Here is a 70006-nt window from a genome sequence, read left to right as displayed (position 1 = left end):
TCACATACCCTGTTTTCCAGTTTGGGTCGGCTGCCCTGGCTGTGTCCTGTGCCAACTTCTTGTGCCCCTCCAGCTTTCTCGCTGGCTGAGCATCAGAAGCTGAAAAATGCTTGACTTTAGACTAAACATTATTTAGCAACAACTGAAAACATCACCGTTATCCACATTCTTCTCAAACTGAACTCAAATCATAACACTGTACCAGCTACTAGGAAGACAACTTTATCCCACCTGAACCGAGGACAGTCATTAACATGATAGTAATAACAAAACTCGGTGGGATGGGGTTGAGAATCAGAAGGGTATAAATGAGAAAGAAACTCATGGGTTGACATAAAAACAGTTTAAGAATTGAAAAGAATTACTTTTTTAAAAAATTTTAAGGAAAAGAAAGAAAACCAACAGAGAGAGGGAAATAAAACACAAGAAAAACAAGCAATGCAAATTAAAACAATTGCTCACCAGCAACGGACAGATGCTCAGCCAGTCCCTGAGAAGGGTCCCCCTATCACTTTACCCCCCCAAGTTTTATTGCTGAGCACGTCGTCATATGGTATGGAATATCCCTTTGGTTAGTTGGGGTCAGCTGTCCCAACTGCGTCCCCTCCCAACTTTCTTGCTGGTGGGGTGGTGTGAGGAGTAGAAAAGGCCTTGACGCTGTGTAAGCACTGCTTAGCAGCAGCCCTGTGTTATCAACACTATTTTCAGCACAAATCCAAAACATGGCCCCATAGAAACTACTGCAAAGAAATTTAAGTATCGCAGCCAAAACTAGGACAGTAAAGCATTTTGGATTTCATACAATTTGCAAAAGTGCCTGAGCAGTTTAATGTTATGTTGAAGGACGGTACTTACAACGTCATTCGAAGAAGGTGAAGACAAAGAAGATGAAGACGGCAAAAATACTCAAACGCGTTAGACTTTGGCAGCAGAAACATGTCATTTACAGTTTATATGAATGGTTTTCCTTCAATGTATTGTTCTTGTCAAAGATTCACAGATGTTTTGCTATTTTCATATTGGAATTTAGGGATTTTAACATAAAGCCCTCCACTGAAATGTAAAAACAGTGACCAGTGTATCCTGGAAAGAAGTGTAATTGCGTAGACTGGATAGATTTACACTTGCAGTTTACAGTTCTACTTAAAAAGCAGGTGTGTGTTTTTTCACCTGGGCTGTGCAGTGATAAAAAAAACACAAACACAAAAATACACCCCTGGAAAGTCCTCTGAAATTAGAGGTGGGTGAGACATATCACATTTTCTGCTTTCTTCCGCTATCGTGCTTTCTCTTAAACTTGTTTGTGTCACTATCATAAATTCCTTGCTTAGTTGTCGTGGTTTCAGCCCGGCCGGTAACAAAGGACCACGCAGCCGCTCGCTCACTCCTCCGCCCCCCTCCGGTGGGATGGGGAGGAGACGGAGGAGAGAAAAGGAAAAGAAACTGGAACCTCGAGGGTTGAGATAAAGGCAGTTTACTGGGACAAACACAAAAGAGATTACAACAACAACAACGGCACTAATGAAAAAAAGTATACAAAAAGAGTGATGCACAGTGCAACTGCTCACCACCCGGGACCCGACGCTCCGCCACTTCCCCCACCGAAAAACAGAGAGCACCCCCCGGCCCGCTCCCCATTTATATACTGGGCAGGATGTCACATGGTATGGAATAGCTCCTTGGCTAGTTCAGGTCAGCTGCCCCGGCTATGCCCCCACCTCCCAGGTTCCTGTAAAAATTAACTCTATCCCAGCTGAACCGAGGACATTATCCACCCCTTATTCTATACCATCTACATCATGCCCAGATCTTACTTTTTTTATTTTTTTTCCAATCAACCACTACAACTTTCCTTGTCTTATATATAAGTATATGGACTCCACCCCCTGACCTCGCACACACACACACGGTGTTCCTTTAGCCTATGGGCTATCCCTCTAATGTGTCCATCAATTTTGGGGCTCTATCTGTTGTAACAGTTCTTCAGGATAAGAGAGAGATGGTGTGAGATGTTGGGTTGTTGTACGCTGCCTCTGGAACTTGTGGCTAGTACATTTGGTGCAACTCATGCCCCTGGTCTGCAGGTCGAAGATGTTGATCTTGAGGAAATTGGTGGGTGCCAGTTCAAGTTCTATCGCTGTTGTACTTGGCTCAGTTTCAAAAGTCCATCCTGTAGTCATTTGGATAATTCTCACAATAATACCCTTGATATGGCATATAGACACTATAGATCTAATGACATGCATTGGCAGGTTATTTAGCAGTTAAATATCATACAGCCCAATTCACTGGCTATTCTCTCCCAAAATCAAATCTCCCTGAGGTACACATCGAACCTCCCCATCCTTCTGCATCACCCACCAGGTGTACCCAGGTCCTTGAGCAAAAACAACCCCTTGAATGGGTTTGCTTCTGCTTGAGGGAGGACTAACCCAGACTGTCTTTCCTAACATACTCCTCATGCGCACTACAGGGACTTTATCCCCTTCTACAGTATGTGGATCTCTTGGTTGGGCGGGGCCAGCCCGATTGGCGGATCCTCTAGTATTAACTAACCAGGTGGCTTTTGTTAAATGTGTATCCCAATGCTTGAAAGTTCCACCCCCCATCGCTCTCAATGTAGTTTTCAGCAGTCCATTGTACCGTTCAATTTTTCCGGAGGCTGGTGCGTGATAAGGGATGTGATACACCCACTCAATGCCATGTTCTTTGGCCCAGGTGTCTACGAGGTTGTTTCGGAAGTGAGTCCCGTTGTCCGACTCGATTCTTTCTGGGGTGCCGTGTTGCCATAAAATTTTCTCTTCAAGGCCCAGGATAGTGTTCTGGGCAGTGGCATGGGACACAGGGTATGTTTCCAGCCACCCAGTGGTTGCTTCCACCATTGTAAGCACATGGCACTTGCCTTGGCGTGTTCGTGGGAGTGTGATATAGTCAATCTGCCAGGCCTCCCACTGTTTATATTTCAGCCATCGTCCTCCATGTGACAGGGGTTTTTGCCGCTTGGCTTGCTTAATTGCAGCACATGTTTCACATTCATGGATGACCTGTGAGATAGTGTCCATGGTCAAGTCCACCCCTCGATCTCGAGCCCATCTATATGTTGCATCTCTTCCCTGATGGCCTGAGGTATCGTGGGCCCACTGAGCCATAAATAGCTCACCTCTACGTTGCCAGTCCAGGTCCACCTGAGACACTTCAATCTTGGCGGCCTGATCTGCCTGGTGGTTGTTTTGATGTTCTTCAGTGGCTCGACTCTTGGGTACATGAGCATCTACGTGACGTACTTTTACCACTAGCTTCTCTATCCGAACAGCGATATCTTGCCACAGTGCGGCAGCCCAGATGGGTTTACCTCTGCGCTGCCAGTTGCCCTTCTTCCATTGCTGTAGCCACCCCCATAGGGCATTTGCCACCATCCACGAGTCAGTATAGAGATAGAGCACTGGCCACTTTTCTCTTTCAGCAATGTCTAACGCTAGCTGGATGGCTTTCACCTCTGCAAACTGACTCGATTCACCTTCTCCTTCAGCAGTTTCTGCGACTAGTCGTGTAGGACTCCATACAGCAGCCTTCCACCTTCGATGTTTTCCCACAATGCGACAGGACCCATCAGTGAACAGGGCATATTGCCTCTCATTTTCTGGCAGTTTATTATACAGCGGGGCTTCTTCGGCCCGTGTCACCTCTTTCTCTGGCGACATTCCAAAATCTTTGCCTTCTGGCCAGTCCGTAATCACTTCTAACATTCCTGGGCGACCGGGGTTTCCTATGCGAGCTCGCTGTGTGATCAGTGCGATCCACTTACTCCACGTGGCGTCAGTCGCGTGATGCGTAGAGGAAACTTTCCCTTTGAACATCCAGCCCAGCACTGGCAGTCGAGGTGCTAAGAAGAGCTGTGTTTCAGTACCAACCACTTCTGAGGCGGCTCGAACTCCTTCATATGCTGCCAAGATCTCTTTTTCAGTTGGAGTATAGCGAGCCTCGGATCCTCGATATCCCCGACTCCAAAACCCCAGAGGTCGGCCACGGGTCTCCCCAGGTGCTTTCTGCCAAAGGCTCCAGGTAGGGCCATTCTCCCCAGCTGCAGTGTAGAGCATATTTTTAATATCTTGTCCTGTCCGGACTGGCCCAAGAGCTACTGCGTGAACAATCTCCTGCTTAATCTGTTCAAAGGCTTGTCGTTGCTCAGGCCCCCATTTAAAATCGTTCTTCTTCCGAGTAACTTGGTAGAGAGGGCTTACAATTTGACTGTAATTTGGAATATGCATTCTCCAAAAACCCACAACACCTAAGAAAGCCTGTGTTTCCTTTTTATTAGTCGGTGAGGACATAGCTGCTATTTTGTTGATGACGTCCACAGGGATCTGACGACGCCCATCTTGCCATTTTACTCCTAAGAACTGGATCTCCTGCGCAGGTCCCTTGACCTTACTTTCTTTTATGGCAAAACCAGCCTTCAAAAGGATTTGGATTATTTTCTTCCCTTTCTCAAAAACTTCTTCTGCCGTGTTGCCCCATACGATGATGTCATCAATATATTGCAGGTGCTCTGGAGCTTCACCTTTTTCTAGTGCAGCCTGGATCAGTCCATGACAAATGGTGGGGCTGTGTTTCCACCCCTGGGGCAGTCGATTCCAGGTGTACTGGACGCCCCTCCAAGTGAAAGCAAACTGAGGCCTGCACTCCGCTGCCAAGGGAATGGAGAAAAATGCATTAGCAATGTCAATTGTGGCATACCACTTAGCTGCCTTTGATTCCAGTTCATATTGAAGCTCTAACATATCTGGCACAGCAGCGCTTAGCGGTGGCGTGACTTCATTCAGCCCACGATAATCTACTGTTAGTCGCCATTCCCCATTGGATTTCTGCACGGGCCATATGGGACTATTAAAGGGTGAGTGAGTCTTGCTGATCACTCCTTGGCTCTCCAGTTGGCAAATCAGCTTATGGATTGGGATCAGGGAGTCTCGGTTGGTGCGATATTGTCGCCGGTGCACCGTCGTGGTAGCAATTGGCACCTGTTGTTCTTCAACCTTCAGCAACCCCACAACCGAAGGGTCTTGGGAGAGACCCGGCAGGGTAGACAGCTGTTCAATCTCCTCCGTCTCCAATGCAGCTATACCAAAGGCCCAACGGTACCCTTTTGGGTCCTTGAAATACCCCCTCCTGAGATAATCTATACCAAGGATGCACGGGGCCTCTGGGCCAGTCGCAATGGGGTGTTTATGCCACTCATTCCCGGTTAGACTCATTTCAGCTTCCAATACGGTTAGCTCTTGGGATCCCCCTGTCACACCAGAGATACAGATGGGTTCTGCCCCTTTATAACTAGATGGCATTAGGGTACATTGTGCACCAGTGTCCACTAGAGCCTTATATTCCTGTGGGTCTGATGTGCCAGGCCATCGAATCCACACTGTCCAGTAGACTCGGTTGTCCCTCTCCTCCACCTGGCTGGAGGCAGGGCCCCTCTAATCCTGGTTAGAACATCCGTTACTCACTTTCTGCACACGTAAATCGGAAGTCCCTTCAAGGGGATCGGAAATGAGATCAGCCCATCTACTGCGTCTGGGGGACTGCTCACGGGAAACTGGAGCAGCAGTTTTCCAAGAATTCTCTTTTCTGGTTGCTTTTTCTCGCAACTCCTGTACCCGTGCATCCAAGACTGAAGTGGGTTTTCCATCCCACTTCCTCATGTCCTCTCCATGGTCACGCAGGTAAAACCACAGGTTAGCCCGTCGAGTGTACTTTCTCTCTCCTCTCTCTTGGGCAGAGGAACGCTTACTCCCAATAACTGCGATGCGGGCCTGTACAGGTGAGGAGGAGGACAGATCCACTTTGAATTGCTGGAACTCTCGGGACAACTCCTCCACAGCTGAGACACAGGCCCGTAGGGAGGAAGAGAGACTCCCTTCGTATTGCCGGAGTTGGACAGCCAATTCATCCACCGTTTGTCCATAGCCTTCTCTCCAGGACATTACTGCCAATGAGTTGGCATAGGTTGGTGGTGCACTTCGTAGAAACTTCCGCCACATGGGTTGTGTGCATTGGACTTCATCTGGATCTGTGGGTGACTGCGCATTTTCTGGATCATTGTAAATCACCTCCAGCACGGCTAATTCTCTCAGGTACTGAATACCTCTCTCCATGGTGGTCCACTTGCCTTGGTGACATGTAACTTCATCCCTGAAGGGGTATCTTTCCTTTACACCTAACAAAAGTCGCCTCCAGAGGCTGAGGACTTGTGTTTTTCTCCCAATCGCCTTGTCGATGCCCCCTTCCCTAGACAGAGATCCCAGCTGCTTGGCTTCCTTACCCTCTAATTCCACACTACTAGCCCCGCTATCCCAGCATCGGAGCAGCCAGGTAACAATGTGCTCACCTGGGTGGCGGCTAAAATCTTTTCGCATGTCACGCAACTCACTCATGGATAGAGATCGGGTAATTATTTCAGGTTCTGCCTCTACCTCCTGTTCTCGCGATGACCCTGGTTCATCTTCATCTCTCGCTAAGCGAACTGATTTCTTTGTGTGTTTCTTTTTCTGTACAGGGGCGACTGATACTGGCACAGGCTGGTTCTCTGGTTCAGCTGCAGTGTCTGTCACCGGGGTAGGGGTAGTCATGGTACCTGTTGTCGTGGTAGGGGCAGCCACGGTGCTTGTTGTCGGGGTAGGGGCAGCCACGGTGTCTGTTGTCAGGGTTTGGGTAGCCACGGTACATGTTGTCCTGTTTTCCATCTTTTCCCCCTTTTCCCCCCGAGGGTGCTGCATAATATCAAGCAGTGTTTGGTAGATATTGGCCAGAGCCCAGCACAGTGCAGCGAGTTGTATGTCTTTGGAATAGCCACAGCATTTTTCTTTCAAATATTCTGTCACTTCATAAGGGTTCTGTAGTTGTTCGGGAGTGAACTTCCAAGTCACTGGCGGTGAGAAGTTCTCTAGATACTTGCCCATATGCTCCCACATGCCGTGCCACCCATGAGTCTCCAGCTTTGGGGGAGATCTCTGAGTGGTACTCTTAAAGAGCGTTTTTGTAGCCCTAAACAAGACCTGAAACATATTCAGGAGGCATAGCACTAACAGCACATTGGCTTGCGCATCCCAAGGATATTCAAAATTCTCAAAAGCTGTTGTAATTAGTCGGAAGGAGAAGAGGGAGGTGAACGGACGGGGGGAGGTATCCCCCCCTAATTTCCCCATGGATTGGGTGTAATTACCAATAAAATCCGACAGAAGGCGCCCAAAGTATGGAAATGATATCACTGCCTCATACAGATACCAGCTTAACCTCATGACCAGTGATGTAATCATTTCATAAGTCGACATTGCCCAGTACAGCAAAATGATAATCCCAATCACTCTCCCAGAGATGAGATACGCAACTACAGGCAATACATAGAGCATATAAGAGCTTACAAAACGCCACCATGTAAACAAATGAAACAACATTGTGACTAACATCTATATATCTAAGAAATGCGTTTGGCAAATTTGTTTCAACACGCTCTGGCCAGATCTGTCGTTATCTCAACCCTTCTGCCCCACGTTGGGCGCCAAAAAGGACTGTCGTGGTTTCAGCCCGGCCGGTAACAAAGGACCACGCAGCCGCTCGCTCACTCCTCCGCCCCCCTCCGGTGGGATGGGGAGGAGACGGAGGAGAGAAAAGGAAAAGAAACTGGAACCTCGAGGGTTGAGATAAAGGCAGTTTACTGGGACAAACACAAAAGAGATTACAACAACAACAACGGCACTAATGAAAAAAAGTATACAAAAAGAGTGATGCACAGTGCAACTGCTCACCACCCGGGACCCGACGCTCCGCCACTTCCCCCACCGAAAAACAGAGAGCACCCCCCGGCCCGCTCCCCATTTATATACTGGGCAGGATGTCACATGGTATGGAATAGCTCCTTGGCTAGTTCAGGTCAGCTGCCCCGGCTATGCCCCCACCTCCCAGGTTCCTGTAAAAATTAACTCTATCCCAGCTGAACCGAGGACATTAGTCTAAAGCCAAGAAAATGTAAGATTTTTTTCTCAGGCTGGTCATATCGTGTCAGCCAGAGAGATCCATGTGCTCGGTCACAGAGGCGGAAGGACTAACAGGGGGGTGCGTGGTTCTCCCTTATCAACAGTGCTGTCAGTCAGGTCAGAGAATAATGCTTTGGAGGGGTTTCAGATCAGTGTTAATTACAGAATAATGTGATCATTACTGCAGTTGTCTGAGGGTTTGAGAAGAACAAAGATTTGGGGAGGAGAGGGTAATTTTAATTAGCTGTAAGATTTTTTACCAGGCAGCTTTTGTGGGTCAGTGACGATAATGATGGAGGTGGTAGCTGAGATTCTGTAATGGATACTCTTTTGTAGTGGAATTGAATCCCAAATCCCTGCCTGACAGCCTTAGTCAGACTACTGAAATGGGAGCACAGAGTTTCTTTTCCTAAAACTGAAGGTAGTTGCAGGGAGAGCCTGTTTGGAAGTTTTAGTAGTTTGGGGACAGAAGCCAGCTAGGGGCCGGGGCTTTTGGGGGACAGGCTGTTTCTGCCCCGTGTCCTTAGCTTGGCACTCACAGACGGAACAGGCTTTCCAAAATCCTGCTAGAAGGAGGCAGAAGTGGGACTTGTGGCCAAGCTGGGGGACAGGGAGCTCCCCTGGAGCAGCCAACCTCAGGACCTGCGGCAAAAGTGCCTTCAAATCAGCTCTCCCAGCAGGAGACTGCCCAGGAGTCACTTTGATTTTTGCTGTTCTCCTTCAGGAACCATGGTACACACCAAGGACACCCAGAGCTGCGTCCATGCCAGGAGAAGACTTGGAGTGCAGCCGGGGTTGATGGCGACAGTTCCCACCAGCTGTCCCACCACCTCAGGAAGATGCAAGTAAGATGCCACAGAGGGGAGAGCAACCGGTTGTCACGTCTTTTGCAGGAACAGGATTTAACAGCAGAAGGAAGGCAGGGAGAAAGCTTTGGATGTCCAAAAGTGCCTCAGACAGCTGGAGCAGTCGTGCGGAAGCAGAGGAAGAAGACAAGGAGATGCAGGTGACCTGGCTGGGAGAATGCTTTTGAGGCAACATCTGCCACAAAGACGGTCATGGAATGGGTAATGGAGGTGCCTGGGTGAGAGGAGAGCACGGGGAGAGAGGAGGCAGTGGTGGGATGGAGGGGAAAAATCCAGGGTGCTGGCAGTGAGGATGCTTCTGCTGAGCAGACGCCTTCTGTAAAAGCTCTGAGTTCATCTCCTGGTTTTCCCAGGCTGTGCTTTGCTGAGCTTCAAATGAGGCTCCTGTTCTCATCCAGATTTTTGTTCCGAAACCATCCAATTGCTGAGGACTGGGATTTTTCAACAGCATCATATTTCTCTTTGGGGTTCCTGGGGAGGGATTGCAGGCACGCAAGACCTATTGGGGTTGTTTTGGAAGTGAGGGAGCTGTAAATTCATGGTCTTGAGCCAAACTGGATAGAGCAGAGGCGGACTGTAATTTATCTGACCTCAACTGTGTATCTGTAATGTAGTTGTAATCATCTCTGATAGCATATTTCCACACATTCTGTATGGCATGTCTAAAAATTTCGATGGTTTTTAATATTTTGTACCAGCCGTGGAAATTGGTTTGCTGCTAGGTGACTGTAAAGGTGAGATTTGGTAAATAATTATTAGAAATCTTATACTAACACTGTGATTGAAACAATAGACAAAAGTATAGCCAAGCAATTAACTTGCTGTTAGTTTACAGCCAGGCTAACAACCTCAATGTGCTAAAGGAAGGTATGAAGATTGAGGCAGCTCATGTGAAGAGAAAGCATCGCCACTATTTTTTTGCCTTTCAGAAAAGAAAGAAGGTATAATAAAAATTTGGCTCTTCTGGCAATATTTTTTTTTTGCTTTAAGAATTACTTGAAGACTTCATTATTTTTGTTGCTGTAGTTTCAGCAAAGTATGCCAGGTACGAGTCAAAATGCTCGTGGGCTTCAGTGCAGACGGACTTCTTCAGATGGAAGCTGTTTAGACAGTTCCAGAGACACGGACTCCAGAACGCCAGATAATGCCTCTTCATTTAATAAGATTTCTAAATTGGACACTTCTACAGCAGAGAGAGAAAGGTTAGCACCATAACCTTAAAGCCATAAAGAAGCTGCTTTTTAACTGACTCACAATGTGACTGAGGTCCAGGATTTCTTGTTGAATCTGTGTTGTTCATAAGCATGTGGAGGGCTTTAATGGCTTCAGGAGCAAAGTTGTCATCTCCTTTGGGCACATAGGGGGACACAGGTTAAAGAAATCCTTGAAAAAATTAATTTAATGTACGTGAACACATATAGGAAGAAAGAAGAATGTGATACCAGAGAAATTATTTGGTCTTGAATGTAGGTCCCCTTAGCTTAGTGTGTAGCTTGAAGACTTCCTTCAGTCTTCATTTCCTAAATATATTCTTGTAAGTGTTACCCTTATTAGTCTTTTGAAAAGTCTTAACTGTCACCAGCTGAAACAGCTTTTGAAAAAGCCACAAAACCCAACCTGTCCTGTGACTTGGATTCAGAATGTGTGTAAAAAGGTTAACGAGTCACTGCAAACACGCTGTAGTTCAAAGTGTATATGAACATGCTTATATCCATTTGTGCTTTCCTAGCATATATTGTTCTTATCTTAAATTATTTTCCCATTGGAGCCCATAAATAATTTAAATATTGAAGAAACTGCAGCAGAGGATGCTACCAAGGTACGGAGATGATAGACATGTCCCTTGCCATTGTATCTGATTTTTTTGTCTTAAGACTGCTGCAGCACGAGACTTGAGGTTGGTTTTTTGTTGTCACTGGGTAGTAAAGCTAAACTCAGAACACACGGCTGAAGATGCCTTTAAACATTGCAATAGCCAAGGCTCTTGTGACACTGCTGCCCACCTGCAAGGTACAGTCTTGAAAGCAGTCGGCATGCAGAGAGTGGTTTCAGATAAATACTGAAAGCTGTTCTACGTGGTTACATGAAAACTTGTAGTAGTCCGTTTCTGGGAACTGGTAACACTGCTTACCCAGTTAAGTGCATTAGGGTTTTTTGAGGGCTGTGGAGAAATTCTGATCACATAAAGCAAATATTATGCTATCTCTCTATTGCAATTTCTTTATAATTTGGTGGGTTTGTAAATGAAGTTGTATGTTTTTCCAGAGTATTTATGTATGTACTGTAAAATACTGTCTTCCAAAGAGAAATTTAAGATCTTCAGTGTCTCTTTTTTTTTAACACAAATGGGATCTGCTCAAAAACCCAAACAACTAAAACAAATGTAAGGTTGGGGGGGCAGTGCCACAAAAAATATGCTTTACAGAATGATAATGTCATGGTAGAGTAAATTTGAGGAGACTAGGAACACTGCTTTTCTGCTTCTAGTATTTCCAGGTTTTGAATTAACACCCTCTGAATAGTGCAGCTTGCAAACTGCGCTGACAGCTGAAGTCCCATTTTGCTGTGCGGACAACAGATACCCCTGACTTCTTTTAAAATTAGTTGCTTGGCTTAAACCGCAATTCTGAGCTCTGATCATTTTAAGCATCCACCTCAAACCCTAGTGACAAGACCGAAGGGGCATGTAGCTACCTTGCACGGTCTTCATTCTCCAGCATTCCCCCTACTGCTGGTATTCCAAACTTGTGGAGAAAGCATGACCATGACCGTATACTTACCTTTTTTCCTTATTACCTCTGGTTTCCAGCTTGCTTCAAGTGCAATTCATCTCTTAGAAAATGTGCCTTAGTGGGTTTGAGAGGTCTTATTCCTCCTTCTCCCCTCGAAAAAAACCCAAAACTTAAGAGCGCAAGGCTTAGGTTTACTCACAGGTTAAAATTAAGAGAGAGAACCTTTGTTACTTAAGTGGCTTTTAGCAGAGCTACACCCTGAGTTTATAAAATGGTTACCTTGGTTTTGTGACCTGGGTTAAAACCATGGTCTTTCAATACTGTCAAGTCTGTGTACTAGTTACAGTAGGTATACAACTTCAGCACTTGTGTAAATAAAACTCCATCGTTAATTTGAAGGAATTAAAGCTGAAGTAGGTGATAAGATAAATGGCAAAGCAACTATGAAAAGTGTTTTGTAACGGTCTACAAGCCTGTAATATTACCATGCTTTTAAACAAATTCTTCCACTTGACCTGTTAAAGGCTGTTGTGCCCTTAACCTCTAGTCAGCACATGCATTTCTGCAGCTGGTCTCAAACTAACCTAGCTAATTGATATCAAAGTATATGCCTGTACATGGATTTATTTTTTTTAACTCTTGCTTTGCAGAATTATCTTCTAATTGTGCTTTGTTGTTGTTGTTGTTGTTTCCCCCCCCCCCACTCTTAGGGTGTTAAGAAGAAGTTTAGGAAGAAGTCAGGTTACTAGTTTCCTGGACTTGATCCAGCATGGGTCAGATTACACGCTTTATTTTAATGTACCCTGACTCAGCACTTGGCCGCGTGCAGAGAGATGTTGCTGTTCTGGAGTTTCCCTGGCTATTGCAGAGGTTGGATGCTGCCCCAGCACTATGCAGATTAGATTACAGCTGTTTTAAATAAAGTTCAAACTGCACCAGTTCAACTGAAGTGTTTTCCTTTGTTTATGGAGCAAGTCTTCTGTCAAAGTGATTGAAAGGCAAGTTCCTCATGCATAAAGACTCCTCTCCCTACAATACTCAGAAGGAAACAACCCAAGCTAGAGACAGTATTGCCAAGCGTGGTTCCTGTCCTTTAGGGTGAATCCCTCCAGCAGGCTTTTCTATGCTCTGGGAAACATCTGCGGTTATAACTTTGCAGCTGCTGTTGGCTCTAGCAGTCCTGTCTGAATCTGGTCCAGCGCAGGTCACCAAGAGTCGGTGCTAGAAGCAGCGCTTCTTAGCTGTTACCAATTGCATCATCACATCGCTTCCTGGCATAGTGTCTTATCACTGATCATCTGGGGACAGAGGTTTGTATTCATTTGCCAGATGGAGCTGGTAGTAGGGCAAGTTCTTTCTGGAATACCTGAAGGAGAGAAAAGCTGTATGTGGCCTTCTTTCTCATTTTTGTTTTTACTGAAAAGCAAAGCAATCGGTGCTAGCTTTGCAAGATCCTCAGGGTTATCGACAAACCCCGGGTAAGTAAATGCCTAAACTAAAACAAACCCCAGTAACAAATGCATTGTTTTCTCTTGCTTCTGCCACAATACATCCCCCTAAGACCCTAAACCCAATACTGAATGTATTTAATTGTGATTGTGCTGAACACAAGATGACCAGAGCCAGAAAATACCTTGGACTTGAAGGTGAGGGAGGCTCCTTGATGCCAGACTTCCTGCAAACTTTGCTGTTTTCTGTCTGCTTTCTTAGCTGGTTGCTGTGTGTGTGGCTTGGAGGTCCAGCTGGAGGGGGTGAGGGGTGCATGATCAGTCTCCTTAAAGAGGAGCAGCTCTGCATTGAAATTGTGTACGGTTAGTAACTTTGAGCAAGACGTTCCATTGCAGGAATTAACGTCTCCTGTGGTTTTACTTGTTAGGTCTAAGCAAAGAAGTGGTTCGTGTGAAGTCGCCTCCGCTTCTGCTACTGCAGTGGGTTGGCGTAACTTCTTGCTCCTGCTTCTGCAACTGCAGAAACTAGAGAGAGCAAGTAGTAGAGGGGTTGGGGGGTCCAGCCGCAGCCCCCTGCTTCCTGGCCAGCTCTGCTGTTGCTCTGCCTTTCGTCGAGTGCTGCGGGGCCAGGTTGGACTAAGCAGAGTCCAGTGGGGTGTTTTCCGAGAAGGAGGCGAGGGGTGGGCTGTTGAGCACTGCCTGCTGCCTCCTAGCATGCTGGTCAGCATGGACTGCCTCCCCTTCCCTGTGCCTGAGGGTTTCTTCAGCCACCATCTACCCCTGGGGTGCCCAGCTCCGAGCGTGGCCCGAGTATGACTACCTGTGGTTGGTAGTCGGTTTGTTGTGTGTTTTCAGGTTTTCTTCCTTGGAATCATGTTGTCCACAAAGAAATGTCATTATCCATCCCATTTCTAATTCAGTATCTACCGATCTAGTGTGACCCAGAGCCTGTGTGAAGGAGGAGCCGCCCCAAAGGATCCTGCAGCGACCTGTTTGTCCACAATCCTTTCTCCGAGTCCACTTCTGGAACTGCAGGGGCAGTGCTTGTGTGCAGAGTCCCGGAACAGCAGCACTGCCAGGGAGCCCCAGCGCCTGCTGTGTCCAGAGCTGCTCTTTCCACCGCCACACTCTCCTCCTGAGCCCTTCTGGTGTTGTAAGGCCGGAGTGCTCCAGCAGCTTGGCCACAGTTCTCCCGTGTGGCCATCCTGTGACAGCAGGCAGGGAAAGGCACTGGGCACTGCTGGGACAGAGCTCGCCATGCTCCAGAGCAGCATTTGCGTCATGGAAGGAGACCCCCTCAGGGCAGTGCCTTAAGGCTTAGGTCTTCTTCCAAAGTTTCTCTCAAGAACATGCAGGCTCTGGCCATGTCCACCAAAAATTACCCTGTCCCGTATTTTTAAGCTGCTTTTTAAGCTCCAGACTAGCTGAACGAGAAGACATCCACTGTACATTTAATTGAGAAAGATGTACGCAAGACGCACCAGCTGGGGACTGATGCTGCCAGCAGGTTCAGCACCCCAGGGGAAGAGGAGGGCAGCCACCCTCTCTGGCTGGAACAGATGTGAACAAATCCTCATTTTGATGGTCCAAAGCTTTATTTATAAACTCCAGAGCCCCATTTCAGGCTCCACAACCTTGTTTCTAAACTCAAATTTTGAGGCTCCGAACCTCAGTTTTAGGGCCCAATGCCTCATGTTCGGGGTCCAAAGAATCGTTTCCACAATCCACCCCTTCATTTTTAGGGTCCTGAAGCCTCATTGCAGGGGCCCAAATACCCATTTTTAAAGTCCAAACCTTCCTTTTACAGCACAAACCCCACCGTTAGAGCCCCAAGCCTCATTCTTTACCTTCCAAAGCCTCCTTTTCAGGGAACAGAGCCTCCTTGCCAGGGACCATAGGCTCATTTTTAGGATCCAGTCTGCAACTAGGGAGAGCCCAAGGCCTCATTTTGAGGGTCCAAATATTCAATTGGAGGGCCCAAAGCCTCATTTTAGAGGCCAAGCTCCTCATCTGGGGTATAAAGCCTCACTTGTTTAACACACAACCCCTCATTTGGAGCTTCCAAAGACCCATTTCTAGGGCGCAAAGCCCTCGTTTTTGGTACTGAAGCATCCCTTGAAGGCACAAAACCTAATGCAGGGTTCAAAGCCTCCGTTTCATTTCCAAAGCCCCACTCTTAGGGCCCAAACCCTCCATTGGAGAGTCCAAAGGCCTCTTTTAACAGCTAAGGGCCTCCCCTGGAGTGACCCAAGCCCTCTCTTTGGGACCAAAGCCTCATGTCTTGGGGCCCTATCGACACCAATAGGATCCCCTCCTTTGCAGAGCCCAAAGGGTCACATGTAGCATCTCCCCCGCCATTTTTAGTGCCCAAAGCCTCACCTGGAGGGCCAAACTCCTCATTGTTCTGGTCCGAACCTTTTGGCCTTTTATGACCCATAGCTGTTCTTTAGGGCCCACAGTTTCACTTGGAGGGTTTAAACCCTCAGCTTTAAGGCAGAAAGCCACGCTTTTAGGCTCCAAAGTTACACTTACAGGGCAGAAAGCCTTGTTTTCCCTTCCCAAAGTCTTAGTTTTGGCTTCCAGAGCCCCATTTCAGGCTCCAAACCCCCATTTTGAGGGTCCACGGGCTCCCTTGCAGTTGGCAAAGTCTCCTTTTTAGAGCCCAAGGCCACTTTTTAGTTGCCGAACTCCCATTTTCAGTCTCCAAAGCCTCATTTTTAGGATCCAGCCAGTCGTTTTCAGGGTCCAAGCCACATCCTGAGTTTCCAAACCCTCATTTTTATGCTCCAAACCCTTCTCTTAGGGCCCAAAGCCTCATTTTGAAGGCCAGTCCCTTGTTGCGACACAGACAGGACTGTCGGGGGATGCAACGGGTCTACGGAATGCCTGACAGTTCGAGAACAGCGTGACCTTGAGCAGCTTGTAGTGTATCCTTGAAAGTTTGGGAAGATCCGAGAAGAGCGGTACAAAAACAAAATAGCGATAAGAAGAACCGTCCTGACGAACTCACCAATCATGCATTGTTAGTTACTAACTAAACCAATCATATACTAACACATACTCCGAAGTAGGGGATAAAAAGGTGTGTTAGAACAATAAAGGAGCCATTTTACATCATCTGTTATTTGTCGTGTCCGTCTCTACCGCGACACAGGACCACCAAGGGGCCTGGGTAGGAACCCCAAGGCCCATCAGGAGGTCGTGAGGGGACGAGAGAATAAACGCACAGAACAAGGCGCAGCCTTCAACAGCGCCCACCTATGGGACTCACAGAAGGCATGAGTACAGCTTTGCAGAGCTGGACCAGCCCCTCCAATAGCCCAGCCACAAAGCTTTCTAAACAAGGCAGAAACATTGACTCCTTTTCTCGTCCCTACTTAAGATTCCCTGTAGAACTGGGTCTTGGCCTGACCGAGGCTGTAGGAGGGAGGAAGACGAGGGAAAACTTTGCAGGGAAAACACCCAGACACAGTATGGCCTGGCATCAATAAATGTAGGCACAAGCAAGCCCTTGGGAGCAAACTCTTTATTCTCTGCCTGGGGGAGCTGCCTGGGGGCTCTGTGGCCCTGGCGCCGCACACCTCAGGACATCCTCCACAAGGCTCCCAGCTACCGCCCTCTTCAACGACTCGGGCTGCACGGGCTCCTCCGGGAGAAGCTTTAAACGCACTGGTCTGTGCCGTGCTCCTGGCTGGGTAGGGCGCTTGGGACCCGCTGGAGGCATGGGCTCTCTTGGAAACTGGGGGCCCGTGGAGGGAAGGGTGTCTGCGGTGCTCCCTGGCCAGAGTATACGCAGAGTTTCCAGTGCAGGCACTGAAGACCTTGCTGTGGCTCCTTGCTGTGCTGAGCCCAACCGAGTTTTTAAGAGTAGATTTTTAGTGTGAGCAAAAGTGTGATTATTTTATTTTGTAATTTATGTAAATAAAGTGGGTTTGGTTTGTTTTTTTTTTTTAAATAAGACTCTTCCAGAGCTCAGGTCAGGCTGAACCTGAGGGAAAGGGGCAGACCCTCGCAGAGGGCAGAGCCACATCATGATAGGGGGGCCAGCAGGATCAGGGGGCCATGCGACACCCCCTGCTCACGTCCTGCCGGCTCCAGGAAGATGGTTGCACAAAGGACTCGGGGCGCAGCTCCAGGGACAGGGGTTTGGTGACCTGGCTCCAGCGCCTCTGGGGCCAGGGGCTAGGAGCTGTTGGGGGCTTCGGAGCTGTCGGGGGCTTCAGGGCTGTCAGGGGCTTCGGGACTGGGGGCTGCAGCCCTCCGCTTCAGAGGGACGATGCAGAGGCTGTTCTTGGCCTCTTTGACTCTCCACCACCGGCCAAGCCTGCAGATGAGAGAGATGGGGGCTACCCTCCGCCGAGCCCTTGGAGGAGCAGGGGGGGGCTGTGCCCCTGGGCAGCACCAGGGAGGGGGGACAGTACCGGTGCTCCTGTCCAAGGCCAGCCACCAGGAAGTCACCGGCTGCAGAGAACTTGAGGCTGTTCACAAAACCCACCTGGAGGGGACAGGGCAGGGTGAGGGGCTCTGGCAGCCTCCTCCTGCCGCCCAGGGAGGGGAGCCCCTGCCCAGAGATGCCCCAAGCCCAGCTCCAATCCCCCACCTCCCCATCCATACCAACGGGATGTCCCAGAGGGGCTCCAGCTTCCGAAATCCCTCACCGCACTTCCAGAGCTTCACGCTGGCGCTCTGGGAGCCTGGGGCAGAGAGAGAAGACTGCCATGCACTCCCACCCAGGTAAGGGAGCAGGACGCCCCCCTCTCCACACCCCCACTCCAAAGCAGCTGCCACACACCTGTAGCCAGGAGGTCCCTGTTGCGCAGGGCGGCCACTGCTGAGATCCAGTATGGCTGCTGCAGGCCCTGGGCATCCTGCATGCCATGTGCCTGCCGGGCCAGTGCCAGCGGCTTCTTTTTCGTTAGCCCCCACAGGGCTAGGGACCTGCCAGGGAGGGAAGGGGCGAGGGGGCCGAGGGGGGCACCGCCTGCGCACCCCAGGCACCACCCCGGCCCTGTGCTCACCCGTCATCGGCGCCTGACACCATGTGCTCCTCACTGATGAGCTGGATACAATCGATGGAGCCCCTGTGAAGAGAAGGGGCAACTGCCATCAGTTATGAGCATGCTTTGGGATCCTATTTAGGAGACAAGGGCTCACCGGGGCATCAGCATCCCCACAGTGCCGGCAGGCTCCTAGTGATGCTTGGCACCTGCACACCGCTGCCCCAGCCTGACCCCCCTGCCTGCAGCCCCCTCTCCCGCCCCAGACCTACTGGTGCCCGTAAAACACAAGCTGCGACTCCTCCGGGATCTTCCAGAGCCGCACGGTACCGTCCCGGCCCCCTGCCGTCACACAGCACTCCCGGCTCAGGCTGTCCAGCCCCGTGATGACATCCTGGTGCCCGAACCTGGAGAAGGAGATGGCAAAGTGCTGTGGCAAGCAGGGCCCTCTGCTACCACAACTCCCCCGGGCCTGCTGGCTCTTGTGACTTCTGACATCCCCAGGCAGGAGTGGCTGCGCAGCTTGCGGTGCGGGCAGGAGGCAGAGCTGCCCTTCCTGCTGGGGACGTGGAGGGGAGGATGCTGCTGGAGTCAGAGCATTGGTGGCTTTGTAGCTCCCGAGCTCGGCCACGTCAGCCCAAAGCAGCACAGGATCCTTGGACGGTGGGAGGCAGAAAAAGGGATTCGCCCCGGCGTGGCCCCGCAGAGGGGAGGGAAGGCTTCACTTTCAACTTTGGCTTCAGCTTTGGCGTGGCCTTCTCCTTCCCTCTGTTTCAACAGCCCAGCAGAGCAGCTGGTGCTTTGTGGCAAAGATGAAGCGCGTGGACAGGCGTTGTCCTAGAGCACTGGAAAGAGTGGCTGTCCTGCCACTCTCCGGAGGCTGCCGGGTCCTCCTCCAGCTGAGGTGTCTCCTTTCCTGTTAGACCTCAGGAAGAGGAGATACCCCAGCCTGCAGAGCATCCTAGGGCTGGGGCTCCAGCGTTGTCTCTGCCTGAGCAGAGTCCTCGCTGGGGACTGAGTGTGACCTCATCCGTGCCCTCGTCATCTGTAAACTCGGCCGTGGTAGGTTAAACCTCGACTTCAGCCTTCCTCGTCCCAGGATGAGGAGTGTCTGAGTTGCCAGGGAGGAGACCAAGGGGCTGGTGTCTTTGCTTGGGCCTTGAAGGACTGTGGGGACAAAGCAGCAGAGGTGAGGTGACAGCCCCATATCCCTTCCAGGCAGGGCACATTGCACCTCATGATTCCCAGGGCCAGGAGGGAACCAGGGGGCAGATGGCTCAGCTGGAAGCTGCTGGTTAGGAATACGCCCCTCCCGAAACACCCCTCTTCCCACAGATGTGCTGGGAGCAGAGCCCCCCTTGCCCAGGCTGGGGGGGGAGCTCCATGCCAAGGTCCTTCCTCCTCCCCGCTGCCCTCACTCACTCTCTCTGATGTACTTGCGCTCGTTCTCGTGCTCATCCACATCCCGTCCGAGGAGTCCTGGGGGGACACAGCATGTCAGGGACCCACTGGCCATCAGGGACCCACCGGCCAGCCTGTCTGGCCACACAGTTCCCTGGGGAGGGCTGACCCCAGGGTGCAGCATCGGGGAGGGGATGGATGAGCCTCCTGCCAGCCCTACCTGTGCAGGCAGGAGTGGGAGAGAGTGAAGGGGTGCCCCACAGGTCCTGCACTGGGACACAGGGACCCTGGCAGAGAAAGGGACCCTGGGGCTAGGGGCTCACCGATGAACCTGACAGCCTCCAGCCGCAGGGACTCCTGCGGGCTCCGCAGGTAGGTCTGGCTCTTCCACAGGTAGTACGTGGCCCTGCTCCTCTTCCCGGCCAGCTGGAGAGAAGGGTGCAGAGTTGGCACAGAGATGGCCCCCCGTTGGGCCATCCCTCCACCAAGGACCACCCTTCTTCTCCCCAGCAGGACATTCCCAGCTCTCCGCTCTCCGCATTGGGGTTCGGAGGGAGCAGAGGGCTCCCAGGGCAATGCTAGGGTGCCATCCTGGTGGCGGGGTCCCCTTTGGGACCCCGGAGGTGAGGACAGCCTGGAGCAGAGCCTGTTCCAGGAGGGTGCATGCAGCTGTGGGGACACTGCCCTTGGTCCCCTCTGCTGGGCACGGGCAGGGCTTACCCAGGGCAGATCCCAGGGGTGTTCGGGCTGTGCTTACCAAGCACTCGCAGATCCTCCATGCCTGCGCCGTCTCGGCCAGTCGCACCAGCTGCCTCCACTTCAGGAACTGGCCAGCGCTGCGGAGGGCTTCCTGGGAGGCCTGGTGAGCAGCACAGATGCTACCACCACCATGGGGGGCACAGGACCCTGTGTCCTCCCTCCTGGTGGGGCTCAGAGCCTGTCCTGGCCCATGCAGGGAAGACGCACCAGCTGGGGACTGATGCTGCCAGCAGGTTCAGCACCCCAGGGGAAGAGGAGGGCAGCCACCCTCTCTGGCTGGAAGCCTGTCGGGGCTTCAGCGTTTCAGCTTTGGTGGCCCCAGGCTGCTGCGGAGCCGTAGTCCAGTCTCTGGGGCTGCAGGGACCCATGCCAGGGGCTGTGTGGAGGGAGCTGGGTGGGAAAGGGACCCACCTCCCCATCCACCAGGCAGCAGGAGGTAAAAGGCAGCAGTGGGCAGGGAGGGGGGCTCTGCCTGTTCCTAGGGACTCAACAAGCTAGACCTCACAGTGCAGTGTCAGCATTGCCCTCCCCAAAGGACCAGTCAGGTTGGGAATCCCACCTTGGCCACACTCTCGTCCTGGTCATGCAGGTGAAAGAGCAGCGGCAGCAGGCTGTCCCACACCACCTTCTTCATCTTCTTCTTTTCAGCACCCACCACGAGCCCCGTTGCAATTTGGAAGAGATGGATGGAGAGCTCCCGCACCGTGTCCAGCTCCTGGGGGAAGAGGGGAGGAGGACCTCAGCCACAAGCCCATGGCAAGCAAGGGGCTGACATGGAGACAGACATCCCCAAAATGGCTGCAGGCAGCCCTGCTGCAAAAGGCAGCGAGCTGCGGCATGCAGATGGTCTGCCCAGGGAGACTGGGGTCTCCAGGGCTGAGGGCCAGAGAGGGAGGCCCTGCAGAAGGCTGGAGGATGCTGCCAGAGCAGGGTGTGCATTGGTGGGGCTCAGCACGCCCGCTGCCATCCTGCCACCACTGTCCCCCGCTGCGGCAGGGAGGCCGAGCCGGAGTGAGTCCTTGGTGGGGGGTTTGTGACACAGCACGGAGCCACCAAGGGCAGCAATGGGGTCTGGGGACTGCAGGGCAAAGCATCCCCCTGCAGAGCACAGGGGCTGCAGTGGGAGGCGTGAATGGAGGTGCCCAGGAAGGGGGACATGGGGCTCTCCCCCAGCCTTACGTTGTTGAAAAGCAGCAGGAGCTTTTCAGCCAGTGCCAGGGCAGTGAGGCTGAGTCTCTTCCCCTCCAGCAGCCAGAGCATGTTGCCAAGCACGGGCAGGGCCGCGGCGCTGGCATCACTGTCATCATCCAGCAGCTGGTCCAGAACGTACGGCAGCAGGATAAGGGCTTTCCTTTCCTGTGTGAGACATGCCACCTCCTTTTTGTAAAGGAGCCACCGATCACAGGGGTGAAAACCCTCTCCACGAACACCGGCCTCCCCACTGGGTTCTCTGCAGGCAGTGCAGGTTACGAGGGCAAGGTCCCGGCAGACAGGGCTCACCAGCACGCCCATGGGAAGAGCAGGGCACAGAGGGGGAGGACAGACAGCACTGGCTCCTTGCCAGCCCTTCGGCTGCCCCCTTCTCCACCAGACCCCCCTGGATAGGCTGGTGGGTGACTGGCGCTGCCTGGAAAGCTGCCCAAGCTGCCAGCAGCCCCTGCCATGGCTGCTGTGTTTCACCCTGGGGCTCAACACCTCACGGCCAGGCCCTGCAGACCCCACGCTCAGGCCGGTTGCTCTGCCGCCAGCATCCCTGCTGGGACGTGCTGGCAGTGGGAGCCCGTTCCCGTCAGCACTGCTGCTTCTCTCCTTGGCATGGCACAGCCATGGGGCAGAGGGCCGGGGAGGCAGGAGAGCTGGCGGCAGCCAGCACAGCCCACAATGCCCAGGAAAGCCTGAGCTGCCACGTTACCCACTGTTCCACCCTGGGCTGCTGTCCCGGCTGCCCCCTACTCACTGTGTCAGGCCTCTCGGTGAGCCTGAGGATGGCCCTGAGCACCAGGCTGGGCATCCCCAGGCACTGGCTCTGCAGATAAATGGGGAAGATTTCCAGGGCACGGACCAGCTCTTCACTGATGTTGGTAAAGTCCAGCATCTGAAACACAGGCAGTGGGAGCTGCTGAGGTGTGGTGCTGGCTCCAACCATCAGCTCAGGACAAGGACGCAGGGCAAGACCAAGCCCAGACAGAGAGAGGCAGCAGGGATTGCAGAGAGTCCCCGTGCCCCACACCACAGCACATTGCTTGCTCATCTGCTCCTCCATGGTACCAACCAGAGCCCACCCACTGCCCCAGCTTTCCCCACAGTGGTGGGCATGGGAGAACCGAGCATCGGGGGGAGCTTGGAGTGGTGCCATCAGGCTCACCTCAATGAAGAAGACCATAGCGACCATCTGCCAGGTGGGGTCCTCTGTCCGGAGGAGCTCTACCAGATGGCAGAAGATGGCGGAGCGCAGGCGCCTTGGCATCTTCATCATCTCCCTGACGGGGAAGGAGGCACTGTCAGGCCTGAGCCAGGCAGGCACATCTTTTGGGGGTTTGCACCAGCCTGGACATCGCCAGTCTGTACCACTTTCTCCAAGTAATGGGGACCCCACTGCCATCAGCCCCAAGGGAGGGGGTGGCATGGGGTACCCTGTCCCCAAGGAGCAGGGAGAAGGGGCTCTCACCTGGCGATAATGCGCACTCCCATGAGGTGGGTCTGGGAGCTGAGCAGGGTGTCCCAGCCACCCTGCGCCTCGATGGCCAGTACCTGGCTCTCAAAGCCCATGCTGCAGAGCAGCACTTTCAGGGACTGCACCGCAGACCTGCACAAGGAGAAATGCTTAGCTCCCACCCTGGCTTGGCTCCGGGTGGTTGGCAGGGATGAGAGGAAAGGGATGGAGCACCTGATGGGAGTGAGCTGATCCTGTCGGTGCTCCGTCCAGAAGATGTGCACTTCCTGCAGCGTCAGCTCCGTGGTGAATGACGCTTGGAAAAGCAGCGCCAGGAAAAGCTGGGGGAAAATTGCCTCCACCTGCCACAGGCAGACAGGCTGCAGGAGGATCTCGCTTATCGCCCTGGTTGCCTGCAGAAGACACCCGGACGCTGAGATGTCCCCTCACCCCTGGGGAGGTCAAGCCTTGGGGCGGGCAGGGAAGGGGAGCAGGGGCCCCGGACAGCTGAGATCAGCCCCGGAGGTCAGCAAGGCTTCGTCCAGCAACTCACAGCCAGGGAGAGGATGCGCGGGTTGTCCTTGGTGGAGGCGGAGGTCTTGCGCAGTGACTGGTTCACCAGCAAGCTGAGCAGCTCCCTCAGCACCTTGTCCGCAGCCCGGAGGTCAGACATCATCGCCCTCCACATGGCCCTGGCGACACTGCAGGGACACGGGGCTCTGTCAGCAGGGACACCCCAGAGGATGGCCGGGCTGAAATCCCTCGGGAGGGTCTTGGGGCCCCTCTCCTCGTGTGAGAGGAGCCCCCAAAGGCTGGTGGTCCCCTTACTGGGTGCACGTCGGGGAGCACTGCAGCAGGCTGGCCACCAACTCCCTGGGGTGTTTGCGCACAAGCACCACCAGGGCCCTGTCCAGGCTTTTGCGGGCTACCACCGCCCTGACGGAGGGCCGGCTTCTGTAGATGGCCCACACGACGTTCAGCACCTGGAGGGGAGACACGGGCGGGAGTGGGGATGTCAGCATGGTGAGCGCGGCCATTTCCCCAGCTCCTACTGGGAGCTGCTTCCGTTCCTAGTGCGGTATGCCAGCTCGAGACGGCGTCAGTGCTAGCCAGGCACAGAGCCAGGGGAGGAACAGTCCCCCAGTGGGCTGGAGCATCAGCTGTGCCACCCATGGGCTATTCACCTGCCCCGGCTGGAAGGCACGGTCCGCCACAAGGACATCCACCATGTGGGCAGCCAGCCTGATGCTGTAGGCGCTTGGGTGTCTCAAGCTCTTGATAGCCATGAGGATGATGTCTGCCTGGTCGGAGGACTGGAGGTATTTTGTGAACATCTGCAGGATGAAGGAGAGGAGGGGAGATTTGTTGCCTCACCCAGAGCATCACCCAGAGCATCTTGACTGTGCAGTGAGAGCGGGGCACGGAGCCAGGCTGCGCTGGGGAGGAGACTGATGGTGGGCATCAGGGTCCCGCAGGGGACTGAAGCTCCCTGAGGGCCTTTGCCTAGCCCCTGCTCAGGAACAGCGTGAGCCCCTGTCATCCCCACGCATCGGGTGTCCCTTCACTCACACTGAGCCAAAGGCACTTCTTACCAAGAAGATTTTGCGGGTGTGGCTGATTTTCAAAAGCTGCCAGGGCTTCATTGCTTGCCAGTCCTCCTGGAGCTGCAGCTGCTCTGTGCCATGCAGCCAGGGCCACCTGCCTGGGGGGGAGCAAAAACGGGGTGCTTAGAGAGAGGGTGCAGAAGTGGAAGTGCAGTCTGAGAGCATTGGGCAGAAAAGTTGCTGGCCAAGAAAAAGGGCACCAGACAGGTCCAGGGAGCAGATACCCAGGGAGGGTCCAGGGCTATTGTGAGCGGGGGCAAGGCAAAATGACTTTTCAGACTGCAGGCAGGCAGGCAGGTTGGATAAGGCTTTCTCTCGTCAAGGAGAGTGGCCCCTGACTGCCCGTGCCTGGGGGATCCAGCCCGACACAGCTTGTCTTACTTCTCTGCTGCAGGACAAACGTGTGCAGGTGATAGAGAGCTTCTGCAGCCTCAGGACGCATCCCCTTGTCCTTGCAGGTGCAACAGAGGGTGAGGTGCCCCACCAGCTTCCCCAGCATTACAAACCGATGTGTCTTGGAGCACTGATGCCTGCGGACCGTGGCTTGGGCAAAGCAGGGGCAGACCTGGGGGAAGAGAGGCAGTGTGAGCACAACGGGAGCCCCAGCTGCTCCCAGAGCAGCTAGGCAGCAGCCAAGAGCAGGGCAGGGCTGCCGGACCCAGGTTCCTGCCTGTGCCCGGGGCAGCCCTGCCCTGCCCTGCCCTGCCCTGCCCTGGGAGAGAGCATCGACAGGACAGGGGCAGGGCAAAGACCCCTGCTCCCGACCTGCTGGCTGGGTGCCCAGCTTCCCTGGGAGGTGCCGGGGCTCAGGGGCACAGGGACAGGGCACTGGGGCTGCCCAGACCAGGAGCTCGGTACCTGCGGCAGGGAGTAGGTGGTGATGAAGTTCACCAGCCTGGCGATCCGTGCCATGGCCCTCTCCTGCACCTCTGCCAGCTGGGAATCGGTGAAGGGCAGCAGCAGCTGGGAGGAGAAAAGCTGCTGGTGTGCCAGGGAGGTGGCATGGCACAGCATGGCACAGCCAGGCTTGCTCTGGGGCAGTGCCTGGGATGGGGCATGTGTCCTTCTTGCCCCTCACAGCAACCTGCTGCGGGCAGGCAGGTCACTGCATCCCGCTTCTGCTGCTGCCTCTGCTGCCTTCCATTCACTCCCCACCAAAAAACATCCCTCTGCCTCCCACCCAAGGACTCCAAGGCTTTGGGGTGACCACCTCACTGGGGACCTGTGGTGGGGGCTCTGGGATATGGCCCATGGTGAAGCTGGAGGGGGAAAGCCCCAGGGCTGGGCTCCCCTTGCCAGACAGGCAGGTCCATCTGGGAGGCAGTGTTGGGGAGGACGGGCGGCGGGCAAGGCTGCAGAGGTGGCGTGGGCTGGGGCAGGAGAAGGGGCTCTGGCGGGAGCCAGGAGGCAGGGGGGTGGGTGGGGGGCATGGCTGGTAAGGAGAGACATTCCCTGCCCCCCTCCTTGCACCAGGTGCTGGGGGTGGGCACCGCTCAAGCCAGGGGTCACTGCCCATGGGGACCCTGTGCCAAGGTCAGACCTCCAAGATGTTCTGCAGCTCCACGATGCCAAGGGTGCCGGCACTGCGTACCAGCACCTGCAGCATGCTGTCCATCGTGGCCAGGGTCTGTGAGGGGGACAGAGTCTTGGGGGCAGCCCTGGAAGCCTGGCAGGGGACGGCCATGGCCCTGCGGTGCCCAGGAAGGGGCCTCGCAGCCAGGGAACTCCCCATGGTTCACCCCCTGGCACACCTTGGAGTAGAGTGAAGCATCAGGGCCCCGAGTGTCCTCCTGAGGAGGCAGGTGGAAGATGTTGCAGAAGCAGGCATACAGGAGGCTGTTCTTCTTCTCCTGCAGAAGCAGCCCCGCTCTGCTGCGGGGACAGAGGAGGAGGCAGACCCTGGGCTTAGAGACCTGAGCTGAGCCCCATGCCATGGGGGACCCCTCAACCCTCCATCACACTGGCACTTGCCTTTGCGGGGAAAACCCTGTGGCACCCCCTGCCCCGTTCTCTGCCTCCCTCTCAGACCCAGGACTGGGGATGCCCCCCACCTGGGACCGGTGCCATCGGGGCCACCAAGCTGGGGGCTGGGGCAGGTACCTCATGGAGATGATGGCCAGCATGGCTTGCTGCTGCACCATAATGCCCTGGGGGCCAGCGGGCTCCTCTTGCAGCAGCACCTGGGGAGCACAGCAGCGTGGGACAGCTCAGGATGGGGCAGTTTCCTTCGCCCGGCAAGAGCCTGTGGGGCTGGCAGAGCCCAGGTGCCCCCATCCTGGCACCCAGTGGTCCCAAGCCCCATGGCTGGAAGGGCTGTGCCCGTCACAGAGCCACAGGCTGGCCAAGGGACCTGCAAACATCCAGCCAGGCCGCCCAGGTGGCTTTGGAGCATCTCCAAGGATGGAGACCTGGAGCAGTGCTCATCCGCAACCCCCCTGCCTGGCCAAGCTCTCATCTGCCCCCGGGGCTGTCTCGCTGCCTGCTGCCCCTGCCCCTGCCCCTGCCCCTGCCTCAGCCTGACTGGCCGCCCCCTCACCTCGATGGTCTCCACCACCTCCGGCTGGCAGAAGTAAAGCACGTCCCAACACAGCGGAGTCCACGCTGGTGGTGCTGCAGACGGTGCAGATGGAGGCCAGAAACCTCAGCTTCTGGGCCTCTTGCTGCCAGCCAGGGAGGAGACAGACAGACAGACAGCGTCAGGGGGGAGAGACAGCCAGGTGGGGGGCCCAGCACAGCCCCCAGCACCTTCTGAGCACGGGACAGGGGCCGAAAGACAGGCTGGGAGACACGGGCACAGCCTCATAGAAGTGGCCACGGATACCTTTGGTCTGCTCCTGAGGAAGGCTCGAATGATGTCCAGGGTATTGTCTTCCTCCCTGGGCAAAGCCAAGGCAGAGCAGCACAGATCTGGCCAAGAGAGAGCAGGAAGGGCTGGGGGGCAAGCAGCAGGGAAAACCCGAGCCCTCTGCCCAGCTCCCAGGGATGCCACAAGCCCTTGCTCAAGGCTGGGACACCGGTGTCCCCTGCGTGCCCCAGGAGAGAGGGTGTGATGCTGGAGGGCAGCACAGGGAGGGGGCCCTGCTGTGGTCTGGTAAGGGATGCGCTGGCACCAGGGCACAGGGAGAGTCCCTGTCCCAGGAACGCCAGAACAGAGCTCCCTTCCTGGCCACTGCGCCGTGGGAGCTCTGATGCCAGCCTGGCTGGGGGATGTGAGCCTGGCCCAGGACAAGGCAGGGCAGGCTGGGGAGCCCCCTGCTCCACAGCACCCGCACACTCACCTGCCCGCAGCAGCTGGACCTCGGACATCTCATGGGGCTTTGGCCTGGATCTGGGAGCCGGGGCAGCTCCAGCCTTCTCCACCCAGGCCTGCCTAACGTGGCCAGGGGGTCTCTCCGCCATCCTGCAGGAGGGAGGGAGGAAAGGGGTGAGGAGGACCCCCTGCCACCCCAGGGGTGGTGGGGGCAGAGGTGGCTGTGCTCAGGGGCTCCTCGCTCCCATCCTGTCCCAACACTGTCCTCCCAGACACTGCGGGAGCAGGGCTGGCTGCCACAGGGTGTCGCAAAGTACCCCAATGTCACTCCCCTAAGCCCCCTGATCCCCCCTCCCCAGAAGCCCTCTGGCTGCCCCGGAGCACGTGGACCCCTCCTCGCCCTGGGGGGACGGGACTGGCTCCCTCTTCCTCCTCCTCCCGCTATGGGGCTGGGGTTTGTCTGTATGGGGGCATCCCCCTTGTCGCAGACACCCCTCTGTCCTCTGTCCCTTCCCTCCCAGGGCCTGGTGCCACCCCCACCTATGGCCAGGCCGAGCCGGGGAGCAGCCCCCAGCCCCTCAGGCACGCCGAGGCTCTTCCCTCGTCCTCACGAGGCGCAGGACAAGGCCCGCCGGGCTCCCCTCGCTCGAAGGCAGGTGGGCACACCGGGACACCAGAGGCCTTCCTGTGCGCTCAGCCACAGCGATCTGCGACCGTTGGGGTCTGCTGGCTTGCCCTGGTTACGGCTGCCGCGGCAGGCGGCAGGGTTCCATCGGCCGTTCGCTGGCACGAGGGAGGGGGGGAGTCCCCCCTCCCCCCCTCCCCGGGGCCTACGCCCCCGCTGGGCTCAGCCCGGGCCTGCTGGGTCGTCTGAGCGGGCGCGGGGGCCCGGGCCGGGGTGCTGGGGGACGCGCTACGCCCGGGGTGGTGGGGCCGGGAGCGAGGTGGCGTGGGCACAGAGGGGTCGGTGCGTGGGGACGGGCGGGAGGGGAGGCGAGAGGCCGGTGGGCAGCGGGAGGCTGCGGGTCGGGCCGTTGCGGCGAGCTCGATGGGATGGGGTCGATGATGGGGTCAGGGGTGGGTTCGATGATGGGGTCAGGGATGGGTCCAGGGATGGGTCCAGGGATGGAGTCAGGGATGGGGTCAATGATGAGTCCAGGGATGGGTCCAGGGATGGGGTCAATGATGGGCTCAGTGCTGGGGTCAATGATGGGGTCAGTGACGGGTCAGGGATGGTCAGTGAGGGGCTGGGGGCCACTTGTCTGGGAGGTCCAGCCGTGGGGTGGGCGCAGTGATCAGCTGGGTGGTGCCGTTCAGGTTTGTGCACCCTGTGCGGGTGTAGCGTGGTTTGGAGTGATGGGGGGGTGCAGGCAGGGTGGGCTGCGCTGTGCAGGGGTGCAGTCTGTTTTGGGTGCTGGGGGAGGTGCCCTGGACAGACGTGTCATTCATGCTGGGGAAGCAGAACCAGGCGCTGGTGAGCCGGTGCAGCGGTTCCTCCTGCGCAACATTCTTAGGAAAACTCTCCTTTTTCTTTCCTTTTCCTTGCTCCTTCGCTTCCAGATCTCCGTGGTCGCAGTTTGTGCTGCCTCACCTCCAGCACAGCGTGCAGAATGAAACGACGGTCACAGAATTCGTCCTCCTGGGGTTCTGCAGGACCCCAGCCCTGCAGCGCTGCCTCTTTGGCCTTTTCTCTGCCCTCTGCTCTGCCACTCTGATGGGAAACGCACTTGTCTTTCTGCTTATCTGCCTGGACTACTGCCTCCACAGCCCCATGTACTTCTTCCTCTGCCACCTCTCCATCGCGGACATCTGCTACGCCTCCAGCAATGTCCCCCGTATGCTAAGGAGCCTCCGTGGACAAGGCAGAACCCCCTCCTTTGCTGGGTGTGGGGCACAGAGCCATCTTTATTTAATCTTTGCACTTACAGCGTGCGTGCTGCTGGCCGTCATGTCTCATGTTCACTACGTGGCAATCTGCCGTCCCCCGCGCTATGCCCTCACCGTGATCTGGAGGATGCGCCTCACCCTTGCCACGGTTTTGTGGGCTTTGGCGTTCGTATTTGGTACACTGCAAGCCTCTCTGGCTTTACACCTGCCTTTCTGTGGCCCCTGCGAGGTTGTCCACTTCTCCTGTGAAATTCTTGCTGTCTCAAAGCTGGCCTGCCCTGCCGCTCCTGCCAATAAAGTCCTGATCTTTGCTGTTTGTGTGTGCTTCTTCCTCTTCCCTTTAGCCTTAATCCCGATTTGCTCCCTGGACAGCCTGGCCACCGATCTGCGCATCCGCTCTGTGCCAGGATGGCACGAAACCACCTCCACGTGTGGCTCCCACCCGACCGTGGTGGGTGTCTTTTATGGAAACGCCATCTTCGTGTACGCGGGGCCCGGGAGCGGTAACTCCTCTGGGAGGGAGAAAGTTCTTTCCCTTTTCTACAGTCTCGTCAGCCCCAGTTTGAACCCCGTCATTGACAGTCAGAGGAACAAGCAGGTGAAGGAAGCCTTGCTGGAGCTTCAGAGAAGGAAGAGGGTCTTTCATTCCGTCTAGCTGGCGCTCTAGGCTTTCACCTGTCTCCTGTCTTTCTGCTCTTTCTTCTTGAGCTCTTGGGGTATTTCTCATGGAATGTTAAGTGGTTAAAAGTGTCCTCGTTTCAGCTTGGATAGAGTTAACTGTCTTCCTAGTAGCTGGTACAGTGCTATGTTTTGAGTTCAGTATGCAAAGAACCTTGATAACACTGATGTTTGCAGTTGTTGACGAGGAGTGTTTAGACTAAAGTCAAGGATTTTTCAGCTTCTCATGCCCAGCCAGCGAGAAAGCTGGAGTTGGCACAGGACACAGCCAGGGCACCTGACCCAAACTGGCCAACAGGGTATTCCATACCATGCGACATCCCATCTAGTATAGGAACTGGGGAGTGGGGGGGGGAATCGCTGCTCGGGGACTAGCTGGGTGTCGATTGGTGGGTAGTGAGCGATTGCACTGCGCATCAATTGTACATTCCGATCCTTTTATTATTGCTGTTGTCATTTTATTAGTGTTATAATTATCATTAGTAGTTTCTCCTTTTCTGTTCTATTAAACCATTCTTATCTCAACCCACGAGTTTTACTTCTTTTTCCGGATTTTCTCCCCCATCCCACTGGGTGGGGGGGCAGTGAGTGAGCGGCTGGGTGGTGCTTAGCTGCTGGCTGGGGTTAAACCACAACAGAGACAGAGTCACAGCAGCACAGAATGGATGCTGAAAGGGACCTCTAGAGGTCATCCAGCCCACCTCGGCTGCTCGAGCAGGGCCAGCTGCAGCAGGCTGTGACTCTGCTTCTCGAAGGTTCTATTGGCTGCGTTGCTCCCAGGCTGCGGAGTTCGCATGGGGAATGAGCAATGAAGAGGGATGAAGTTTCCAGGCACTTTCTGGCTGGTGCAGTGATTTTTTATTCCTTCTGATTTTTTCTTCCCCCTTGCTGGTCTTGCAGCTGCCCAAGCTGCAGCCAGAGAAGGGGAGGAGGGTCCCTGCCTGGCCCGCAGCTCCCTCCCTCGCCATTCTTGGGGTGATTTGGGGTTATTTTGCTGTGTCAGTGAGGCAAAGCTGGGCTCTCCGGGGCTGAGTGCGCTGGGACCCGAGGAAGGCCGTGATGGTCTTGAGGCTTTGAAGGGCTGTGCACCGAGCCCTGTCCCCGCTGGAGGGGACGCTGGTGGTGTTCAAGACGAAGGCCTTGCAGCCCTTGTTGTCGTGTGTGCCCGTGTCCCCCCCGGCCCCCAAGGTCTGTCGTCGTCGCAGGGGCTCTGTGCTGCTTTCTGCGTGGGGCCGTGTCCGTGAGTCCTGCAGGGACCTGTCTGTCCTGGCTTCCCCACCAAAGGGCTGCTTCCCCTGGGGAAGGGGAGAGGGGAGTCGTCCGCGTCCCGCCCCACCGTTGCCTGCCCCGCTGGTGGTGACTGGGCCCTGGGGGTGGCTGGGTTCCCCTCGGGGCTTGCTGGCTCGGATCTGAGGCTCAGCGGGGCTTTTGCACCTCTTGGGTGCTGTTTCTTGGTGCCCCCTGCTCTCCCTCCCCGTCCCACACAGGCACCGAGCAGTTCTGGAGAAGGAGCTTTTAATTGAAAAGACAAGAGAAAAGGTCCCATCCAAGCTGGTCTAACCCCTCCCTAGCCCCCCCCGCCCACCCCCCCTGCCATATGCCCCACCCCTCCTCTCCCACCCCCCCCCCACTCCCCCCATCTCCATCCCTCTCACCCCTGTCTAATCCCCCCCACACACACACCCTCACGTTGGCTGCCAGAGCCCTGCGCTTGCTGGGTGCCATTGGCAAGGAGCTCTGCGCCTGCCTCTTCCTCCGCTTGCCGGCCGTGGCAGGTGGGGATGGTGGCAGGTCTATCCCTGCATGCTGCCACGGCTCCTGGGGCTCCATCCCACCGCCGTTGACTATTTTGAGGCTCAGCATGGCGTCGCTGAGCTCGGGGATGCAGTAGTCGGGGGTGAGCATCTCCTCAGGCAGCGAGAGCGAGCTGAAGTCGCGGTCGGGGGTGTCTGTGCTGGTGCCAGCAGCATCCCCGGGCACGGAGCCTCTGCTGGGAGCATCCTGGCTGACCCCCACTCTATCCAGGGAGCAACCGAAGAGCCTTAGGGCCTCTTCCAGGAGCATCTCCTCGGACACTGCAAGGTCGCCTGCAGTGTCCCCAAGGGCTTCGTTGTTGGCGGCAGCGCAGGGGCTGGGGTGGACATCGCTGCCCGGGGGTGCCCCCACAGGGGTGGCTGTGCTGGGGATGTTGATCTGTGCCTCCCCGGAGGCACCCCAGCCTCCCTTAACCCTTTCCCTCCCCAGGAGGAGCTGGGGAGGCTCTTGGGGGTGGGGCGGAACACAGGGAGCCCCCGCATTCCTTCCTGGGAGACGCCAAAGAGTCCTTGGCAGCCAACAGCCAGAAGGGACCATGGCGCGGCCACCAACGCAGCTCCCACTGCCTGGGCCCTGGGGCCCCCCGGCGCCCCAGCTTTTCCAGCCATTCGTGCTCCCCAAAACCTTCTACCCTCAAGGTAGGGACCAACCCCAACCCCGGCAGCCCAGGGACGCTCTTGGGGGGCAAGAGCAGAGGTGACCGCCGGCCATCGCTCCTGTCTCATTCTCTTAGGCTCAGCCAACCTATGCCGCCTGCCCGCACGGGAGCAGCCCTTCCCTGCAGCCCAGGCCCCCCAGGCACCGCCAGCAGGTACGGCACCCCAGTCTGCTCTGGCACCTTTGCCATCCCCATCACACCCGTTCCCCCGGCACTTTTCGCATGGGGGTTCAGCAAGCCCCGGTGAGCATCCTTGCCCTCGCCCGGGCGGCGCGTGCCCAGTAAAACCCATCTGCAGAGAATTCCCCAAATATTTGGGGCCACCTCTCCCCTTTCACCTCCTAGATGCGAGTCTCCTCCCCGATTTGCAACCCCGTCCCACCGGCACAGCGGCTCACCCCGTGGGGATGGCACCGGCCACAAGCTCCCCACGCCCCTGGCCCAGAGCTGGGGGATGTCGGCCATCGGGGCCGGCTCGGCGGGTGCCCCTGGACAGTCCCCCCGGCCCAGCACGGCTCCCCCTCACCCACACAGGTCTGCAGAGGGCTCCATGTGGCTGCCTCTTCAACCCCCGGGTCTTCCGCATCCAGTGGACAACCACCGACCTGCCTCCACCGGCCACCGCCACGCTCGGCCAAGGCGCCGCTTCTCTGCCGGGTGCTGCCCTGTGGGGTCCCGGGGGCTGCGGGGCCCCCCTGGCCTGGGCAGCCCCAGGGACCCCCCAGGGCCAAACACAATACCTTGCACCCTATGAAAATCAGAGGTGTGGGGTGGCCCCAGGCCCTCTGGAGCTGCCAGTGTCCATCCCTGGCTACCAGCACAGCGAGGGGCAGTTGGCACAGATCAACATCCCCAGCACGGCCACCCCTGTGGGGGCACCCCTGGGCAGCAATGTCCCCCCCAGCCCCTGCGCTGCTGCCCACAACCAAGCCCTTGGGGACACTGCAGGCAACCTTGTAGTGTCCGAGGAGATGCTCCTGGAAGAGGCTCTAAGGCTCTTCGGTTGCTCCCTGGATGGAGTGGAGGTCAGCCAGGATGGTCCCAGCAGTGGCCCCATGCCTGGGGACTCTGCTGGCACCAGCAGAGAGGGGAGACGGATGGCCCCAGCCCCCCCAGCGATGCCAACACGCATCCCCGGCTACGAGGACATCGAGGGGCCACTGGCCAAGATCAACACCTGCGGAATGGCCACCCCTGTGGGGGCACCCCCAGGCAGCGACGTCCCCCCCAGCCCCTGCGCTGACCCCCACAATCAAGCCCTTGGGGAGCCTGTAGGTGAACTTGCAGCGTCTGAGAAAGTGCCTCTCCATGAGGCCCTAGTACTCTTTGATTGCTCCCTGGATGGAGTGGGGGTCAGCCAGGATGCTTCCAGCAGGAGCTCCGTGCCCGAGGACACTGGTGGCACCAGCGCAGCCACCCCCAACTGCGACTTCAGCTCGCTCTCACTGCCTGAGGAGATGCTCACCCCCGACTACTGCATCCCCGAGCTCAGCGACATCATGCTGAGCCTAGAAATATTCAACGTCATCGGGATTGAGCCCCGGGAGCTTTGGGAGGATGCCAGGATGGACCTGCCACCATTCCCACCTGCCATGGCAGACAAGAAGAGGAAGAGGCAGGCGCAGAGCTCCTTGCCAATGGCACCCAGCAAGCGCAGGGCTCTGGCAGACGACATGGGGGTGTGAGGGGGGATCAGACGGGGGTGAGATGGAGATGGGGGGAGTGGGGGGTTGGAGGGGGATCAGACAGGGGTGAGATGGAGATGGGGGAGTGGGGGGTGGGAGAGGAGGGGTGGGGCATATGGCAGGGGGGGTGGGCGGGGGGGGCTAGGGAGGGGTCAGACCAGCTTGGATGGGACCTTTTCTCTTATCTTTTCAATTAAAAGCTGTTTCTCCAGAACCGCTCGGTGCCCACGTGGGAGGGGGAGGGAGCACAGGGGGCACCAAGAAACAGCACCCAAGAGGTGCAAAAGCCCCACTGAGCCCCAAATCCGAGCCAGCAAGCCCCAAGCGGAACGGAGACACCCCCAGGGCCCAGTCACCACCAGCGGGGCAGGCAACGGTGGGGCAGGACGCGGACGACTCCCCTCTCCCCTTCCCCAAGGGGAGCGGCCCTTTGGTGGGGAAGCCAGGACAGACAGGTCCCTGCAGGACTCACGGACACGGCCCCATGCAGAAAGCAGCACAGAGCCCCTGCAACAACGACAGACCTCGGGGGCCAGGGGGGACACAGGCACACACAACAGCAAGGCCTGCAAGGCCTTCGTCTCGAACACCACCAGGGTCCCCTCCAGCGGGGACAGGGCTCGGTGCACAGCCCTTCAAAGCCTCAAGACCATCACGGCCTTCCTCGGGTCCCAGCGCACTCAGCCCCGGAGAGCCCAGCTTTGCCTCACTGACACAGCAAAATAACCCCAAATCACCCCAAGAATGGCGAGGGAGGGAGCTGCAGGCCAGGCAGGGACCCTCCTCCACTTGTCTGGCTGCACCTTGGGCAGCTGCAAGACCAGCAAGGGGGGAGAAAAAATCAGAAGGAAAATAAAAATAAAAAACACTGCACCGGCCAGAAAGTGCCTGGAAACTTCATCCCTCTTCATTGCTCATTCCCCATGCGAACTCCGCAGCCTGGGAGCAACTCAGCCAATAGAACCTTCGAGAAGCAGACTCACAGCCTGCTGCAGCTGGCCCTGCTTGAGCAGCCGAGGTGGGCTGGATGACCTCTAGAGGTCCCTTTCAGCATCCATTCTGTGCTGCTGTGACTGTCTCCATCATGGTTTAACCCCAGCCAGCAACTAAGCACCACCCAGCCGCTCACTCACTGCCCCCCCCCCCTCCCTCCCCCATCCAGTGGGATGGGGGAGAAAATCCAGAAAAAGAAGTAAAACTCGTGGGTTGAGGTAAGAATGGTTTAATAGAACAGAAAAGGAGAAACTACTAATGATAATTATAACACTAATAAAATGACAACAGCAATAATAAAAGGATCGGAATGTACAAATGATGCGCAGTGCAACTGCTCACCACTCGCCGATCTGGTTGACTGTAACAGAGGAGCCTCCAGGCAGCTCCTGCTCGGTACCAGCGATTACGCCACCTGCGCGGCCCTGCCGTTACCTAAAGTGCAGCAAGAAGTCCGCGCGCGAACATCCTTTACGCATAGAGATGTTTTCTTCTAAGCAAAGTTGTATAACACCGTGAATGACCAAAAGGAGGAACTTCTCCACAGGCAGGATCTGTACAGTGTACCAAGAGAAAATCCATCTGGGGTCTGCCCAATGCTGCATGAATGCAGGGTCCCCAGCATCTGAAGGGACCTAAGATTTACTTGCTACCAGAATGCCTCTTCTTCCTGGCTACGTCGCCTCCCAAGATCTTGCCCACCCCCAGCCTACTGGGGAGGGGAGAATGTTAGAGAGACAGCCTTGATGCTGTGCCAGCACTGCTCAGCCATGGCCAAAACACTGCTGTGTTATCAACAGCTTTCTAGCTACCAGTACAGAGCACAGCACTACGAGGGCTGCTGTGGGGTAAAGGAACTCCAACTCAGCCACATCCAATACAGAAGGAAAGCGGAGGAACAACAGAGGGAGCAGCCCAGGGACACAGAGCCCCAGGTCTCATCTGGCCACTCCTGTGACCATATGGTGTATCCAAAATCAAATACCTGAAGTGCTCCCTTAGATGCAGTTTACAGCCAGGGGACAAGAAGGTGGCAGTTCTGCATTTTGCAGCTCCCAGGCTGATGGCAGAGCCAAAGCAAAAAAAAAAACCACAACAAAAACCAAACCAACCAAGACAGGTAAAACTGGAGCGCAGGGAGCAAATGCTTTTCTTTCACCTTAGGCCAACTGCTCGGACGCTCTCTATGCTGCCCTGCCACAGAGGGCATCCCTCTTGTACCAGTAAGAGACATAAGAGTGAATTAAAGCCAGGACCCCAAAACAGACCAAAAACCCGGTCGTGATGAAGAAGAAAGTGGAGAACGCATCAAATATAACAGAAAATTTATTTTGGACATTCCCAGTTTACATTTGAAAAAAAGAGAAAAAAAAAGAGGAGGAATTAGGTATTAAAAGAAGAGCACTGAATGATAAAGCAGTAGCAGTCCCTCTACCACTACAAACCCACACCCCCACACGCACGTACGCACGCAGACTTAACACCACCAAACTCCCCTTGACTGTGACCTTCACCTCAGCTTGCTGGTCTAGAGATACTGAATGCCTGAAGCACACCAAGGATAACTGAAAACATCTGCATGGCTTTAATGGGAATCCTCCAACTGAAACAAAGCGCTTTCTCCCTCTGTCTGCGTTGGCACATCCCCGAGTCACGCTCTCACTCCTCTCCTTCAAAGTCAAGATTCCTAAACGTGAAAAGCGGGAGTGGGGAAAGGCGAAGGGAAGAGAAAAAGAGGGAGAGCATCATCAGTGGAAGACCTGCCAGCTGCTGCTGATTCAGCCCTGTTTGGGGGACCACCCCAGCAGAGAGGAGCTGGTTTGCATGCCACGGTCCTCAATGCCTGTTCCCAGGGACAGGCCGTTTGCTCAGCCTTGCCGGCCAAAGCGTGGGAAAAGCGTAGGCGTGCGCCGTCGCTTGCAGAGGAGCACGGTCACCATCACGTGCAATCCTTTACCTTTTTCCTCCCTGGATTCAAAGGGTTTCTGTCTTCAAAGTGAGAGCCTTCCATACGGTCATTTGTGACATTTCATCCAGGATAACAATCTCAGAAGGATCAGTCCTGCAATAAATATTTTACATAGCAATCCGTGATTATGGGAACTGATGCCACCAAGAGCATTAGCATCAGCAAGAGGAACAGCGGAGCCCCGAGAATCAAAGCTCCGCATAAGTGTGGGGGATTTTGCTGGATGAGGAGTTTTGGGAGGGCAAGCCCGGGAGCTGCAGAGCAACAGCTCTGTGCAAAGGCTCTTGCTGGGGCTTAGCCCCGGTCCAGGTTCCTAAGCCACTGCTGGTACAGATCACGCCTGCAACTCCTCATGTGTTAAGTATGAGGATCTCCAGCTACCGTAAAGGCACTGATGAGGCAAGGTTTGAGGGTCAAACACGAGTGCTGCAGCCACTCTGCTTGCGGTCAGAGCCCTGCAATCACTTCCTGCAGCCCTGCCCCCAAATTTGATTTTCCCGCCAAGCTGCCTGCTGGTTTCTGTGGGATGCCCCACAAAGAGGCAAGTGGAGAAAACTCTGCCAAACACCTTCAAGCTAATCTTGCCGGGGGTCCTGGCGCTTGGTGGAGCTTTTCCTGTCACTGCTTTGCTTTGGGATATCCACGTCACTGGTCTTCCCCACGTTCAGCTGAACTGAACTTGCAGCAGCAGCAGCTTCCATCACCCTCCTGGACTCCTGATGTAAAAAAGGGACAAATCACGTTCTCTGTCTTTGATCAAAGTGGAGATAAGCTGAATGCCCAGCACAAACTTAGCAGTCTGCCCTCCGCTTCTGCCCCTTGGCAGCTATAGGTATTAGTGCAGCAGGGAAGAAACCGTTCACTCCAAAGATTTCGGGGCAGGGGGACTGTGTGTTCAAAACACGATTATGAGCAAGTCTTGCCAGCAGCAGCAGCAGCAGCAGCATCTAATAATAATCATCATAATGATAATGACCTTTGTGAAAAACGACTCGTTTTAAAAATTACACCTGTATTCAAGCGTTCAGCTCACTGCTACTTGAGGAAACAAAGGTTACAAAAGTTACAGGCTATTGGGATCTATTTCGATTGAGTGCTGATCTTCCCCCAACATTTCCAGACAAGCTGTAAGAGAAACAGGCAATCTCACAGCCACACGGAGATGTCCAGCCCCGAGGACACAGCAAGCCTTACCTCTTCTTCTTCTCCGGCTTCATTTCTGGCATCGTCCAACTTCTTCTTCCTTTCTGGCATAAGGTCATCCAGAAAGCTGAGCTCTCGCTTTGAGAAGCAGAAATCCATCGCTTTCCGGACAAAGACGAGAGCCAAAACCTTCATGAATAAGAGGGAAGATGCGGTGAGCTCAGAGACGATGCCACCTCTCACTCCAACACTGCAAACACCCCGCTGCCGAGCGGCGGCAGCTCTTACCATCATGGGAAAGATGATGGCGGCACGGGACACCTTGATGGTCCAGAGCAGGACGAGGCAGGTCAGCTGGATCGCCGTGAAGAAATGCACCTTTCGCAAGGGCACGTGCCGCAGGTAGATGAAATCCGGCTGGTGTTTCGCCGGCATCCAAAACAGCTTCAAGCGATCAAAGAACTGCGAAATAAAAGGGAAAGGTTGCCACCTTGGGACTGCGGCAAGTTTCTGGCCCTCTCGAGACGTGGAGGCACTTTGCAGCATCTCGCTTGCCGTCAGAAATCCTGGATCCCACTGCATTCCTCCTGGGAGCAGCACCCATTTTCCCTTCGCTCCATCTAGCAACCGGCTTGCCCCTGAGAGCTGCCCACCAAACGGCAACTATTCCATGCCATTCCATTATTAGCATTTCTCGGCCCACTGAATCCCCCCGCGAGGATTTCCACCAGTGGTAGAAACTGCCTTCCCTTTGCACCAAATTCCCCCGCTTTTCACGTAACCAAACACTGACCTGCCCTAAACCCTGCAACAGAGAGCGCTGAACTTGCCTGGTCCTCCCAGCCCCATATACCTCCTGTACCTCCACCAATCTCTTTTTTACACAAAAGAGTTTCATTGCTTGCTCTGCGAGAAGTTTTTCCCATGCCACTGCTTTTTTCCCTGCTGCTACAGAGACAAAATACCAGGGAGCCAACATGCTGCACGCTGTAAAAAAGTCCGTACCTGAATTCCTCTGAGTGACGACACACCCATGTAGAGAAAGACGCCATAAAGCACAGGCATTGGTATAAACTGGGGGGGGGGGGGGAGAAAAAAAAAAAGAAAGAATGCAATCGTTTCTTTTTCTGTATTGCATTTTCAGTATTACCACCCTCTTCCACAGGCACTGCCTAAAATTGCTTGAAGCTTTCCAGCTTCCATTCAGGCTTAGAGATGGGTCAGATTTTAACCATTTTTTTGCCATTTTGTGTGCACGAGTGAGCTAAGGCTCTGCTTTAGGCTGAACTTGGGAGTTACCTCTCCTCAGAATAATCCTATTTTCCAGAAAGATTGGAGGAAAACAGGCGATTTCACCCGTGCTACCCTATGCCGCATTCTCTGGCGGTAGAAGAAACACTTCTGCGTATTCTTGGGGCAACAGGCAAAGGCCACAGGCCTCCTTTTAGCCTAGAGACGAGATTACTTTGTGGGAGGAACGTGCAAGGAAGCCCACGGGGATGACCTCAGTGTGTTTAGCTCCTGGGAACGGCTGCTCCCGGGCATTTGGGGAGCAAATTGCAGCCACTAAAGGGCTGCCTGTTTGAAAGACAGCAGATGTGCTGGTCTGAATATGCTCAACTGTAACCCATAAACATGGGCGGGCCTGAAAGACACCCAAAAATTCAAGCAGTTGCGTTGCGCGCTCGCCTCGAGCACACCAAACCGGGGCCTGAAGGGCTGCAAAGCCTAACCGAGGCTGGTTCCCACCGTGGGTCAAGCCCCAAGGGTTGGGATCACCTCCTCCTCCTCCGCTCCACAACTAACTACTCAGGCCTGCAGAGAGGGGACTGTTTTGCTGTAACCTCCAACAAGCTCGCGGTTGTTGGGTGGTTTGCATTTTCCTCTCACCTTTAACACAGAAGTGAAGAAGACGGAGCAGCCCATGAGCACAAAGATCAGCAAGCCAGTGACTCTCTGCTCTCGTATCCCCAGAAACTTGGGTTGTTCTCCTGGAGCTGAGCAGTCAGACTCTACTTTGAGGCTATTCACGTGGGTGATGGACAGGACGGTCGCAGCCACAAACCAGGGCAGCCCCATCACAGAGCACACCCCGAGCATCACGGCCACCACAAAAAGGTCCAGGTGGTACCCGCATCCTTTCTGCAGGCAGGAAAACAAGAAACAGAGCATCCCATAGCACAAGAGCAAGGATAACGTCGCAAGTCAGACTCAAACCCTGCTCGAGCACAAGTCAACTTCTTCAGAATTCAAAACAAGAAATGGAAACAAGGAAGGGTGTATGCAGGCTTTGCACAAGCACCTGGCATGAAAATCTGGCAGGAGTTCAGACACAATGGATATGCAGAGCTTGTGCGATAAATACTTCTCCAAAAAACAACAACCCACAACCCAAAACCACCAAACCATTTTTTTCTACTCACAAAGAAAACTGTACCACTTGGATGGAAGGTGTGACTCTGAGTTATCCCTGGCAGCGCATCAAAACAATTCATTCCCCACACCTGCTGCTGCTGCCATTTTAAAACAAAAACGCACTTCTCTATTGCTCCAAGATTAATTTGCTCCTCCAAAAGGTTGCTCATCTGAACTGCCCTGTCACTTGCTCCCTGCATCATCGTTATTCCAGGAGAGCATCCTGCCACGCAGCCTGACCTTGTCCCAAACCAAGGCCTTCAGAAAGCATCGGGAATAAGAGCTTCTCCCCAGACCTGCAGCCCAGAAGGGGCTGGGGTCATCCCTCACAGGCCCTTACCTTCAGCTTGTGCTCCTTCCTGTTCACAATAACGGCACTGATCTGCTGGTCCATAAATATCAAGATGGTGCAGAGCAGAGCTGGGATGAGCGCAGCCAACACCGTCCACCAAGGGTTGGGTCCTATGGGGTTGATGAACCACCCGCGGTCGTCTCTGGTAGGCTGCAACAAAGCCCACGCATCAGCATCGTCTCCCAGCCCAGGCACTCCACTGGCTTTCATTTTCCCCTCCCTCCCTGTGTCAGAGCACCTCCCAGCCCTGGCTTCATGTCCCCCTCTCCCGGGGGCTTCAGCAGTGCCAGTCTCCTCTTTGCAAGCACCTCTAGATACTTCCCCTGTAGGTATCTAGTTTTGGGGCCATCTTCTCATTTCCAGGAGGAAGCAAGGCACTTGGAGGTGGAAGAGGAGATGGTCACACCACCAGCATCTCCTCCAGACTCAGCCCTGCCCTGCCCCGGCATCACCTTGTGGCACCCCCATGTGCCAAAACACCCCATTACCTTGAACGCATGGGGGACCTGGAGCTTCGGCGATGGGATCCCAACCACAAAGTCAAGGAGCACCATGATGACGATGGTGAGGAAAACAGCAAAGTCGCTCACTGTGGACCGTACCTGGGGCGAGAAACCAGAGGTGAGAGGGGCATGGCAAACAGGGCCGTAACGTGAGATGCAAGAGTTGCAGACATCCACAACATTAAGGCTGCTTAACCAAATCCCACCACCCCTCTGAGCACATGCAGCCTGATCCCTTGCTTAGATACTGCTGCTGTGTTTGTCCCTGTGAGATCTGGGGTCAGACAATAAAAAAAGCTTAATTAGGCAGACAAGGGTTGGTTTAAGTCAAAACCTAAAAATAATAATAATAATATTAAAAATAAGAAAACACATGTCTGCCACTACAGCTACACTCACAGCTACAATGGCAACAAGGCACTGAGGCATCCTTTAGTCCTCAAAAGGAAGCTCCTCATTCGAATCTACTTTCCGCTCGAGCACATAATGCACAGAAGGTAGGGAAAAAATCCCCCCAACCCCAACCCCCAAAACTTTGGGAAACCTGACTTCCTACTACCTGAGGAGAAAAAAAAATAAAAATAAAATAAATCAACCCCCAAAAATCTTCAATCTGGGGCAGGTCACGAGGCAGGTGGGAAATGCTACGATGATTTTGCACTCATGGAAATGAGTGCGGGACATCCAAGCTCTTGGAGAGCTTGGCCTGCAAGGCCAACGTTTCCCAGCTTGACCAAGGCAGGGCAAATACTGCTTAGTGCTCCAGGAAAGCCATTTTGGGAAATGAGTGTGGAGATGGACACTGGCCACCATCTTCTACTTACTCTGGTTGGAAAGTAGCGGCTGGTTTTAAACTTCTTCAAGAAGCTTGACAGGGCAAAGGTGGCGAAGAAGAGGATGCAGCACCAGAAGAACACGTCAGGGGTGTAGGGGCCGTCGCGTCCACAGGCAGGTCCTTGAAACTCCCCACGCAAATACCGACATTCCTGGAGAAACAGAGCGTCAGGACACAAAGGCAGTGCACGTGCGGCAGGGAAACCTCGCATAGCTAGGGAGTTTTGAGGATCTTGGTCCAAGATCCACGACCCTGTAACTGCTCCTGCCAATAGAGATTTATATTTAATGAGCAGCAGCAGCTGAACAAGTGACACATTGAACTACACAGCGGAGAAATGAGATGTGAGGGGACACCATACCACGCACCCTTGGCACATCCTCTGCCTGCCATTCGAGCAATCGTGGCTAAAGAAGACACCAGAGGGGAAGGAAACACTGGAAACTCTTGGGGATAGAGAGAGAGGGAAGAGGGAAGGAGGGCTAAAGACAACCATGGTAGGAAAGGAGGAGAAGAGACAGATCGTCCCTCCCCAGGGGAGGGCTCGCAGAACCTGGCCAAGAGGGGATGAAGGCCACCATAAGAGCCTGCCGCCCTAGGCCCGGGCTCTGCTTCCGGCAACAACAGCCTGAGAGGCTGCTCAGACAAGCAAATTTATGCACGTACCTACAGACAGCACTGAACGAGAAAGCAAGGCCTGGAGTTACTAGGAACCCATTAAGGAGGCCAGCTACTACCTTTCAAGCATGAACTTAAGTCCTACAACTTCTACAATAATCAAACCACCCACTACTTAACCTTCCTCCCAGTCAGAAATACTGTCCTGCAACAGGCTTGACGGGGACACTTGCTACCCACAACGTTGGGGTAGACTGGACAAGGTGGACTCTCCTCCCCAGGACCAAGCGGCTTAAAACCACACGCTACATTTAAGCAAGGACTTTTCCGAGCAGCACTAGCACAGTTTGAAGCCCATCATTCCCTGAAGGGCTCTGACTTTTGCACCAGGCAAATGCCCCTGGACCCCATGGACGCGGCGCGAGGAAGCAGTGGCTCGGGGCACTTACGGTCACCGTGAGGTTTTCCCAGGCGATGCCAGACACGTTGATCTTGTTGCTCGCCCAGAAACGCAGCGTTTCGTTGCTGGGATGGGTCGGTGCCTCACACTTACAGCTGGGAGGAGAGAAGCCAAGACAGGGGTAAGGGAAAGGTGATGGAGGTGCAGCCCGGAGCTCCTGCCAAGGGGCAGCAGCTTTCTCAGGGGGAAAAAAACCCACTAGTAGCTGGTGAGGAAGTCCAGCTTGCTGTGCATGTGCACAGGGTAGGTGTCTCGCAGGTGACTCAGCTTCTCCAGAGCCTCGTAGATGAAGATGATGCAGATGAGGGAGGCAAAGGCTTCTTCCGTGAAGCGGGTGACGTAGCACACCAAACAGCTGGCGTCGGTGGCCACCAGCACTATGCACAAGAAGGCGGTCCACAGCCCAATGCACGCCCGCAGAGACAGATAGGAGAGCGTGTATTCCCTGGGAAAGCAGAATGAAACAAAGGCTGGAAAGGCCAGCAAGAGGCCCTGAGCCATGCCTGCCTTTGGGGAAAACGGGGAGCAATTTTGGAGCGTGTCAAGGCTGCGGATGGGAAATGCAGTTTCCATGTACTACTACAGAGAGCCTCGGGGCTGTGGTGCAGGGTGTAGACCCACAGCAGGAGAGGCCAATTATTTAGTTACCACTGTTTAACACGGATCTCGTGTTAACACCTTGGAGGCTGCTTGAGGTCAGGTCCCTCTTGGGCCAGGTGGTGTTCTCCCACATCACCCTGACGCCCTAACACTGAAACCAGCTGGGTTTGCACCCAGTCACCTGCTGCCAGCAAGCTGGGGCTTAATAATAAACCTTATGGCAATAAGGGTGGTTTATCTCCCATCAAAGCCATCGCAACAAAAGGACTGTCACTAAAATCTAGCAACTACCCCTAAGAAAAAGAAAAGAAAAGCATCTTTTCTCCATCACTGCCCCCTTCTGAAGGCTCTCGCAGCACCCAGCTGCGGCAGCCTGCCTTACTTGCAGAATTTGTAGAGGATCTTCTCAAACACCAGGACGGGTCCGGTGCTGCCGAGGATGGTGAGCGGTTGGCCGGCAAAGAGGCAATACACCACGCCGGCCATGGACGCGCCCAGCAGCGACTCCATGGCACTCTGTCCGGGGAAGAGAGGCGGCCGTGAGTAAATAAATCATTAGGGAGAAACAAAAACCAAAGCCGGTTCACTGCAGCAGGGACTTTGGCCTGAGTTTTATCCTCCCCCATGCCCCCCAACAGAGAGAGGTGCTCACTATGTGGCCATTGGTCGCCTCCCCCAGCAGTCCCCCAAAGGTGATGACAGGGGACATGCAGGCACAGTAGAGGAAGAGGAAGGATGCCAGGCACTGCAGGCTCAGACCATCCCGGAAGTCGCTCCAGAACCACGGGGCTTTCCGCTTCACGTCCAGGGTCAAACCTCCAAAGAGCCTGCAGGAAGGAAAAAGAAGAGAGTCTGTTCTCTTGGAGGAACACGTCGACTTTGCTTTGCTGCAGAAGGGCAATCACAAGCATAGAGTAACTCTCGTGGCTAAAAAGAAGCACTCTCCTTCAGCCCAAATCAAGGAAACCTGCGTGCAACGGTGATGGCTGGGGCTGAGCCCAGCTGCCCAGATCTCCCCCCTGCCCAGCCCAGGGGACCAAGCTGGCAATGTGGAGCCCCTTCACTGAACCAGCTAACCCCAAAGACCTGCTAGAAGGGAAGGTGCATGCTCAGATTTGAGAGGCAAACAGAAAAAAACCCCAAACTATTACAGCTCCCACCTTCCCGTCCGCTGCAGTTCAGGGCCACTGTGTTTCTCCAGCGTGCTGTGAGAAGCACTGTCATCAAGAGCTCCTGGCATCTTCCTTTTTTCCTGTTAAAATGGAAGTAAGATAAAGCTATGGACTTGTAACCACTGGCTTGTTTTGCTTCTGGTCTGGCTCTGTGACTGTGTCAGAGTGGGACCTTGTGAATTTGGGCCCCTGAACAGCATCCCCAGCCATCCTGCCCATCCCCCTCACGCCTCCCGCCGATGTGGCACCCACCTGTGAAGGGACGTTTTTCGGGGGCTCGATTCGGATTGATGGATCCCACTCTCCTGGCGGCAAGACCGTGACCTCATCCAGAAACTCGTCGATGCCAGCCACGAGGTCAGCCCCGTTCTTGGCTTTATAGGCAACGTCACGGAAAACCTGCCAATAGAAGACAACCTGGTGAGAGGACAACCCAGCTCGGATGTCCTAACCAGTGCAATAAGCTCTTGGCTAAACGCAAGGCTTTTTCACCAAAATTCCCTGCTCGAAAGGGCAGGAAATATTCCCCCAAAAGGAAAAATCTGTGCATCACGGCACTTGTAATCATCTCCCCCACGAGGCCCCCGTCCCCCATGGCACACCATACCCTTCTGCTTAAAGAGCAAGAGAAGTTTTACTGGCCCTGGCAATGCCACCACTGGGGACAGCGTGCTGGGGACCCCGGCGAGAAGGATGAGGTGCAGGATGCACCCCGGGCGGGATTTCAGCCTCCAGGATGTGGGGTGATGCAAATCTGCGTGTTTGCTTTGGGGTGAGAAAGAGGGCTGGGCTATTTGGAGAGCTGCGGGCAGCTGGGACAGCAAATCCTCTTCCTCACTACTTCAGAGACAGGGAGAGCTGAAGAAAGGCAAAAATGACCCGGAGCTATCTCATCTTGTCGCACCTCATCCGTCATGATAGTGGCCATGGACCTGCCGATCTCATGGTACTGATGGGCTTTTCCTTCTGGTCCAAGCAAAACAAACAGGAACCTGGGCAAGAAAAACAAAATGAGAGAGAGAAGAAGGTGTCTTTGCTCCAAGAGCACCCAAGGAAAGCCCTGGCAGCTCCCAGCCCAGAGCGTGGCTCAAGACGGGACACGTAGGCTCAGCGATGCCGCGATGAATTTGAAATTCTTCAAAACAGACGGCAAATGTAATTTGGGGGCCAACTTTCATTACAATTGGCCGATGGGTTTAAAAGCTACAGCAGGGAATGGAGAAATGAAGGCGAGGAGACGTGGGTGGGGGAAACGTGCTTGCTCCCCCTCCCACTAGCCTTGTTCCCTTGGGACACCAAACTGATGCCTGCAACTTGATGTTTGGTTGGGTGTCTTTTTTACGGAAGAAATTTGCGCTTCTCATTCGCATCTTGTTGGGATGGGAACTTCCGTCATGCCTGAGAGGAGGACAGCCGGCCTCAGGCGGACAAATGCCACGATGGGCTGGTGAAGGAAATCCAGCTCTCCTACGAGCACGTTGGATGCTTCAGCCCCGGTGGGAATTTTCTTCATCAAGTGCAGCTCCGCCTGGGCACGACAAGCGATTTTCAGGCAATTACCCCAAAAGCAAAGCCCACAGCGCTCTGCAGCACACTCTGCAAGAGCAAATCTGGCCCTAAAGGCATTAAGAAAGCTACGAGTGTCTCACCTTGCTTAAATCCATAGCTCTGCTCTCACGGGTCACCCCATCTTTAGCTTCCGCAGCGGTGGGAGAAGGACAAGGGGTGATTGTTTGGGCTGGTAGGAAAAAGAAAGACACTCAGAAAGATGGACAAGGAGCAACTGGGACGCTTCTCCTTTGCCTGGGCAAGTCTAATGGGGCCACAGCCCTGCAGAAACCCTCACCTGGCTTGTAGAGGAGGTGCAGGTCCGACTGCCTCTTGCTCACATCAGCAAACGAGCAGACAGCGGGGAGAAGGTTGGTTGTCTTCTCGTTCTGATGGTGGTGCTTCCTCAGAAGGACTTCTCGAACTTGCGCCCGCACGTGCTCGTCAAACTCCGTGGACTGTTCTTGCTGGGCCAGGATCAGATCTGAGGATGGCAAAGGGAAACAAAGCCATCAGAGCAGAAACCCCAACAAGTCCCGACCCCCAAAGCCCCCAGGGAAGGCTGTGCCACACAGGCTGCACCCTAATGCCCGCTCAGCCTTGCATAGCAAGGCCTTTTAATAATGTTCAGCCTTTGTAGCGAAAACGAGAATTTTCTTTTGCTAAGAAACATCATCCAAGTGCTTATTCATCATTCCGCTAAGATAAATATTTCCCATTCTAAATAATGCAATTTTCTTGCCCGACCTGGCCTTTCTGACTCTACACGTTTACCCAAATTATAAGCAATCTATAGCACAGACGTTCCCAGTTTCCCGTGCTGATCGAGTGCAATTTGCTGAGCCCAGGGAGAAACATGCTAAGAACGGCTCCGACTTCTCCAGCCCTTGAAAGGGCTGAATGGAGACCTGCTGCCAGTCAAAGATAACTTCTCCAAAGCGGCTTTTGCAATTAACTTCAAGTATCTTCCCCACAGAAATACACTGCTTGGTCATCGCCAGAGAAACTCTGCCTTAAAACTCTTAAATGCTGGATGTTAAGGAAAAAGTAAAACAAAGAATGCGAGGAAACAGCTCGTAAGAAATAGTTCCTTTAAGGAGGTTCAGCTCTTACGCAGACTCCGTATTTCTAAGAGCAGCCTGCTAAGCCCTGACACACGCTCCTTTTTGGCTGCAGAATATTCTCTAGTGGCTTCTCCAACTCCACAAACTGCTTTCAAAAGGACCCCATATTGGAATAAAAAAACAGTGCGACTGTTGCACGCCCAGTCTACATCCAAAAACAGCTCATGAGAAAAACACAGTGGCACTTCTGGAAAAGGACGTGCCATTGGGGCAGGGTTTGATTTGGGAGTGAAGAGCACCGTGGTGAGCTGAGCTCGGCCATTCCCGGAGAGATGCAGTGCCCACGGTACCTGCAATCTCTTCGATGCTGTTGGCACAAACGTCCAGCAGCACCGACCCATTGCTGATGCAGCTCCTCAGCTCGGAGAGGCTGTGCAAGGACAGCGTGCCAACGTAGGGCTTGCTCCAGCGCTCGCCGCCGTCTTCCACGTCCTCCTCAAACTTCAGCCACCTGCGGACATCGGGTGCGATCAGCCCCATTGCACGAAAACAGCCCCAGCTCTGCAGCCCCTTTGACAGAGCCACGGGGTGGCAAGAGGAGAAGGCTCCTCGTGCCGCCACCTGCAGCTGCAAAAGCTTCGCGTCCTGGAGAGGAGAAAGCAGAGCCCACGGGCGCTGCCAGTGCGGGGACTCCTCTCCCACCGCAGCCAAAGCAGCAGGGATTTACCTTGCCGTTTCCTTCCACTCGGCATCTCGGCCCTCTTTTACACAGATCTCATCCAGCTCGGAGAACAAGTGGTGAGGGATGTGCTGCTCGTCCTCCTTGGTCCTGAGAATGAACTGCACCCGCTGGGACGGGGAGCCTGGGGGCAGAAGGCAAAGACCCATCCCGTTACTGCGCCTGAACACAGCTTGTCACCCTCACGTGCAAAGTGGCCATCAGCACCAGTGCAGCCATAAACACTGGGCTGGCCCCTCTCCTCTGCGTCTCTCTGGGCTTGCACAGAGCCGTGAAGAAGGAGAAGCATCTGGTCCACCTCTGCATAAGGATGGGCTGCTTTCCTTCCCCACATTGCCATTTTTAAAGCCAGGATCCCTCTAAGGAAGACGAGCCTAAACCCATTATGCATTTAACTGCACTTAAAAAAACAAAAAAAAAGAAAAAAAAAAGAAAAAAAAAAAAGAAAGTAAAACTTGGGAAAAAGAGGGTGTTGCTCAATAAGGCCACTTTCCCTCGGAAGAACAGCAACTCACTCAAACTAGCCACGGGGACGTGCTTGCAGAAGGCCCCAGTGCCCACGTTGCCCCCAGTTTAGCGAATGCCGCGGTGGGACTTACAGTGGTAGCCCTGCTCTGTCGGGGCAGACTCCTTCTCCCGTTCCCCTTCCCGAAGCTTCTGGCTGTGGCGTCGGTGATGCCGGTGGCTCTGCCTAACCAGTGGCATCTGCGCGCCCACATACAGGGTCCGGTGGCCTGCGAAAAAGCAGCGTTTTTTGCAGCGCTCTCGGCATTGCGGCAATAGTTGAGGTGGCCGGTGCCTTGCTAAGCCACGGTTCAATCCCAGGAGCAACGCCAGCTTCCCTTAATGTTATTTTCACTGGACGTCCTTTTTTCCAAGCCTATTTTACTCGAGCTTTGCAACAACACAGCAACAACAAGTGTTGGCTCCGGGTCATCTAAAAGTGCCCTGAAAGTATCGGACCTCTTCTCAAATTCCAGCTTCGGCTGGACAACACTCAGACTTGCTCATTAAGCAGCAACACGAGCTAATTATTTTCAAAAGCTCTGTATGGCACGAGGCGACAAGAGACGATCAAATCAGTCCCATTGCAATGAACTCCAGAACAAAAAAAGAAAATCACAGCCCCGTGTCTGCAGCCCTGAAATGATTCTCCTGACCTCTCCAAGCCAGGAGCAACCTCTGCGAGAAAAAAAGCCGTGAATTATCGAGCCCCGTGGCTACAACTCACACCGTGGCCTCCCGGGAGGCTTTTTCCCTCCGTTTAAAAAGCCATAATAGTAAAAAATGTGACAATAACTGTGTTGCTTTATTGAGAAGTGCGGCACGTTTCGCTGCACATGATTTGACACCCAACAAGGCACACTGGAGAGACTTTGTGCAATGGGAAAACGTGCTGGGCTAGTGGCTCCTCCACCAGGATCTCAGCAGAGACTCACCTTCCAACTCCTCCTTCTCATAGCAAATACTGACAGCGTTGCTCCTTCTTCCCCGGTCAATCACTGCCTCCTCGTCATGTCTCTGTTTAGCAACGACAAGAAGGGAAAAGTTGAGGCTGGGGGTGGAGAGCTCCCTTACGTCCTCCCAGACATCACCCACCCCTGCATCCACGCGAGTCCACGAGCCATCACGCCTCTGCGTGCCTCCTCCTCCTTCAGGCACAGCCCTAAAACCACGGACTTGTAGGAGGTTTTTCTTCCCATACGCAAATAAAACAGCCCATAACATCACCTGTACTGTATAACACGAGAGTCTGGACGTATTTAATACAGCAGGAGAGGGATGAGTGTTTCAGACAAAAAAAAAACCCACCTCCCGCTTTGTTCTTGAGGTTCCTGTCTAAAAAAGTGATTTCCAAAATGGAAAAAAAAACCCCAACCCACAAAACTGCACTTTTGAGCCCCGGTCGCGCTACCTGTAACTCTTCCAGAAGTGTCATTTTGTAACGCCCGTTTGGGTTCATCCTCACGTCAGTCACTGGGTTTTGGGGACAACTGAACCTCCAGGTCAGTCAGGGGCCCGATTCCCCAGGGACTGATGGAGTAGCCCTCACGGGAGGAGCTAAGTGGCACCCAGTGTGCACCAACTCCAGAGACACAATAGGGACCATTATGAAATCACAAGCTATGATGCGGATCCAGGCAGCTATTTAAAGCCACGCACCCCTAGACCCTTCCCGCTTGGAAAACTTAGTGCCTGGGCAGAAGCCAGCTCTGCTTTGAGCAAAAACTCTCCAGAATAGAGAACATTCCTGCATGAGAGGTGTCAGGCTCAAAAGTGTGCAGAAAGAAAACCCTTCACAGGCGCGTTCACCCTCCTGAGAGGCAAAGCCCATTAGCAGCATCATGTTTTCTCTCTTTTTCTTTCTAACAGTAGAGCTGAAGCTCTAGCATCCTGAGGAAAACAAGAGGTACAAATACGGTAAGGAAAAAGAATATCTTATTGGATCAATGGGTAGATTCAGAAAAAAACCCTGCTACACAGTAGTTTATCCTGACTGCTAGCTAGAACCGAGAAGACTGTTTTTTCCACTTGGGTCAACAGTTCCGGTGAAACATACTACCTGTCTAGGACGGCTGCATCTGAGGAACAAGAATTAGTTATTTGCAATACAAGGAATGAGTCATTTTGTGTCATGATATTCATCAGACTGCACAGAGAAACAAGAGACAAATGCATTTGAATACCCATGTGTTGTGTTACGTTTTAACCACTTAACATTCCCCAAGAGCTCAAGAAGACAGAGCAGAAAGACAGGAGACAGGTGAAAGCCTAGAGCGCCAGCTAGACGGAATGAAAGACCCTCTTCCTTCTCTGAAGCTTCAGCAAGGCTTCCTTCACCTGCTTGTTCCTCCGACTGTCAATGACGGGGTTCAAACTGGGGCTGACGAGACTGTAGAAAAGGGAAAGAACTTTCTCCCTCCCAGAGGAGTTACCGCTCCCGGGCCCCGTGTACACGAAGATGGCGTTTCCATAAAAGACACCCACCACGGTCGGGTGGGAGCCACACGTGGAGGTGGTTTCGTGCCATCCTGGCACAGAGCGGATGCGCAGATCGGTGGCCAGGCTGTCCAGGGAGCAAATCAGGATTAAGGCTAAAGGGAAGAGGAAGAAGCACACACAAACAGCAAAGATCAGGACTTTATTGGCAGGAGAGGCAGGGCAGGCCAGCTTTGAGACAGCAAGAATTTCACAGGAGAAGTGGACAACCTCGCAGGGGCCACAGAAAGGCAGGTGTAAAGCCAGAGAGGCTTGCAGTGTACCAAATACAAATGCCAAAGCCCACAGAAATGTGGCAAGGGTGAGGCGCAGCCTCCAGATCACGATGAGGGCATAGCGCGGGGGACGGCAGATTGCCACGTAGCGAACATGAGACATGACGGCCAGCAGCACGCACGCTGTAAGTGCAAAGATTAAATAAAGATGGCTCTGTGCCCCACACCCAGCAAAGGAGGGGGTTCTGCCTTGTCCACGGAGGCTCCTTAGCATACGGGGGACATTGCTGGAGGCGTAGCAGATGTCCGCGATGGAGAGGTGGCAGAGGAAGAAGTACATGGGGCTGTGGAGGCAGTAGTCCGGGCAGATAAGCAGAAAGACAAGTGCGTTTCCCATCAGAGTGGCAGAGCAGAGGGCAGAGAAAAGGCCAAAGAGGCAGCGCTGCAGGGCTGGGGTGCTGCAGAACCCCAGGAGGACGAATTCTGTGACCGTCGTTTCATTCTGCACGCTGTGCTGGAGGTGAGGCAGCACAAACTGCGACCACGGAGATCTGGAAGCGAAGGAGCAAGGAAAAGGAAAGAAAAAGGAGAGTTTTCCTAAGAATGTCAGGTCCTTTACTCTTTACGCTGCAGCTCCCTTCTCCCCGTTTTTCCCTCTGACTCCAGTGAAAGGTGCGTACTACCCTCCCCACGCTGAGCGACGTACATCTGAATTGCAAGCTCCAATCTCTCGGCAAACTTTGAGCAGTTTGACCAATCTCGCACAACTTTGCTGCCTAGCTTGCCCTTGAAGTCTTTCTTTTCCTGGGTTGGTTTTGGGGTTTTTTTTGCAGGGGGTGGGGAGGGGCAGGGTATGGTTTGGCTGTTGGAGGAGATAAAATGATGAAGATTGCAGGTGTCGATTAAGGTGAAGTCAGAACAACTTCAAAGCAGCTATTTTAAATTAAGTCCATATTAAAAGGAATGCACAGTTCACAGAATAATTCCAGTTTTACCATTAAACCAACCAGCATTTCCAAGCCACTGCTGTGTCCTCTTTACCTTCGTGAAATGCATTCCTACTGAATCCTGCAGTTGCTTGATCCAACTCCCCTATCCCAGCTACTGCAGGTCCGGGAAGGTCAGGCAGAACGTCACCTTGGTTCCTGCTGTGCAGCTGCTTGCCCTTACCAGTTTCGCAGGGTGCTGGTCAAGGTCCCTGGGCATCCCCTGGCACTTGTCTCCACGCGGCTCTCTGGTCTCCAAGATCTTCCGCCACTTCCAGGATATTTCCTCCAGCCAGGATCTTCACCTTTTCCTTCCCGGGTCCCTTGCTTCTCTTCAAGATCCCTTCTTCTTTCTGGGAACCCTTCTTTTTGACACCACCTCTTCTTTCTGGAACCCCACGCCCCCAGTTTTCCTAATCTGTCTATGTGAGCAGTACAATGCCTGATCAGCCTCCAAATTAAGGCTTCTCTCTCCTAGCTCTTTACTAACTGTAGGATTCGGGACACGCCACTTTTGATTATTCCAGGTGTTACCCAAATTTACAACCAGCCCACGCTGGCTGCGTGTAGCAAGAAGCAGGCTTCTGCTTGACAGCTCAGAACTCAGTTTCAGACATTCACACGCACAGACCTTGCCGCACACGTGCACCCAGTCACGTGTTGCCTGGTAACCTTCACAGTTTGAGCCGGTTTTTTGTCTACGGCCGGGCTTCAGAGGCAGGGCATGGCCACAGAAGCGCATTCCCCCCGTCAGTCTGTGAAGTGAGCAAGGGAGAGTCAATACTTGTCTGGTGAGCCTCATACCCAGACAATGTGGTCGAGCCCTCTCCTGTGACAGCCCTGGCAAAAGCCACAGCAGGGTGCTCCCTTGCCTCTGCCTAGGTCACTGGGGTTCCCCTGCCTGCCATTGCTCCTTTGTCCTCCTCTGCGTTTGTGGAGATGAACCTTTAACCACACAACCTAACACCTACAACACCGGGAAAAAGAGAGGCTGCAGAGGGTCCAACGGGGAAGGTCGCCGATGTAGAATGCTCTTTGTGAGAGGCAGCACACCCAGCTCACCTCCTTGCTCCTGAGCTGCTCTATCGGAAGCACTGCGTGCAGGACGCTCTGTTCAACAGGCTGTGTCTGTATCTGACTGCCTTGTCCTTGCTACAGCACCATGTGCTGGGGGAACGCCACGGAGAGCAAGGAGGACGCTCTTTCCCCAGGAGCAACGGAGGGTGCTCAGCTGAGTGCTGCTGCAGGGGCCAAAGTGGGGCAGGCAGGCAGGGAGGGGAACGTAGGAACGAGGGAGCTGGCAGTAACCGGCCAGTCTGGGAGATGCCCGAGAAGCTCGAGAACCCTGTAAGCACAGGACGAGCTTAGAGGAGGTTCAACGTGAGGCCCTGTGGTTAACCATCCCCTCCAGATCTGGACCTTCTCCGGTTCCCGAGTTACCGTGCAGTTTCACAGCCTGGTGCAGAGATCCTGACTGGGAGATCACTGTACCTCCAGGAGTTAGGGATCCACCTAACAGTTACCCTGAGCGGGTGCAGGTCTGTGCTGCGCTGTACGTGCAGCGTGGCCTTCAGGCTGCGTCCCTACACATGTCCCTTGGCCGCAGGATAAACGGAGCTGGTTGACTGTAACAGAGGAGCCTCCAGGCAGCTCCTGCTTGGTACCAGCGATTACGCCACCTGCGCGGCCCTGCCGTTACCTAAAGTGCAGCGAGAAGTCCGCGTGTGAACATCCTTTACGCACAGAGGTGTTTTCTTCTAAGAAAAGTTGCATAATACCGTGAATGACCAAAAGGAGGAACTTCTCCGCTTCTCCACCGTAAAGCGTGCCAAGGGAAAATCCATCTGGGGTCTGCCCAATGCTGCATGAACGCAGGGTCCCCAGCATCTGAAGGGACCTAAGATTTACTTGCTACCTAGATGCCTCTTCTTCCTGGCTACGTCGCCTCCCAAGATCTTGCCCACCCCCAGCCTACTGGAGACGGGGGAATGTTAGAGAGACAGCCTTGATGCTGCGCCAGCACCGCTCAGCCATGGCCAAAACACTGCTGTGTTATCAACAGCTTTCTAGCTACCAGTACAGAGCACAGCACTACGAGGGCTGCTGTGGGGTAAAGGAACTCCAACTCAGCCAGATCCAATACAGAAGGAAAGTGGAGGAACAACAGAGGGAGCAGCCCAGGGACACAGAGCCCCAGGTCTCATCTGGCCACTCCTGTGACCATACAGTGTATTCAAATTCAAATACCTGAAGTGCTCCCTTAGATGCAGTTTACAGCCAAGGGACAAGAAGGTGGCAGTTCTGCATTTTGCAGCTCCCAGGCTGATGGCAGAGCCAAAGCAAAAAAAAACAAACCCAAAACCAAACCAACCAAGAGAGGTAAAACTGGAGCACAGGGAGCAAATGTTTTCTTTCACCTTAGGCCAACTGCTCGGACGCTCTCTATGCTGCCCTGCTGCAGAGGGCATCCCTCTCGTACCAGTAAGAGACATAAGAGTGAATTAAAGCCAGGACCCCAAACCAGACCAAAAACCCGGTCATGATCAAGAAGAAAGTGGAGAATGCATCAACTATAACAGAAAATTATTTTGGACATTCCCAGTTTACATTTGGAAAAAAGAGGGGAAAAAAAAAGAGGAGGAATTAGGTATTAAAAGAAGAGCACTGAATGATAAAGCAGTAGCAGTCCCTCTACCACTACAAACCCACACCCCCACACGCACGTACGCACACAGACTTAACACCACCAAACTCCCCTTGACTGTGACCTTCACCTCAGCTTGCTGGTCTAGAGATACTGAATGCCTGAAGCACACCAAGGATAACTGAAAACATCTGCATGGCTTTAATGGGAATCCTCCAACTGAAACAAAGCGCTTTCTCCCTCTGTCTGCGTTGGCACATCCCCGAGTCACGCTCTCACTCCTCTCCTTCAAAGTCAAGATTCCTAAACGTGAAAAGCGGGAGTGGGGAAAGGCGAAGGGGAGAGAAAAAGAGGGAGAGCATCATCAGTGGAAGACCTGCCACCTGCTGCTGATTCAGCCCTGTTTGGGGGACCACCCCAGCAGAGAGGAGCTGGTTTACATGCCACGGTCCACAATGCCTGTTCCCAGGGACAGGCCGTTTGCTCAGCCTTGCCGGCCAAAGCGTGGGAAAAGCGTAGGCGTGCGCCGTCGCTTGCAGAGTAGCACGGTCACGTTCACGTGCAATCCTTTACCTTTTTCCTCCCTGGATTCAAAGGGTTTCTGTCTTCAAAGTGAGAGCCTTCCATACGGTCATTTGTGACATTTCATCCAGGATAACAATCTCAGAAGGATCAGTCCTGCAATAAATATTTTACACAGCAATCCGTGATTATGGGAACTGATGCCACCAAGAGCATTAGCATCAGCAAGAGGAACAGCGGAGCCCCGAGAATCAAAGCTCCGCATAAGTGTGGGGGATTTTGCTGGATGAGGAGTTTTGGGAGGCAAGCCCGGGAGCTGCAGAGCAACAGCTCTGTGCAAAGGCTCTTGCTGGGGCTTAGCCCCGGTCCAGGTTCCTAAGCCACTGCTCGTACAGATCACGCCTGCAACTCCTCATGTGTTAAGTATGAGGATCTCCAGCTACCGTAAAGGCACTGATGAGGCAAGGTTTGAGGGTCAAACACGAGTGCTGCAGCCACTCTGCTTGCGGTCAGAGCCCTGCAATCACTTCCTGCAGCCCTGCCCCCAAATTTGGTTTTCCCACCAAGCTGCCTGCTGGTTTCTGTGGGATGCCCCACAAAGAGGCAAGTGGAGAAAACTCTGCCAAACACCTTCAAGCTAATCTTGCCGGGGGTCCTGGCGCTTGGTGGAGCTTTACCTGTCACTGCTTTGCTTTGGGATATCCACATCACTGGTCTTCCCCACGTTCAGCTGAACTGAACTTGCAGCAGCAGCAGCTTCCATCACCCTCCTGGACTCCTGATGTAAAAAAGGGACAAATCACGTTCTCTGTCTTTGATCAAAGTGGAGATAAGCTGAATGCCCAGCACAAACTTAGCAGTCTGCCCTCCGCTTCTGCCCCTTGGCAGCTATAGGTATTAGTGCAGCAGGGAAGAAACCGTTCACTCCAAAGATTTCGGGGCAGGGGGATTGTGTGTTCAAAACACGATTATGAGCAAGTCTTGCCAGCAGCAGCAGCAGCAGCAGCATCTAATAATAATCATCATAATGATAATGACCTTTGTGAAAAACGACTCGTTTTAAAAATTACACCTGTATTCAAGCGTTCAGCTCACTGCTACTTGAGGAAACAAAGGTTACAAAAGTTACAGGCTATTGGGATCTATTTCGATTGAGTGCTGATCTTCCCCCAACATTTCCAGACAAGCTGTAAGAGAAACAGGCAATCTCACAGCAACACGGAGATGTCCAGCCCCGAGGACACAGCAAGCCTTACCTCTTCTTCTTCTCCGGCTTCATTTCTGGCATCGTCCAACTTCTTCTTCCTTTCTGGCATAAGGTCATCCAGAAAGCTGAGCTCTCGCTTTGAGAAGCAGAAATCCATCGCTTTCCGGACAAAGACGAGAGCCAAAACCTTCATGAATAAGAGGGAAGATGCGGTGAGCTCAGAGACGATGCCACCTCTCACTCCAACACTGCAAACACCCCGCTGCTGAGCGGTGGCAGCTCTTACCATCATGGGAAAGATGATGGCGGCACGGGACACCTTGATGGTCCAGAGCAGGACGAGGCAGGTCAGCTGGATCGCCGTGAAGAAATGCACCTTTCGCAAGGGCACGTGCCGCAGGTAGATGAAATCCGGCTGGTGTTTCGCCGGCATCCAAAACAGCTTCAAGCGATCAAAGAACTGCGAAATAAAAGGGAAAGGTTGCCACCTTGGGACTGCGGCAAGTTTCTGGCCCTCTCGAGACGTGGAGGCACTTTGCAGCATCTCGCTTGCCGTCAGAAATCCTGGATCCCACCGCATTCCTCCTGGGAGCAGCACCCATTTTCCCTTCGCTCCATCTATAAACCGGCTTGGCCCTGAGAGCTGCCCACCAAACGGCAACTATTCCATGCCATTCCATTATTAGCATTTCTCGGCCCACTGAATCCCCCCGCGAGGATTTCCACCAGTGGTAGAAACTGCCTTCCCTTTGCACCAAATTCCCCCGCTTTTCACGTAACCAAACACTGACCTGCCCTAAACCCTGCAACAGAGAGCGCTGAACTTGCCTGGTCCTCCCAGCCCCATATACCTCCTGTACCTCCACCAATCTCTTTTTTACACAAAAGAGTTTCATTGCTTGCTCTGCGAGAAGTTTTTCCCATGCCACTGCTTTTTTCCCTGCTGCTACAGAGACAAAATACCAGGGAGCCAACATGCTGCACGCTGTAAAAGAGTCCGTACCTGAATTCCTCTGAGTGACGACACACCCATGTAGAGAAAGACGCCATAAAGCACAGGCATTGGTATAAACTGGGGGGGGGGAAGAAAAAAAAAAGTAAGAATGCAATCGTTTCTTTTTCTGTATTGCATTTTCAGTATTACCACCCTCTTCCACAGGCACTGCCTAAAATTGCTTGAAGCTTTCCAGCTTCCATTCAGGCTTAGAGATGGGTCAGATTTTAACCATTTTTTTGCCATTTTGTGCGCACGAGTGAGCTAAGGCTCTGCTTTAGGCTGAACTTGGGAGTTACCTCTCCTCAGAATAATCCTATTTTCCAGAAAGGTTGGAGGAAAACAGGCGATTTCACCCGTGCTACCCTATGCCGCATTCTCTGGCGGTAGAAGAAACACTTCTGCCTATTCTTGGGGCAACAGGCAAAGGCCACAGGCCTCCTTTTAGCCTAGAGACAAGATTACTTTGTGGGAGGAACGTGCAAGGAAGCCCACGGGGATGACCTCAGTGTGTTTAGCTCCTGGGAACGGCTGCTCCCGGGCATTTGGGGAGCAAATTGCAGCCAGTAAAGGGCTGCCTGTTTGAAAGACAGCAGATGTGCTGGTCTGAATATGCTCAACTGTAACCCATAAACATGGGCGGGCCTGAAAGACACCCAAAAATTCAAGCAGTTGCGTTGCGCGCTCGCCTCGAGCACACCAAACGGGGGCCTGAAGGGCTGCAAAGCCTAACCGAGGCTGGTTCCCACCGTGGGTCAAGCCCCAAGGGTTGGGATCACCTCCTCCTCCTCCGCTCCACAACTAACTACTCAGGCCTGCAGAGAGGGGACTGTTTTGCTGTAACCTCCAACAAGCTCGCGGTTGTTGGGTGGTTTGCATTTTCCTCTCACCTTTAACACAGAAGTGAAGAAGACGGAGCAGCCCATGAGCACAAAGATCAGCAAGCCAGTGACTCTCTGCTCTCGTATCCCCAGAAACTTGGGTTGTTCTCCTGGAGCTGAGCAGTCAGACTCTACTTTGAGGCTATTCACGTGGGTGATGGACAGGACGGTCGCAGCCACAAACCAGGGCAGCCCCATCACAGAGCACACCCCGAGCATCACGGCCACCACAAAAAGGTCCAGGTGGTACCCGCATCCTTTCTGCAGGCAGGAAAACAAGAAACAGAGCATCCCATAGCACAAGAGCAAGGATAACGTCGCAAGTCAGACTCAAACCCTGCTCGAGCACAAGTCAACTTCTTCAGAATTCAAAACAAGAAATGGAAACAAGCAAGCGTGTATGCAGGCTTTGCACAAGCACGTGGCATGAAAATCTGGCAGGAGTTCAGAAACAATGGATATGCAGAGCTTGTGCGATAAATACTTCTCCAAAAAACAACAACCCACAACCCAAAACCACCAAAACCTTTTTTCCACTCATAAAGAAAATTCTACCACTTGCGAGGAAGGTGTGACTCAGAGTTATCCCTGGCAGCGCATCAAAACAATTCATTCCCCACACCTGCTGCTGCTGCCATTTTAAAACAAAAACGCACTTCTCTATTGCTCCAAGATTAATTTGCTCCTCCAAAAGGTTGCTCATCTGAACTGCCCTGTCACTTGCTCCCTGCATCATCGTTAATCCAGGAGAGCATCCTGCCACGCAGCCTGACCTTGTCCCAAACCAATGCCTTCAGAAAGCATCGGGAATAAGAGCTTCTCCCCAGACCTGCAGCCCAGAAGGGGCTGGGGTCATCCCTCACAGGCCCTTACCTTCAGCTTGTGCTCCTTCCTGTTCACAATAACGGCACTGATCTGCTGGTCCATAAATATCAAGATGGTGCAGAGCAGAGCTGGGATGAGCGCAGCCAACACCGTCCACCAAGGGTTGGGTCCTATGGGGTTGATGAACCACCCACGGTCGTCTCTGGTAGGCTGCAACAAAGCCCACGCATCAGCATCGTCTCCCAGCCCAGGCACTCCACTGGCTTTCATTTTCCCCTCCCTCCCTGTGTCAGAGCACCTCCCAGCCCTGGCTTCATGTCCCCCTCTCCCGGGGGCTTCAGCAGTGCCAGTCTCCTCTTTGCAAGCACCTCTAGATACTTCCCCTGTAGGTATCTAGTTTTGGGGCCATCTTCTCGTTTCCAGGAGGAAGCAAGGCACTTGGAGGTGGAAGAGGAGATGGTCACACCACCAGCATCTCCTCCAGACTCAGCCCTGCCCTGCCCCGGCATCACCTTGTGGCACCCCCACCGTGCCAAAACATCCCGTTACCTTGAACGCATGGGGGACCTGGAGCTTCGGCGATGGGATCCCAACCACAAAGTCAAGGAGCACCATGATGACGATGGTGAGGAAAACAGCAAAGTCGCTCACTGTGGACCGTACCTGGGGCGAGAAACCAGAGGTGAGAGGGGCATGGCAAACAGGGCCGTAACGCGAGATGCAAGAGTTGCAGACATCCACAACATTAAGGCTGCTTAACCAAATCCCACCACCCCTCTGAGCACATGCAGCCTGATCCCTTGCTTAGATATTGCTGCTGTGTTTGTCCCTGTGAGATCTGGGGTCAGACAATAAAAAAAGCTTAATTAGGCGGACAAGGGTTGGTTTAAGTCAAAACCTAAAAATAATAATAATAATATTAAAAATAAGAAAACACATGTCTGACACTACAGCTACACTCACAGCTACAATGGCAACAAGGCACTGAGGCATCCTTTAGTCCTCAAAAGGAAGCTCCTCATTCGAATCTACTTTCCGCTCGAGCACATAATGCACAGAAGGTAGGGAAAAAATCCCCCAACCCCAACCCCCAAAACTTTGGGAAACCTGACTTCCTACTACCTGAGGAGAAAAAAAAATAAAAATAAAATAAATCAACCCCCCAAAATCTTCAATCTGGGGCAGGTCACGAGGCATGTGGGAAATGCTACGATGATTTTGCACTCATGGAAATGAGTGCGGGACATCCAAGCTCTTGGAGAGCTTGGCCTGCAAGGCCAACGTTTCCCAGCTTGACCAAGGCAGGGCAAATACTGCTTAGTGCTCCAGGAAAGCCATTTTGGGAAATGAGTGTGGAGATGGACACTGGCCACCATCTTCTACTTACTCTGGTTGGAAAGTAGCGGCTGGTTTTAAACTTCTTCAAGAAGCTTGACAGGGCAAAGGTGGCGAAGAAGAGGATGCAGCACCAGAAGAACACGTCAGGGGTGTAGGGGCCGTCGCGTCCACAGGCAGGTCCTTGAAACTCCCCACGCAAATACCGACATTCCTGGAGAAACAGAGCGTCAGGACACAAAGGCAGTGCACGTGCGGCAGGGAAACCTCGCATAGCTAGGGGGTTTTGAGGATCTTGGTCCAAGATCCACGACCCTGTAACTGCTCCTGCCAATAGAGATTTATATTTAATGAGCAGCAGCAGCTGAACAAGTGACACATTGAACTACACAGCGGAGAAATGAGATGTGAGGGGACACCATACCACGCACCCTTGGCACATCCTCTGCCTGCCATTCGAGCAATCGTGGCTAAAGAAGACACCAGAGGGGAAGGAAACACTGGAAACTCTTGGGGATAGAGAGAGAGGGAAGAGGGAAGGAGGGCTAAAGACAACCATGGTAGGAAAGGAGGAGAAGAGACAGATCGTCCCTCCCCAGGGGAGGTCTTGCAGAACCTGGCCAAGAGGGGATGAAGGCCACCATAAGAGCCTGCTGCCCTAGGCCCGGGCTCTGCTTCCGGCAACAACAGCCTGAGAGGCTGCTCAGACAAGCAAATTTATGCACGTACCTACAGACAGCACTGAACGAGAAAGCAAGGCCTGGAGTTACTAGGAACCCATTAAGGAGGCCAGCTACTACCTTTCAAGCATGAACTTAAGTCCTACAACTTCTACAATAATCAAACCACCCACTACTTAACCTTCCTCCCAGTCAGAAATACTGTCCTGCAACAGGCTTGACGGGGACACTTGCTACCCACAACGTTGGGGTAGACTGGACAAGGTGGACTCTCCTCCCCAGGACCAAGCGGCTTAAAACCACACGCTACATTTAGGCAAGGACTTTTCCGAGCAGCACTAGCACAGTTTGAAGCCCATCATTCCCTGAAGGGCTCTGACTTTTGCACCAGGCAAATGCCCCTGGACCCCATGGACGCGGCACGAGGAAGCAGTGGCTCGGGGCACTTACGGTCACCGTGAGGTTTTCCCAGGCGATGCCAGACACGTTGATCTTGTTGCTCGCCCAGAAACGCAGCGTTTCGTTGCTGGGATGGGTCGGTGCCTCACACTTACAGCTGGGAGGAGAGAAGCCAAGACAGGGGTAAGGGAAAGGTGATGGAGGTGCAGCCCGGAGCTCCTGCCAAGGGGCAGCAGCTTTCTCAGGGGGAAAAAAACCCACTAGTAGCTGGTGAGGAAGTCCAGCTTGCTGTGCATGTGCACAGGGTAGGTGTCTCGCAGGTGACTCAGCTTCTCCAGAGCCTCGTAGATGAAGATGATGCAGATGAGGGAGGCAAAGGCTTCTTCCGTGAAGCGGGTGACGTAGCACACCAAACAGCTGGCGTCGGTGGCCACCAGCACTATGCACAAGAAGGCGGTCCACAGCCCAATGCACGCCCGCAGAGACAGATAGGAGAGCGTGTATTCCCTGGGAAAGCAGAATGAAACAAAGGCTGGAAAGGCCAGCAAGAGGCCCTGAGCCATGCCTGCCTTTGGGGAAAACGGGGAGCAATTTTGGAGCGTGTCAAGGCTGCGGATGGGAAATGCAGTTTCCATGTACTACTACAGAGAGCCTCGGGGCTGTGGTGCAGGGTGTAGACCCACAGCAGGAGAGGCCAATTATTTAGTTACCACTGTTTAACACGGATCTCGTGTTAACACCTTGGAGGCTGCTTGAGGTCAGGTCCCTCTTGGGCCAGGTGGTGTTCTCCCACATCACCCTGACGCCCTAACACTGAAACCAGCTGGGTTTGCACCCAGTCACCTGCTGCCAGCAAGCTGGGGCTTAATAATAAACCTTATGGCAATAAGGGTGGTTTATCTCCCATCAAAGCCATCGCAACAAAAGGACTGTCACTAAAATCTAGCAACTACCCCTAAGAAAAAGAAAAGAAAAGCATCTTTTCTCCATCACTGCCCCCTTCTGAAGGCTCTCGCAGCACCCAGCTGCGGCAGCCTGCCTTACTTGCAGAATTTGTAGAGGATCTTCTCAAACACCAGGACGGGTCCGGTGCTGCCGAGGATGGTGAGAGGTTGGCCGGCAAAGAGGCAATACACGACGCCGGCCATGGACGCGCCCAGCAGCGACTCCATGGCACTCTGTCCGGGGAAGAGAGGCGGCCGTGAGTAAATAAATCGTTAGGGAGAAACAAAAACCAAAGCCGGTTCACTGCAGCAGGGACTTTGGCCTGAGTTTTACCCTCCCCCATCCCCCCCAACAGAGAGAGGTGCTCACTATGTGGCCATTGGTCGCCTCCCCCAGCAGTCCCCCAAAGGTGATGACAGGGGACATGCAGGCACAGTAGAGGAAGAGGAAGGACGCCAGGCACTGCAGGCTCAGACCATCCCGGAAGTCGCTCCAGAACCACGGGGCTTTCCGCTTCACGTCCAGGGTCAAACCTCCAAAGAGCCTGCAGGAAGGAAAAAGAAGAGAGTCTGTTCTCTTGGAGGAACACGTCGACTTTGCTTTGCTGCAGAAGGGCAATCACAAGCATAGAGTAACTTTCGTGGCTAAAAAGAAGCACTCTCCTTCAGCCCAAATCAAGAAAACCTGCGTGCAACGGTGATGGTTGGGGCTGAGCCCAGCTGCCCAGATCTCCCCCCTGCCCAGCCCAGGGGACCAAGCTGGCAATGTGGAGCCCCTTCACTGAACCAGCTAACCCCAAAGACCTGCTAGAAGGGAAGGTGCATGCTCAGATTTGAGAGGCAAACAGAAAAAAACCCCAAACTATTACAGCTCCCACCTTCCCGTCCGCTGCAGTTCAGGGCCACTGTGTTTCTCCAGCGTGCTGTGAGAAGCACTGTCATCAAGAGCTCCTGGCATCTTCCTTTTTTCCTGTTAAAATGGAAGTGAGATAAAGCTATGGACTTGTAACCACTGGCTTGTTTTGCTTCTGGTCTGGCTCTGTGACTGTGTCAGAGTGGGACCTTGTGAATTTGGGCCCCTGAACAGCATCCCCAGCCATCCTGCCCATCCCCCTCATGCCTCCCGCCGATGTGGCACCCACCTGCGAAGGGACGTTTTTCGGGGGCTCGATTCGGATTGATGGATCCCACTCTCCTGGCGGCAAGACCGTGACCTGATCCAGAAACTCGTCGATGCCAGCCACGAGGTCAGCCCCGTTCTTGGCTTTATAGGCAACGTCACGGAAAACCTGCCAATAGAAGACAACCTGGTGAGAGGACAACCCAGCTCGGATGTCCTAACCAGTGCAATAAGCTCTTGGCTAAACGCAAGGCTTTTTCACCAAAATTCCCTGCTGGAAAGGGCAGGAAATATTCCCCCAAAAGGAAAAATCTGCGCATCACGGCACTTGTAATCATCTCCCCCACGAGGCCCCCGTCCCCCATGGCACACCATACCCTTCTGCTTAAAGAGCAAGAGAAGTTTTACTGGCCCTGGCAATGCCACCACTGGGGACAGCGTGCTGGGGACCCCGGCGAGAAGGATGAGGTGCAGGATGCACCCCGGGCGGGATTTCAGCCTCCAGGATGTGGGGTGATGCAAATCTGCGTGTTTGCTTTGGGGTGAGAAAGAGGGCTGGGCTATTTGGAGAGCTGCGGGCAGCTGGGACAGCAAATCCTCTTCCTCACTACTTCAGAGACAGGGAGAGCTGAAGAAAGGCAAAAATGACCCGGAGCTATCTCATCTTGTCGCACCTCATCCATCATGATAGTGGCCATGGACCTGCCGATCTCATGGTACTGATGGGCTTTTCCTTCTGGTCCAAGCAAAACAAACAGGAACCTGGGCAAGAAAAAGAAAATGAGAGAGAGAAGAAGGTGTCTTTGCTCCAAGAGCACCCAAGGAAAGCCCTGGCAGCTCCCAGCCCAGAGCGTGGCTCAAGACGGGACACGTAGGCTCAGCGATGCCGCGATGAATTTGAAATTCTTCAAAACAGACGGCAAATGTAATTTGGGGGCCAACTTTCATTACAATTGGCCGATGGGTTTAAAAGCTACAGCAGGGAATGGAGAAATGAAGGCGAGGAGACGTGGGTGGGGGAAACGTGCTTGCTCCCCCTCCCACTAGCCTTGTTCCCTTGGGACACCAAACTGATGCCTGCAACTTGATGTTTGGTTGGGTGTCTTTTTTACGGAAGAAATTTGCGCTTCTCATTCGCACCTTGTTGGGATGGGAACTTCCGTCATGCCTGAGAGGAGGACAGCCGGGCTCAGGCGGACAAATGCCACGATGGGCTGGTGAAGGAAATCCAGCTCTCCTACGAGCACGTTGGATGCTTCAGCCCCGGTGGGAATTTTCTTCATCAAGTGCAGCTCCGCCTGGGCACGACAAGCGATTTTCAGGCAATTACCCCAAAAGCAAAGCCCACAGCGCTCTGCAGCACACTCTGCAAGAGCAAATCTGGCCCTAAAGGCGTTAAGAAAGCTACGAGTGTCTCACCTTGCTTAAATCCATAGCTCTGCTCTCACGGGTCACCCCATCTTTAGCTTCCGCAGCGGTGGGAGAAGGACAAGGGGTGATTGTTTGGGCTGGTAGGAAAAAGAAAGACACTCAGAAAGATGGACAAGGAGCAACTGGGACGCTTCTCCTTTGCCTGGGCAAGTCTAATGGGGCCACAGCCCTGCAGAAACCCTCACCTGGCTTGTAGAGGAGGTGCAGGTCCGACTGCCTCTTGCTCACATCAGCAAACGAGCAGACAGCGGGGAGAAGGTTGGTTGTCTTCTCGTTCTGATGGTGGTGCTTCCTCAGAAGGACTTCTCGAACTTGCGCCCGCACGTGCTCGTCAAACTCCGTGGACTGTTCTTGCTGGGCCAGGATCATATCTGAGGATGGCAAAGGGAAACAAAGCCATCAGAGCAGAAACCCCAACAAGTCCCGACCCCCAAAGCCCCCAGGGAAGGCTGTGCCACACAGGCTGCACCCTAATGCCCGCTCAGCCTTGCATAGCAAGGCCTTTTAATAATGTTCAGCCTTTGCAGCGAAAACGAGAATTTTCTTTTGCTAAGAAACATCATCCAAGTGCTTATTCATCATTCCGCTAAGATAAATATTTCCCATTCTAAATAATGCAATTTTCTTGCCCGACCTGGCCTTTCTGACTCTACACGTTTACCCAAATTATAAGCAATCTATAGCACAGACGTTCCCAGTTTCCCGTGCTGATCGAGTGCAATTTGCTGAGCCCAGGGAGAAACATGCTAAGAACGGCTCCGACTTCTCCAGCCCTTGAAAGGGCTGAATGGAGACCTGCTGCCAGTCAAAGATAACTTCTCCAAAGTGGCTTTTGCAATTAACTTCAAGTATCTTCCCCACAGAAATACACTGCTTGGTCATCGCCAGAGAAACTCTGCCTTAAAACTCTTAAATGCTGGATGTGAAGGAAAAAGTAAAACAAAGAATGAGAGGAAACAGCTTGTAAGAAATAGTTCCTTTAAGGTGGTTCAGCTCTTACGCAGACTCCGTATTTCTAAGAGCAGCCTGCTAAGCCCTGACACACGCTCCTTTTTGGCTGCAGAATATTCTCTAGTGGCTTCTCCAACTCCACAAACTGCTTTCAAAAGGACCCCATATTGGAATAAAAAAACAGTGCGACTGTTGCACGCCCAGTCTACATCCAAAAAACAGCTCATGAGAAAAACACAGTGGCACTTCTGGAAAAGGACGTGCCATTGGGGCAGGGTTTGATTTGGGAGTGAAGAGCACCGTGGTGAGCTGAGCTCGGCCATTCCCGGAGAGATGCAGTGCCCACGGTACCTGCAATCTCTTCGATGCTGTTGGCACGAACGTCCAGCAGCACCGACCCATTGCTGATGCAGCTCCTCAGCTCGGAGAGGCTGTGCAAGGACAGCGTGCCAACGTAGGGCTTGCTCCAGCGCTCGCCGCCGTCTTCCACGTCCTCCTCAAACTTCAGCCACCTGCGGACATCGGGTGCGATCAGCCCCATTGCACGAAAACAGCCCCAGCTCTGCAGCCCCTTTGACAGAGCCACGGGGTGGCAAGAGGAGAAGGCTCCTCGTGCCGCCACCTGCAGCTGCAAAAGCTTCGCGTCCTGGAGAGGAGAAAGCAGAGCCCACGGGCGCTGCCAGTGCGGGGACTCCTCTCCCACCGCAGCCAAAGCAGCAGGGATTTACCTTGCCGTTTCCTTCCACTCGGCATCTCGGCCCTCTTTTACACAGATCTCATCCAGCTCGGAGAACAAGTGGTGAGGGATGTGCTGCTCGTCCTCCTTGGTCCTGAGAATGACCTGCACCCGCTGGGACGGGGAGCCTGGGGGCAGAAGGCAAAGACCCATCCCGTTACTGCGCCTGAACACAGCTTGTCACCCTCACGTGCAAAGTGGCCATCAGCACCAGTGCAGCCATAAACACTGGGCTGGCCCCTCTCCTCTGCGTCTCTCTGGGCTTGCACAGAGCCGTGAAGAAGGAGAAGCATCTGGTCCACCTCTGCATAAGGATGGGCTGCTTTCCTTCCCCACATTGCCATTTTTAAAGCCAGGATCCCTCTAAGGAAGACGAGCCTAAACCCATTATGCATTTAACTGCACTTAAAAAAACAAAAAAAAAAGAAAAAAAAAAGAAAAAAAAAAAAAGAAAGTAAAACTTGGGAAAAAGAGGGTGTTGCTCAATAAGGCCACTTTCCCTCGGAAGAACAGCAACTCACTCAAACTAGCCACGGGGACGTGCTTGCAGAAGGCCCCAGTGCCCACGTTGCCCCCAGTTTAGCGAATGCCGCGGTGGGACTTACAGTGGTAGCCCTGCTCTGTCGGGGCAGACTCCTTCTCCCGTTCCCCTTCCCGATGCTTCTGGCTGTGGCGTCGGTGATGCCAGTGGCTCTGCCTAACCAGTGGCATCTGCGCGCCCACGTACAGGGTCCGGTGGCCTGCGAAAAAGCAGCGTTTTTTGCAGCGCTCTCGGCATTGCGGCAATAGTTGAGGTGGCCGGTGCCTTGCTAAGCCACGGTTCAATCCCAGGAGCAACGCCAGCTTCCCTTAATGTTATTTTCACTGGACGTCCTTTTTTCCAAGCCTATTTTACTCGAGCTTTGCAACAACACAGCAACAACAAGTGTTGGCTCCGGGTCATCTAAAAGTGCCCTGAAAGTATCGGACCTCTTCTCAAATTCCAGCTTCGGCTGGACAACACTCAGACTTGCTCATTAAGCAGCAACACGAGCTAATTATTTTCAAAAGCTCTGTATGGCACGAGGCGACAAGAGACGATCAAATCAGTCCCATTGCAATGAACTCCAGAACAAAAAAAGAAAATCACAGCCCCGTGTCTGCAGCCCTGAAATGATTCTCCTGACCTCTCCAAGCCAGGAGCAACCTCTGCGAGAAAAAAAGCCGTGAATTATCAAGCCCCGTGGCTACAACTCACACCGTGGCCTCCCGGGAGGCTTTTTCCCTCCGTTTAAAAAGCCATAATAGTAAAAAATGTGACAATAACTGTGTTGCTTTATTGAGAAGCGCGGCACGTTTCGCTGCACATGATTTGACACCCAACAAGGCACACTGGAGAGACTTTGTGCAATGGGAAAACGCGCTGGGCTAGTGGCTCCTCCACCAGGATCTCAGCAGAGACTCACCTTCCAACTCCTCCTTCTCATAGCAAATACTGACAGCGTTGCTCCTTCTTCCCCGGTCAATCACTGCCTCCTCGTCATGTCTCTGTTTAGCAATGACAAGAAGGGAAAAGTTGGGGCTGGGGGTGGAGAGCTCCCTTACGTCCTCCCAGACATCACCCACCCCTGCATCCACGCGAGTCCACGAGCCATCACGCCTCTGCGTGCCTCCTCCTCCTTCAGGCACAGCCCTAAAACCACGGACTTGTAGGAGGTTTTTCTTCCCATACGCAAATAAAACAGCCCATAACATCACCTGTACTGTATAACACGAGAGTCTGGACGTATTTAATACAGCAGGAGAGGGATGAGTGTTTCAGACAAAAAAAAAAACCACCTCCCGCTTTGTTCTTGAGGTTCCTGTCTAAAAAAGTGATTTCCAAAATGGAAAAAAAAACCCCAACCCACAAAACTGCACTTTTGAGCCCCGGCCGCGCTACCTGTAACTCTTCCAGAAGTGTCATTTTGTAACGCCCGTTTGGGTTCATCCTCACGTCAGTCACTGGGTTTTGGGGACAACTGAACCTCCAGGTCAGTCAGGGGCCCGATTCCCCAGGGACTGATGGAGTAGCCCTCACGGGAGGAGCTAAGTGGCACCCAGTGTGCACCAACTCCAGAGACACAATAGGGACCATTATGAAATCACAAGCTATGATGCGGATCCAGGCAGCTATTTAAAGCCACGCACCCCTAGACCCTTCCCGCTTGGAAAACTTAGTGCCTGGGCAGAAGCCAGCTCTGCTTTGAGCAAAAACTCTCCAGAATAGAGAACATTCCTGCATGA

The 70006-nt window shown here is 53.9% G+C and overlaps 2 protein-coding genes across 2 annotated transcripts; one reads left to right on the top strand and one right to left on the bottom strand.

Annotated features, from left to right (window-relative positions):
- Positions 1-33872: 33872 nt before the first annotated feature.
- LOC126036868 (proline-rich protein 22-like) lies at positions 33873-34436 on the top strand (the record flags this gene model as incomplete). Its single annotated transcript, XM_049797080.1, has 1 exon — positions 33873-34436. A coding segment is annotated over exon 1 (564 nt), but the record flags the coding sequence as incomplete, so codon positions are not given.
- Positions 34437-36955: 2519 nt separating this feature from the next.
- LOC126036790 (electroneutral sodium bicarbonate exchanger 1-like) lies at positions 36956-69277 on the bottom strand. The gene is made up of 24 exons (XM_049796988.1): positions 69187-69277; positions 68335-68481; positions 67734-67869; positions 67357-67517; positions 66240-66425; positions 66043-66131; positions 65764-65921; positions 65298-65385; positions 64646-64792; positions 64382-64473; positions 63874-64048; positions 63604-63737; positions 62821-63066; positions 62611-62716; positions 61533-61694; positions 60695-60808; positions 60194-60355; positions 59330-59581; positions 58449-58517; positions 57732-57905; positions 57495-57632; positions 56916-57016; positions 56290-56394; positions 36956-37140 (listed from the first exon to the last, which is right to left on the bottom strand). Exons 2-23 carry the CDS (start codon positions 68450-68452, stop codon positions 56307-56309), a joined length of 3096 nt encoding a protein of 1031 aa, XP_049652945.1. The 5' UTR covers positions 68453-68481; positions 69187-69277; the 3' UTR covers positions 36956-37140; positions 56290-56306.
- Positions 69278-70006: the final 729 nt, after the last annotated feature.

Source organism: Accipiter gentilis, unplaced genomic scaffold (assembly GCF_929443795.1).
Source record: "Accipiter gentilis unplaced genomic scaffold, bAccGen1.1, whole genome shotgun sequence".
NCBI lineage: Eukaryota > Metazoa > Chordata > Aves > Accipitriformes > Accipitridae > Astur > Astur gentilis.
The sequence above is the reverse complement of the archived record's forward strand: the minus strand, read 5'-3'. Positions and strand labels throughout refer to the sequence as shown.

Excerpts from the sequence above, each read along its gene's own strand:
- LOC126036790 (XM_049796988.1), bottom strand. The coding sequence starts at position 68,452 with ATGCCACTGGTTAGGCAGAGCCACTGGCATCACCGACGCCACAGCCAG. Across the intron at positions 66,132-66,239 it reads GCACCTCCTCTACAAGCCAG|CCCAAACAATCACCCCTTGT; the intron begins GTGAGGGTTTCT and ends TTTTCCTACCAG. Across the intron at positions 57,633-57,731 it reads CCATCATCTTTCCCATGATG|GTTTTGGCTCTCGTCTTTGT; the intron begins GTAAGAGCTGCC and ends TTATTCATGAAG.